This window comes from Trichomycterus rosablanca, chromosome 4 (genome assembly GCF_030014385.1).
Source record: "Trichomycterus rosablanca isolate fTriRos1 chromosome 4, fTriRos1.hap1, whole genome shotgun sequence".
NCBI lineage: Eukaryota > Metazoa > Chordata > Actinopteri > Siluriformes > Trichomycteridae > Trichomycterus > Trichomycterus rosablanca.
In genome coordinates this window covers 3,364,614-3,436,702 of record NC_085991.1, presented here as the reverse complement: position 1 = coordinate 3,436,702, position 72,089 = coordinate 3,364,614, and the positions used below count along the sequence as shown (strand labels likewise).

The window sequence follows — 72,089 nt, the reverse complement described above, 5'->3', positions numbered from 1 at the left end:
TGTTTCTTATGAGCTCGATAAGCTGGCTAGATTTTAGTCTGGTGGCCTGGAGGAGCATCAACCAGGGTTTGATGCAGGTTCTAAACACACTAGACTTTCTCAGGGTTGTCAGCATCTCAAAATGCTCCTTCTTTATCTTAATGGGTTCTTTAAATTGACACAGTTCTCATTGGGCAATACCTATCCTAGTCTACAAGCAATTTTAAAGCTTCTAGTGGGACTATAATAGGCTTCTGATAAAATTTTAAGGGTTCTTACAGAAGGACAAACTAAGAACCCAATAGAATAAAGAATGGAACGTCTGAAGACAAGGTTTCAAGTAGACTTCATATTGGAGAAGTGAAAGATCTGCCTTATAGATGGTTCCTTTGGTAGAAGTTCCATTTAGACTTTAAAACCAGCTTCTGGTTCCTTGAGCCTTTTCTACCATTTGAGGCACAAAGTGTCCTTAAAAACCTTCTTGTAAAAAAAGAAAGCTGTTTAGGGTTCTAGATTCACGCTCCATGGCTGGAGTGTCACATTTTTCTCTTGTCGGGGGCCAGATGGAGTAACAAATATGCAAACACAAGGGCACAGATTCCTTTGTAATAAAATAAATAAAATATAACCGACCCACCTGATTCCACCTCCTTTTTATCTGAGTGACTGAAGATCTATTGTCCACAGTGTCGTGTCAACTAAGATTTTGCCGATTTCACTCACAAGTTTATTAACCTAATGCGAAGATTATTACTTTACTTCTTTAAATTAAACATACCCACTTCCCTCTAAACGCGGTAAAAGCCCGCTTGAAATCCTCTGCGTTCGGCGTCTGGTTTTCGTTTCTTTTGAGCCATCGTGTTTATCCAAAAACCTCGGGAACGTTAATGTAGGTGTGACGTTAATGTTTTGAGTCGGGGGAAAGAAGACAGGGAGCGTTTTAGATTTGTTTTATGCGATAGCACCACCCAGAGGTCAAACAGTTCAAGCAGTTTTTAATTTTATATCTTAAATACCTCACGAGCCATTTAAAAATGGTAACGGGCCACAAATGGTCCGTAGTTTGGACATCCCTGCTGTTTGGGATCTACCGGGGGACAAATTGAGACCCTCTTCAGGTGCTAGAGTGTTTTTTGGAACTTTATAGAACTAAGAAGGCAGTTTCCTTAAAAAGCTTCTTAATGAAATGAGATTATTGTTCTGATTATTGTTCTGACCCTGGTGCAGGACTAATTAGACACCAGATAGCAAAGAATACACAATGCTAATTAAAGTTTAAATACATCTGATTACACAAGGTGCCATTTTGGCCTTTATTTGAGTTTAGCCAGCTGGAGTAGAAGTGTAGGATGACCTAGCTAAACAAACCGTTAGCATGTAGGAGTAAAATCTAGCCTTTGTTTTATTTTATTTTTTTGGTGCATCTTTAATTAGCAAACGAGCTAGCTGTTTTCCTGGCAGGCTGTAAAAGGTGATGAACGCTGCCACGCTATGCAAACTAAGTCTGCTAATTAGGCTAAAAAGAAAAAAAGAGTGGCTAAAGCGTGCCCGGTCGCTGCAGGGGAAAACGTTAGCGCCGATCTATTTCTGAAGCCACGGTTTTGAAGTCGGCCTGTGTTTCTGGGGGGCGGCCTGGAGAGCAGCTTCAAAGTTTTGGAAAGCGCAAACGAGAGCACGATGGCAAGCGGCGGCTCTAACGGAGCTCATTAGCGAAGCCGACCTGCATTTAGGGCAAGGGAGATAATAATCATCCTGCTCTCTGGCCGCTAGCGTGCTAACAAGAGAACGGCTATCAGAAAAGAGGCAGATTTTGACATACAGAGGTGAGAATGTTATTAAAAAACATCGGGCGCCATCCTGTAATTCCAACGTTGGTGCCCAGCCGTATGTTCAGGATTCAGACGCAGTCTCAATGTTCAAGTCCAGGTTAAAAACATATTTATTTACTCGGGCTTTTGATTAGTCTTTCCAAACCAGGGGTGTGTGGTTCCAGTCTGGTGCTCTCATGTTTGTTGGCATCTGGCTGTGCCTAAATTCTGACCCCTAGGACTGGAGCTGCATACCCCGATTATAGACAAAAGCACAAGGCTTGGGGGCACAAGGCTTTTTCTCCCAACTTTTTTTTAGTCGTATCCAATTACCCAATTGCATTACGCTTCCTTTCTACAGATTCTGATCCCCGCCCTGATTGAGAAAAGCAAGACTCCGACACGCCCCCTCTGACACGTGTTCAGTACTCGAATGCATCTTCTCACCTGCATGAGGCGAGTTCATATGCGGATCAGCTTTGTGTACGGAGAGCCACACCCTGATCCCATCATCCCTCGCCCCTAATGCAGTAAATGTTGTAATTGCGTCAGTTATGAGGAACCCCTGTCCGTCATGTACCTCATGTGCCGGATAGCAGAGCTGAGATTCGAAACGACGATTTCGAAAAGTCAGAAACTTGTGGTGATCAGGGATGTTGGGTTGCTGTTGTTCTGCCTCTCTTGTCCGATCACTCAGGTTTGATGACGGTGGGGGAGGTGGGCGCTGACGTCCTGAAAGCCTTCATGACCACCTTCATGTTACCCGCTCGCTCTCCCTTTTAGTTATGCTGTAATAATCAGGGGTGCCGGAGTCTAAAGCTACTCTCTCATCTTCTGTTGTTTTACCCCGAGGTGGTTCTGAGGGAAACCTGTTCACCCACCCGAGGTTTAAGCCTGCAAGTCGAGACTGCCGTACCAACAATGCTGCTCCTGCTAGATGTGACGGATACCTGGCGTGTTTGCACCAAAAATGTCCAGAACTCACTACGGACTTTATTACAAACTGGACTGAATAATGATTAATGAATGAACTTGAGGATGAAGGTCCTTTCTGAATCTGGTTCCTGTCAAGGTTTCCTCCTGTAATTTCCTGCCTCTGTCGCCCTCGGCTTGCTCTGAGGTTTTTGGTCTGTCGGTCCTGAATCTTATAAAGTTGCTTTGAGACCATGTCTATTGTAAAATTCGCTATACAAATACTTGACTTGACAAATGTCCTTTTGATTTGATGGGCACAAATTCTCATACACACATGCTTTTAAAGTCTAAATGTAATACATGTACATATATAACATTTTCATATATAAAATATATGCCCATATTTGTGCAAACTATGAAACCTATTAGAAATTAGAACAGTTTCATATATTGACATCTACACTGATCAACCATAACATTAAAACCACCTCCTTGTTTCTACACTCACTGTCCATTTTATCAGCTCCACTTACCATATAGAAGCACTTTGTAGTTCTACAATTACTGACTGTAGTCCATCTGTTTCTCTGCATACTTTTTTAGCTCCCTTTCACGCTGTTCTTCAATGGTCAGGACCCCCACAGGACCACCACAGAGCAGGTATTATTTAGGTGGTGGATGATTCTCAGCACTGCAGTGACACTGACATGGTGGTGGTGTGTTAGTGTGTGTTGTGCTGGTATGAGTGGATCAGACACAGCAGCGCTGCTGGAGTTTTAAAACACCTCACTGTCACTGCTGGACTGAGAATAGTCCACCAACCACAAATATCCAGCCAACAGCACCTCGTGTGCAGCGTCCTGTGACCAATGATGAAGGTCTAGAAGATGACCGACTCAAACAGCAGCAATAGATGAGCGATCGTCTCTGACTTTACATCTACAAGGTGGACCGACTAGGTAGGAGTGTCTAATAGAGTGGACAGTGAGTGGACACGGTATTTAAAAACTCCAGCAGCGCTGCTGTGTCTGATCCACTCATACCAGCACAACACACACTAACACACCACCACCATGTCAGTGTCACTGCAGTGCTGAGAATGATCCACCACCTAAATAATACCTGCTCTGTGGTGGTCCTGTGGGGGTCCTGATCATTGAAGAACAGCATGAAAGGGGGCTAACAAAGCATGCAGAGAAACAGATGGACTACAGTCAGTAATTGTAGAACTACAAAGTGCTATATTGTAAGTGGAGCTGATAAAATGGACAGTAAGTGTAGAAACAAGGAGGTGGTTTTAATGTTATGGCTGATTGGTGTATATCCAGAGGATACATGTATGTTATAATAATATATCACCTCCTTAGAAGACCGGTTGTTGTTATAGCTGAAAAGATCACACTCTATGTGTTTTAAATACCATTTCGTGTTTAAAATGAGACGTCCATCAAGTTCATGGTCAGGCGTCCAAATACTTTCGGCCACACAGCGTATTTGTCAGCGAACGATATAATTTGCATAATCTACAAGCTTAACAAGTGACCCGAACGAACTGCTGCTTTTAATTAAAAGAAAAAAACCCGCTGAGATCAGGAGGTCACCCGTAATATCACACGCGGCTGCACGACTGGCATAAATCATAACCCCCCCCCCCCCCCCCCCCCCCAAATAAAACCCACAACGACCCCCACCAGGCGCCCACCTAGCCCGTCGTTAGAAGAGAAACCGAGGAACCCTCCATCACTCCGACTCCGCGGCAACTTTCTGCTGGTGTCTCTGCACTAATTACCTCATTACAGCAGATTAGCTTTTCTTTTTTACATTTCATAACTTCATTAGCATCCGCGATGCGCCGCTACACAGACGCCACACTGAGACTCACTGCTACTGTTCATAAAGCGTGCGAGTGGATGAACTGGATGCACGACCTCGTGTGACATGCAACAGAGGGTTGCGCTTAGAATTTGCATATCGTTAGCTGGTGCGCTAAACGAGCGACCCGAGCGACCCGGGCCCTCGTCATTACTACGGTTACACTTCGTGAGTTCAGGCGTTCGTGTCCAGAAAAACGTAGTTGGCCCCCGACCTCGTCGGACAGCTTTTGAACAAATTGACCTTCACCATCAGCGCCTGACCTCACTGCTAGAGTAACGCAGCGTTTTTTCGATCGACCCACATTTTCTCTTCTATTTATTGATGCATTTTCTTCCTTTTTTCTCTCGATTTAGCGCAGTCAGTCTGTCGTCCGCTGCTGTGGATCCCTGATTGCGTTTGAGGAGGGTATATTTGCTGCTCACGTGCCCTCCGACCTGTGTGCAGTCCTTGTGGACTCCTTCATTACGCCTCTATCCGCTAACCAGGGTCCTTGCACAGCGTTTGAAGACCCCACCCAATTGACACGGTGGCCAATTGTGCCTGCTAGATGGCGCCCAGCCGACCAGTAGCAGAGCCGCGATTCGAACCGGGGTGTTCAGAATCTCAGCACTGGTGTGCTAGCGGAATATCCGACCCAGACAACGCAATGCATCTTATGCGCAGTTCACACTACACAATTTTTGCCCTGATTTTCGCTCACCGACTGGTCGGCGCTAGATTTGCCGGCTCTGGAGCAACTCGCCGTTTGCTCGGTGATCGAAACTCGGCTCTCAATCGCTGTGTGTGAACTACCTGACAACTTGATCTGAGCGCTTGGCGACCGAAGACAGATTTCTAGCTTGTCAGATATCTGAATCTGAGTTGCCTGACTGTCAATGAGTGCGGTGTCGAACAGCCAATGAGAACACGATACGGGGTGAGGGGAAAAGCAGGGGAGGAGTGTAAACAGGTGGGACAGGGGCGTAATATAGTTTATATCAGAATACATCAGCACACACACATGTTTTACAGTATTTCTGACCTGATCGTTCTCTACAAAACACCCACACTGCATTGCAAAAAATATTAATTAACCTCCAACTCACTATAGAAAAATCCATGCTGGCCGCGTTGCCAAATCCACTCAGATTCATTTATTTTTCCTCTTGATTTTACGCTGCACATCAGCGCACAAACTTTGATCGCTCACTACTTGTTGACGTGCATTTTTAGACGTGGTATCACTAAACCTCTCGTCACTTCTTGCGTTTGTTTTTGTGACAACACATAGTTTGGGAGACCAGAGAAGCTCGCCTGTGATTCCAGTTGGAGATAGATGGTGTAGTGTGTAACCCCCTATCACCGATCAGTCGTGTAGTGTGAAACCCACACCGACTTGAAAGACTCCCGATTACAAGAGATCCAGTTGTGTAGTGTGAACTGTACAGCGACCTGACGACTTGGAAAGTCGTGTAGTGTGAACTTGGCATCACTATACAAGATGTAACATGAAACCTCCACAAGGGGGTGCTCGCGTACACGTTTAATTAATTATTATTACAGGATTTTTCTCTGCGACTAATTTTTTTCGGCTTTGAAAAACCGTGACGAGCGGCGTCAGTTAAAACATTTCATTCCTATTTAATCAAATAGAGTCGCACTGCAAAAGAACAAACGTCCGGGACATAAAAGAACCCCAGCAGACGCACTTAAATCTGCTCTTTGTGTTGCAGAAATGACAGAGATTCCATTAAATGTATCGATTCGGTTCTTTGTTGTTTTTGTTTGAACCAGGAATAATGTAGCAATCGCCTGTAAACCAAATACAAAATGACACAAAGGAGACGCCTGTAAAATATATTAAGTGAAAAACATTTCAAACTCATCGGTTCGAGACTCAGCTCTGCCATCCGGCTGGACTGGGCGGCTACACAAACAACGATTGGCTTGTTGTTCATAAAGGGTGGGAGCTGGATAGAGACCTCATAACTGATGAAATTACGACCTCTGCTGACTGATTGATGGCGCTGCACGAGGAGTCGAGGAATAATGCTGATCAGGGTGTGGCTCTTCATACACAAGGCTGATCCATATATGAACTCGCCTTGTGCAGGTGAAAAGATGCAGTCAGCTACACGTGTCGGAGGGGGCGTGTGTCAGTCTCGCTCTTCTTAATCGGGGCGGGAATCAGCATCAGTAGAGAGGAAGCGTAACACAATTGGGTAAAAATTTGATGCGCTAAAAAATCTGGAGAAAATGCATAAAAAAACCTTGCAATTTGTAAGTATTAATACTGATGATTGTGCTTTTTGTTTGTCAGTTAACTCAGTATTTTTGTTTTTGTGAATAATTGTGAAAATATGTTTAATAAATGTTTTTGTGGCAAGATCTTGGGAATAATTAAATGGAGAGCGGCAACACTGCTCATCTTAGCTGATTTGGTTAATTAGGGTTTTATTTTTAACCTCTACAAACTGTTTTCACATTTCCAAAAGTTTGTGTACCTCTGAAAAACGGACCATCTCACAGCATAGCATCGTTCCTTCAATTAACTCTCTTAGCATGCTAGCTTTATAGCGCTAAGAAAAAATTTGTTTATTTAGCATCATCTCATTTTAACATCAATTAATATCAGAAGCCGCTGCCACTGGAGAGGCGCAGGACTGAGAGCGCTAATGATGTTTTTATTTGGTGTGAAGAAACTTTGATGTTGTTCTTTCTTCTGAGATGTTTCCCGTTCCCAACAGGCGCGGCGGCCACCGCGTGGGACGAGCTAATGAGCTTCTTTATTCAGGAATGGAAATAAGAGAAGCTAAAAATGTTCAAGGCGCTAAAAATGATTCCACGCTGCCGTGTTCTGATCGATCTAATTACAAACCCGATTATAAAAGAGTCGAGATGGTAGAGAAGAGATTTATTTATTTATTTATTTATTTATTTATTTATTTATTTATTTATTTATTTATTTATTTATTTATTTATTTATTTATTTATTTATTTATTTATTTATTCATTCATTCATTCATGCATTCACTCATTTATTCACGTATTTATTCATTCATTTATTTATTTATTCATTTATTTATTCATTCATTTTTTTATTCATTTATTCATTCATTTATTTATTTATATATTTATTAAATCATTTATTTATTTATTTATTTGTTCATTTATGCATTCATTCATTTATTGATTTATTTATTCATTCATTTATTTATTTATATATTTATTTAATCATTTATTTATTTATTTATTCATTTGTTCATTTATTTATTTATTTATTCATTCATTCATTCATTTAATTATTTATTCATTCATTTAATTATTTATTTATTTATTCATTCATTTATTTATTGATGTATTTATTCATTTATTTATTATTTTATTCATTTATTTATTTATTCATTCATTCATTCATTTATTTAATTATTTATTCATTCATTTAATTATTTATTAATTCATTCATGAATTATTTTTATTCATTTATTGATTTATTTGTTAATTCATTTATTTATTCTTTTATTCATTCATTTATTTATATATTTATTTATATATTTATTTATTTACTCATTGGTTCATTCATTCAATCATTTATTCATTCATTCATTTATTGATTTATTCATTCATTCATTCATGTATTGATTTATTTATTAATGTATTTATTTATTCATTTGTTCATTCATTAATTTATTTATTTGTTCATTTATTTGTTTATTTATTCATTCATTGTCTGTTTTACCACCGCTTTATCCTGATCAGAGTCACAGTGGGTACAACTCACTGGGCTCACAGAAACACCTTGGACAGGTTGTCACATCACAGGGCAAACACACACAAACACACACACACACACACACACATTGGCCTTCTAGCACCAGAACAGAATAGAGAACAAACTTCAGACAGTCGGTGTGTCTCGGTTGATGGAGTACCTCTGGGAGGAAGGGAACGTCGCATACTTATTCTGAACTGCAGAGCTAAATGTGCCCGCCGTTAGTTTAATACCCATAAAAGCGTCGTCGTGAGCACGTCTCCGTCTCTTTATGTGAATTAAAAGCCTCATTCTGTGTTTTTTTTCTCTTTTGTCCTTTTTTAAACATTAATGCACCACCGTTCACTTTATGGATCCATTTCATTTGTGCTGAAGAAAAGCTGCTGTTCTGTAGCAAATAGAAACACAATCAGAGCGGGACGACGGTCTGCTGACCATCTGCTGCCCGGTCCTGCACGATCAGAACGCCGCTGCAATTCCTAACGGACCCGGAGTGACAAATGTCGCTGACGCCGCCTGAATTTTCATGCTAAATGGAGCACACAGAGGGGCGGCGGGTTCGAACCCGTGCGCTCTGGGGGTTGGATGGTTTCGAGGCGACATCTAGCAGGTGTTCGGGTCGCAGCCCGGATACTTTGGGACCGACGAACACCTTATTTAACTCCATATTGGTCTCCATGGTTTTGGAATGGGGTGTCCAATAAGGTCCATATATATTTATATACATTGCAAGCAATTGAGGGTTGAGGGTCTTGCTCAGGGGTCCAACAGTGGCAACCTGGCAGATGTGGGACTTGACCCAGCAACCTTCCGATTACTAGCCCTTTAGCCTTAAACACTTAGGTACCTAATAGCTACCACTTCAAGAACACCTTATTCAACTCCATATCAGTCTCCATGGTTTTGGAATGGGGTGTCCAATAAGGTCCATATATATTTATATAGTTATCCAAGAACCACCGAACCATCAAAACCAGTTCACATGAGTCACTGTCCACTGTCAAGCAAGCTTCACACCGTCTCAAAGCAAGGCTGTTGTTTATGTGTACGTTTACATTTTTGGCACTTGACCGTATGACCGTATAAATTGCAAGCAGTTGGGGGTTAAGGGTCTTGCTCAAGATGTGGGACTTGATCCAGCAACCTTCCGATTACTAGACCTTTACCCTTAAACACTTAGGTACCTCATAGCTACCACTTCAGAACACCTTAAAGCTCCACTAGAGTTTGTTGCTGATGGTTTACAAGTGCAAATACACCTTCTGCATGTTTCTAGAGATGGAGGTTCACACATCTTCAACAAATCTTGTGTGGAGGGGCTGTCCAAGGATGATTTGTGGTTCCTGAAGCTTCTTAATGTTTAGCATGAGCCACGCCTTGTGTCAGATCATTCCGAACAATAGAAATAGCTGCAGAAGAGTTTTTCTTACCTTGACAGAGAGTCCACTGTTCCATGCACTTTGTAATAAGTGTAGGAACAGTGATGGTTGTGCTGCTGTTTATTGCTCATTGTTGACTGTTTAACTGTTGTTACTGCTCTATTCCGGTCCTCCTGCAAACAGAGTACATGCAGGAAATCCACACAGACCCAGATTAACCCTTAATGTGAGTGAGTAGGTGAGCGAGTGAGCAGGTGATGCTCTGTATGTTCCTGCCTGCACCCAGCACGTTCCTCTAAACGTTCCTCCAATAACATCACCTGCACTTACTCTGATCCTACAGCCCGGCGTGCAGATAATTATCTACTGATTAATGCGTCGGGGAAAAAAAGCTGCTGGCCCTGAACACCCCGAGCAAAAATGTTCGGCTCTAATCCCCGCCGTCGTTAGTAGGCGCGGGCGATCGTACACCTTCTTAATCAGGCACAGAGCAACAGAAAGAGGACGCAGATAAAATTAGATCCAGCTTAACACAACACACAGAGTCCGATGTTATTCAAACTGAACGACCAAAAGTATGTGGACAGGTCTTCTAATGATTAAGGTTGAGTATTTCTGCCACACCCACATTTATTTATTCATTTATTTATTTAATTAGGATTTTAACGTCATGTTTTACACTTTGGTTACATTCATGACAGGAACGGTAGTTACTCATTACACAAGATTCATCTGTTCACAAGTTCAACAGTCATGGTCAGTTTTGTATCTCTGATTCACCTCACCTGCACGTCTTTGGACTGTGGGAGGAAACCGGAGCTCCCGGAGGAAACCCATGCAGACACGGGGAGAACATGCAAACTCCACACAGAAAAATCAATTAGATTAAAGTGTTGTTACTATAATTAAAGTCACTATACTGATCAGCCATAACATTAAAACCACCTCCTTGTTTCTACACTGTCCATTTTATCAGCTTCACTTACCATATAGAAGCACTTTGTAGTTCTACAATTACTGACTGTAGTCCATCTGTTTCTCTACATGCTTTTTTAGCCCCCTTTCATGCCGTTCTTCAATGGTCAGGACCCCCCGCAGGACCCCCACAGAGCAGGTATTATTTAGGTGGTGGATCATTCTCAGCACTGCAGTGACACTGACATGGTGGTGGTGTGTTAGTGTGTTTTGTGCTGGTATGAGTGGATCAGACACAGCAGTGCTGCTGGAGTTTTTAAATACCGTGTCCACTCACTGTTCATTCTATTAGACACTCCAACCTAGTCGGTCCATCTTGTAGATGTAAAGTCAGAGACGATCGCTCATCTATTGCTGCTGTTTGAGTCGGTCGTCTTCTAGACCTTCATCAGTGGTCACAGGACGCTGCCCACGGGGCGCTGTTGGCTGGATATTTGTGGTTGGTGGACTATTCTCAGTCCAGCAGTGACAGTGAGGTGTTTAAAAACTCCAGCAGCGCTGCTGTGTCTGATCCACTCATACCAGCACAACACACACTAACACACCACCATCATGTCAGTGTCACTGCAGCGCTGAGGATGATCCACCACCTAAATAATGGATCATTGTGGGGGTCCTGACCATTGAAGAACAGCATGAAAGGGGGCTAACAAAGCATGCAGAGAAATAGATGGACTACAGTCAGTAATTGTAGAACTACAAAGTGCTTCTATATGGTAAGTGGAGCTGATAAAATGGACAGTGAGTGTAGAAACAAGGAGGTGGTTTTAATGTTATGGCTGATTGGTGTATAATGAAATGCAGTTCAAATCTTAGTTGTGCTATCAGCCGGTCACGCATCTGTGCAGTGCTAACAGTCTCAGTATGTGAAAAATCATGAAATTATTTGAGTGTTTTTAATTTGTTTACATTCATGGTAGTTAAATATTTTTCCTCTGTTTCAAGGGTTTATTATTAAATCGATTCTGCTTGATATCCTGTCTGATTAGAACACTCATGAATTCGTTCACGCCTGTTAAAAACCGCCGACGTGGAACGAGATAAAACGCAGATTCAATTAATTTAGATGAGAATATTCAATGATTATTCTGGAAGTCTTTTTCATGGCTGACCCACATTCCGAGGACGGCGGCGCACATCGGTGTTTGCACACGTGTTCGCTCGAGGCTCATTAAGAGAAGAAACGAACCGTGTCCGATTGTTAATGCTTGTTTTCCTGCAGCATCGGGGTGTTTATTCTCTCTACTGGGAGCGAAGCGGGCTCTGAAAAAAAAAAAAATAAATAAATAAAGACGCAGAGCCGAGCAGGCTGGCAGTGAATAACCGAGGAGACGGTCCTAATCAAGTTTTAATTGCTTTGTTCGTACAGAAGATTGCACAGCTAACCACAGACCATTTGTTTGGACCCGTTCCGGCCAGGACGCCCCATTAATCCGCCTCGAAAGCGAGGAACAGAGCAGCGGTCCTCACAGGTGCTGTGATTCTGCCTTTCGTGTGCCCATTTGATTCGACTTCGTTTGATCCCCCAGTGCACCGAGAACGGTAAAATATGCGTCGATCAAGGAGGCTCCGCGTCCGCATGCCAGTTCAGATTCATCTGGGCAGGTGCCGTGGCCCCGGGGGGCCTCTTTTATAGAGGGATCCATCACTATTGGCAGCAGCGTCTGATTAGCGCTGGCACTCTGAACATTTTCTAGACCTGCAATAAAGAAAAACGTCGCAAAGTCTTCGCTAGAACATCAGTCAGGGTGGTGCGATGCCACTTTGGCTGAATGTCGCGTACTGAAAAATGGATTCCTGCCGTCGACAGCTTGACTTGCATCAACATCAGCAACACTGTTCTTTGTTTTTCATTTCATTATACTGGTCAGGGTCATGGTGGGTCCAGTTACTTCCCTAAAAAATGCCCATCCATAGAGGGGCCTCGGTGGTCCCCTACTCCTACACACTTAGCCTTTCGTGTCTGTGTGTAGATGCCCGACCGGCTGATAGCATTGGTAGGGATTCTTTTTTTGTTTGTTTTTCATTTCATTATCCTGGTCAAGGTCACAGTGGGTCCAGTTTCTTCAGGATCACTGGATGTGAAGCAGCAACAAACCCCCTATAAAAATGCCAATCCATAGAGGGGTCTCGACCATCACCTACTCCTACACACTTAGCCTTTCGTGTCTGTGTAGACGCCCGACTGGCTGATAACATCAGTAGGGATTCGAACCCTTGACTTGCATTACTTTATTATACTGGTCAGGGTCACGGTGGGTCCAGTTTCCCCAGGATTACTGGATGTGAAGCAGCAACAAACACCGCTAGAGATTCTTTTTTTGTTTGTTTTTTATTTCATTATCCTGGTCAGGGTTACGGTGGGTCCAGTTTCTTCAGGATCACTGGAAACAATGCAGCAACAAACCCCCTAAAAATGCCCATCCATAGAGGGGTCTCGACCATCCCCGGCTCCTACACACTTAGCCTTTCGTGTCTGTGTGTAGACGCCCGACTGGCTGATAACACCGGTAGGGATTTGAACCCTTGACTTGCATTAACGTCAGCAACACTTCATAATACTGGTCAGGGTCTTGGTGGGTCCAGTGGATGTGAAGCAGCAACAAACCCCCTAAAAATGCCCATCCATAGAGGGGTCTCGACCATCCCCGGCTCCTACACACTTAGCCTTTTGTGTCTGTGTAGATGCCTGACTGGCTGATAGCACCGCTAGGGATTCAAACCCTGGATCCCAGAAATAGTGGGACAGCATAATTTACCGCAGGTGCCTGACTGGCCGATAACACCACTGAGATTCGAACCCTGGATCCCCAGGGTTTTTAATTACTACATATACCGTAACTATCAGCACCGTGCAGATGCCTGACCGGCTGATAGCACAACCGATATTCGAACTGCGCCATCCGAGCACCTAATTTGTTTTCATATAGTGACTTTAATTGCAGTAATAACACTTTAACCTGATAAAAGATCTGGTCCATTTTGAGCTGAAGTATCAACCGGCGCCTCCGTTCACCTTCAATCTATCAGCACTGTCAGAAATTTGAAATGCAGATTCATCAAAAACACACTGCATCGATCAAAACGAGCCGCGGTGTAAAGCATGAACAGGCTTCATGGCCCAGGGAGAAGATTGCACGTTTATTGCAGGCGCGGGACGATTTCCGGGGTGCTAATTAAATGCGGCTGTATACTTAATGTCCTGATTTAATTGCGCTTCAGTTGCTTACCCAAATGCCTTCAGGGTACATTGAGTCTGAGCCAATATACAGCGAGAACATCCCAAAAAAGTTTCTAGTCCCAGTAATGAAACCTCATCAAATTCAGAACTGTGCAGTTCCACGTGTGACCGTAAGGAGGCGGAGTTGAGTCTTGTTACTGCGCCTGAATATGTATTAGCGCTTGTGTTCGTGCTGCGCAATTTCAGGCTTTTTTTTGTCGAGTTTGGCATGTTCTTCATGAGTACTTGAGGTTTCTACACACTTATAACATTATAACATGCCAGTAAGTGGACTGGATGCGCTACAAGTGTAAATAAGTGAATAAGTGCAGAGACTCTTTTCAACCTGCATGCCATTCCCCAAGCCATCATTAACATATACATGATATAGCCGAAAGTATGTGGACACCCCTTTTAAATATTGACTCTCATTGCTTCAAAATGTATTAAACCTTCTGACTTCATGGCAACAGTTTGGGGAAGAACCTTTTATGTTCTGTGATGCCAGCACCACAGTAAACAAACACTACCTAGTCTAATGTATTTATGGACACAGTCCTGGAAGCATTTTGAAACTGTATGTCATGCTCATGGTGTGATTTTTGCAGGAATGTTCACTCCGTTGACCATGAGCTTGTTGGATATTTCATTCTAAAGCCCTCCACTCTGCTTTTAGCAGACGCTTTTATCCAAAGCGACTTGCAGTACTGTTGCTCAAGGGTCCAACAGTGGCAACCTGGCACTAATGGGGCTTAAACCAGTGACCTTTTAATTACTAGTCCAGTACTCTACCTGCTAGGCTACAACTACATTTTGAAGTTTTGATGCATATGGGCAGTGGTAGCTTAGTGGTTAAGATGCTGGACTAGTAATCATAAGGTTGCCGGTTCAAGCCTCACTGCCACCACTGTTGGGGTCTTGAGAGAGGTCTTTAACCCTCAGTTGCTCAAACTGTATTCAGTCATAATTGTAAGTCGCTTTGGATAAAAGCGTCTGCTAAATGCTGAAAATGTGAATGAAAAATGTAAATATGCAAGGGTGAGGCTTTGCTCACAGTCCATCTTCTAATTCATCCCAAAGTTGTTTAATAGAGTTGAGGTCGAGGCTGTGTGCAGAAAACTCTACAGTTCCTCTACAGGAAACTCATCATTTCTTTATAAATCATTTTTATTCATCTGCTAGCATCCGTGCTTAATAATTAGGACACACTTTTGGTAATACAATTTTTTTGGTCCTTGAGAGGCAGTTGTCGAGGAAGTGACATCACCTGGCATCGTTAAATGCAGCAGGTGTTTTTTTTTGGCTCTTTGCATGGGAAATGAAACCACTTTACAGGAAGCAGCTTCTTTCTTGTAAGCGCTAGAGAAGTGCGGAGATCCCAGCAGTACCATCTGCATGCCATCAATCAACAGAACACAAACAAATCTTCTAATGTGCAGGAAATGAGCTGAATAAACGAACTAGCCATCAGATCAGTGCACGAGCATGATGCTGATCGAGAAGGAAAATGGTCGAGGAGAGGGGGAAGGGAGGCTGGGGGTGTTTGGTGGTGCTAATTTTACCTGTACCTTCTCCAGAACTAATTATATAATGAAGGTAAAGCCTCGTTTACGATAAAGTGCAGCTGCATTCCAGATTTGGTGAACGTCAAGATGAAGGAGTCATGGTCCAAATGATCCAGTACTTTTTTGCCTATTTGAGGTGTCAGTTCTCTCACAGAGTATCCTTTCTCTCAACACCGAGTTATTTATTCCACACACAGTCCTATCACGTATGAGTGAATCTCTAATTTCTCCAAAATTACATGTTCGGGCGAGTACTCTGAGATCCATCACATAGCGATCAACATTTTCACAAGCGTCCTGATTTCTCATGAAGAACTGATATTCATGCTGGGATTGCAATGTTTATCAGGCTTTTCAATAAGCACACATACTGCTCTTGAGTAGCCAAATTGCTGGCTAAGGTATCCATCAACTCCTTATTGGATGGATGAATGGATTGAATTGGATTGGATTGGATTGGATTGGATTGGATTGGATTGGATTGGAGTAGAGTAGAGTGGAGTAGAGTGGATGGATGGATGGATGGATGGATGGAATTAGATTGGGAGGGTGGGAAAGAGGAAAAGAGGTTGGATATTGGGGCAAGCTGTAGCCTAGTGGTTAAGGTACTGGACTAGTAATCAGAGGGTCACTGGTTCAAGCCTCACCACTGCCAGGTTGCTGCTATTGGGCCCTTAACCCTGAATTGCTCAGACTGTATACTGTAACTGTAATGTAAGTCGCTTTGGATAAAGGTGTCTGCTAAATGCTGAAAATGTAAATGGATAGATGGATGGACGGATTGGAAGGGAGAGAGGGAGAATTGGATTGGATTTGGGAGGGATGATGGATTAGATTGGGAGAGAGGGAGGGAGAAAGAGATGGATGAATGGATGGATGGATGGATTGGATAGGGAGGGATGGATGAATGGATTAGATTGGGAGAGATGGATGAATGGATGGATAGATGGATGGATGGGATTGGATTGGGAGGGAAGGTGGGATGGATGGATGGATGGATGGATTGGATAGGGAGGGATGGATGAATGGATTAGATTGGGAGAGAGGGAGGGAGAAGGAGATGGATGGATGGATGGATGGATGGATGGATGGATTGGATGGATGGATGGATGGGATTGGATTGGGAGGGAAGGTGGGATGGATGGATGCTTTATTTATTCTGAGGGAAATTATTGGCCCCCAGTAGTTGAACAAGCAAATGAAGAAAAACGAATGCAAATACAAATAAAGTGAGTAAGGTGAATAAACAAAACATAAGGGTCACAGTGGTCATAATGTTCTCACTTGTTTGTGTACGTTTGTATGAGAAGGACGTTTGTTAGACTGTAGATACATTTAAAGAATCATTTAAGGGAAAGTAAAGGGACCTTCTTAAGAATATAAAAGAGCACAGTGAGTGGTAACAGCGTCCCACCATCCCAAGACTCAACAAAACCTCTATTCCTGATCCACAAACAAGATCTGACCAAAAGTAAACCTGACACCCTTCAGACAACACGAACAATAACACAGGGGAACATAAATCACCCTTTGAGAGGCGCTTGAGCATCTGAGACAGGTCTGAAGGTTTTCTCTAACAAGCTCGCGAGACAGGAAGTAGGGCTTTGCGTCAGCACATTTCGGTTTCATTTTCTCTCCGACACACTTCCCCTTTTTAAATCCGGGGTGCATTTATAGGAATGCGACTGACAGCTCTGAAAAATTTACCTCGGCTGTTTGAGGCTTTGATGTGGAGGAATAATGAAGCAGGTCACCGGAGGAAGCTCTCAAACTCAGCTTAGATTATAATCATGTAGTAAAACCATCATAAATCATGTAGCTGCTACATCAAAAGCTAAAAGCCAATTAATTTTGGTCTCTAATTACCATAATGCCAACCAGGTACATACCAAGTACATACTGATATGAGTACTTTTAGGCTGCATGGTGGCACAGATGGTACAGTGTGTATTGTGCAGCAACACAGGTTTCCTTCAGGTAACCTCCCAAAAACATGCAGAGAGTGTGCAAGTGTGTTTCCCTGCAATAGACTGGCACCATGTCCTGTCCTGTCCTGATGTTTCCTGTTGGCACCAGACCAACTGCAAGTCCAACCAACATAGAGATAGACAGATGGATGGATGGATGGATGGATGGATGGATGGATGGATGGATGGATAGATAGATAGATAGATAGATAGATAGATAGATAGATAGATAGATAGATAGATAGATAGATTAAAATAATGAACTGGACTATGCAAGTGACCTTGGAGGTACAGTAACAAGGTCAACAGATCCTCCACTAATATTGAACAAAATGGTCAAATCTAGCCAGGCAAATGTGCTAATCAGAAGTGGCGTCCACACAACTTTGACTAGACAGTGAACCAATGTGGCTGCTTTAAAAATTTCAAAGTTTTTTGAATATCAAATTCTGGTACAGCCGGGTTACCGTAACTCAGGGCTACTCCGCTCTGACAGGAAGTCATCACCACAGGTGCGGGAAATGACTCAGTGGGTACCGGTTTTAGGGTTCGAGGACTCGCGGTTAAACGAGTCCCCCCGACTGAACGAGAGAGGGAGAACGTGAGCGAGAGAGCCGAGGGGGGTAACAGCATGGAAATCTTCGTCTTTCTGTTTCCTCAGTTCGACTCAACCGCCCCCAAGGAGGAAGTGCATTTCAAAATGCTCGGCGAGACGGTGTGGCGTGCCACCAAAATGAAACACGGCAGCTCAAGGTACGCTAAATTTTATTATTTAAAATAAAGGGAATGGGATCTACTGGCGATGATGACGTTGTTTGCCTACAGAACTTGGGTAGGAACTTTGTATCTGTGTCTGTGTCGTTGAGGTCTTGGTTTCATCACGGTAGTTGTCAGTCATGAGACGTCCATCCAGTCCAAGTGTTCCGCTGCTCAGTCAGAGCTGATTACTTAATGCAAGACCACAACAGTCTCTAGACGACTACAGGGACGTTAGAAGATGGAAAGTTGTACAGAAATGTTATGAAACACATTTTAAAATCAGTAAACGATGGTGTCCATTGGCTGCCTCGTGTTGATAGTACGAGGGTTCTTCAAAAAGTTTTCAAACTTTTCTACATAATCACCTTAAGATACAGTGTATCACAAAAGTGAGTACACCCCTCACATTTCTGCAAATATTTCATTATATCTTTTCATGGGACAACACTATAGACATGAAACTTGGATATAACTTAGAGTAGTCAGTGTACAACTTGTATAGCAGTGTAGATTTACTGTCTTCTGAAAATAACTCAACACACAGCCATTAATGTCTAAATAGCTGGCAACATAAGTGAGTACACCCCACAGTGAACATGTCCAAATTGTGCCCAAATGTGTCGTTGTCCCTCCCTGGTGTCATGTGTCAAGGTCCCAGGTGTAAATGGGGAGCAGGGCTGTTAAATTTGGTGTTTTGGGTACAATTCTCTCATACTGGCCACTGGATATTCAACATGGCACCTCATGGCAAAGAACTCTCTGAGGATGTGAGAAATAGAATTGTTGCTCTCCACAAAGATGGCCTGGGCTATAAGAAGATTGCTAACACCCTGAAACTGAGCTACAGCATGGTGGCCAAGGTCATACAGCGGTTTTCCAGGACAGGTTCCACTCGGAACAGGCTTCGCCAGGGTCGACCAAAGAAGTTGAGTCCACGTGTTCGGCGTCATATCCAGAGGTTGGCTTTAAAAAATAGACACATGAGTGCTGCCAGCATTGCTGCAGAGGTTGAAGACGTGGGAGGTCAGCCTGTCAGTGCTCAGACCATACGCCGCACACTGCATCAACTCGGTCTGCATGGTCGTCATCCCAGAAGGAAGCTGACGCACAAGAAAGCCCGCAAACAGTTTGCTGAAGACAAGCAGTCCAAGAACATGGATTACTGGAATGCCCTGTGGTCTGACGAGACCAAGATAAACTTGTTTGGCTCAGATGGTGTCCAGCATGTGTGGCGGCGCCCTGGTGAGAAGTACCAAGACAACTGTATCTTGCCTACAGTCAAGCATGGTGGTGGTAGCATCATGGTCTTGGGCTGCATGAGTGTTGCTGGCACTGGGGAGCTGCAGTTCATTGAGGGAAACATGAATTCCAACATGTACTGTGACATTCTGAAACAGAGCATGATCCCCTCCCTTCGAAAACTGGGCCTCATGGCAGTTTTCCAACAGGATAACGACCCCAAACACAACCTCCAAGATGACAACTGCCTTGCTGAGGAAGCTGAAGGTAAAGGTGATGGACTAAACCCAATTGAGCACCTGTGGCGCATCCTCAAGTGGAAGGTGGAGGAGTCCAAGGTGTCTAACATCCACCAGCTCCGTGATGTCATCATGGAGGAGTGGAAGAGGATTCCAGTAGCAACCTGTGCAGCTCTGGTGAATTCCATGCCCAGGAGGGTTAAGGCAGTGCTGGATAATAATGGTGGTCACACAAAATATTGACACTTTGGGCACAATTTGGACATGTTCACTGTGGGGTGTACTCACTTATGTTGCCAGCCATTTAGACATTAATGGCTGTGTGTTGAGTTATTTTCAGAAGACAGTAAATCTACACTGCTATACAAGTTGTACACTGACTACTCTAAGTTATATCCAAGTTTCATTTCTATAGTGTTGTCCCATGAAAAGATATAATAAAATATTTGCAGAAATGTGAGGGGTGTACTCACTTTTGTGATACACTGTACATTTTTCCAGCACTGTACCAACGTTTTAATGTTTTTGGTTGAGCTCGTAGCCACTGATGCAGCGCTGCTCTCAAATCATCATCACATGAAAATCTTCTTCTCCAAAAAGATGGAGCTAAATCTGGACTATAAGCGTCTCTCAGTCTCTCAGACAAGACCGATTACTCCTCCTACTGCACCCTCACCGCTTATAACCAAAATATAAGTGTAAGTGCGGAAGCATTTTGAAGATGAGAACTTAATCCATAATCGGCACCATTGGGAGCACAAAAGGACCAACGGCATTAGGCATAACAATATGACCACCTTCCTAATATTGTGTTGGTCCCCCTTTTGCTGCCAAAACAGTCCTGACGTGTCGAGGGATGGAGTCTGACACCTTTCTATCAAAACCAGTGTTAACTTCTTCAGCAATTTGAGCTACAGTAGCTCGTCTGTTGGATCGGACCACACAGGCATCAATGAGTCTTGGCTGCCCATGACCCTGTCGCCGGTTTACCACTGTTCCTTCCTTGGACCACTTTTAATAGATACTGACCAATGCAGACCGGGAACACTCCACAAGAGCTGCAGTTTTGGAGATGCTCTGACCCAGTCGTCTAGCCATCACAATTTGGCCCTCAAATCCTCACGCTTGATCATTTTTCCTGCTTCTAACATCAACTTTGAGGATAAAATGTTCACTTGCTGCCTAATATATCCCACCCACTAACAGGTGCCGTGATGAAGAGATGGTCATTGTTATTCCTGGTCAGGTTAGTCCTGGTCAGGCCACCCTACTAAACTGAGTCTGTAAACTAGAAGGGGAATTGGTTAGAATGGTCAGAAGCTAACACTGAAGGTTAAGTTTGTCTACAGAATAACAAAATGTTAATATATCAAATTCTAAGCAGCATGTTTGAATCTAACAAGGAACATCAGCAAGGTAGCATCATCCCTCCTGTTAGATATGCTATTGGGATCATGGTGACAGGAACTGGCAATCTGATCAGGATTACTGGGACAATTAACGGCACAGAAGAGAAAAATAACAAATAAAAAAATCGTCCACATTCAACCCTGTTGAATATCTGTGTCCAGAACATTGCTGAACTCCACAGGTTCCCAACCAACCTACACTATGTTGCCAAAAGTATTTGGACACCTGACCATGAGCTTGCTCAACGTTCCATTTAAAAAACGAATGCTATTAGAACAGAGCGACGTCTGTGTGATCTTTTCAGCTAGAACAGAAACTCTTCTGACGAGGCTTCTGATGAGATTTTTGAAGTATGTTAGTGGGAATTTGTGCCCGTTCAGTGTGGCACAAGTGAGGCCAGAGCTTGGTTCAGACCACTGGAGTTTCTCTAAACCAAGACTTTTGAAAGCAGTGTATTTTATGTATTTTATATTACATGTATTTTATATGTTCTTAAGAGGAAGTGTTTGTGTGTGTGTGTGTGTGTGTGTGTGTGTGTTTTGGAGACGGGTGAGTGTTTATAGAAGTTCCTCATTTGCATGATGGGTTCATGGTACCTTTGCACAAAAGCAAGTCTCATATATTTGATCTTTCTAAAGTTCTTTATTAGTTATTTTAAGGTCAAAGACTGTAAGGACTAATACATTACCAATGGCAATTCGGGCGTTTAGAAGTAATTTTAAGAGGTACAAAGTGCTACAATAGTTCAACAACAACGTGAAGCAACACTTCCCTTTATTTCAGGTTAGAATGTGGCTCCAAGTAGCATGAGACCTTATGTTGCATCAACAGAATCTCATGCAAATAAATAAATAATTGAAAGTGTTCAGTCTAATACAATCGTTGGGCTTGTGTTGGCACCTCAGGATCACAACCAAAACGTTGTTCATTAATGAGTCGGCATCCCTTCGCTGCTATAAAAATTATATTGTTGCTATAAACTTGGAAAGCCTTCTGAGAAGACAGCGGAGGAACCCCACTAGTTCATTTTAAAGGTGTTGAACAGAGTCAAGTCAAATTTATTTGTATAGCGCTTTTTACAATGGACATTGTCTCAAAGCAACTTTACAGAATCCTGGACCAACAGACCAAAAACCCTGTTGAGCAAGCCGAGGGCGACAGTGGCAAGGAAAAACTCCCTTAAAATACAGGAAGAAACCTTGAGAGGAACCAGACTCAGCAGGGATCCCCATCCTCCGTTGGGTGGCCTGAAGAATAATTTGAATAAATAGGATTTACACAAATCATACACACACACAATGAAAATAATAATGTAAATAATTGGAGTGCTTCATTACTCAGTCCAGTCTGTAATAAAGTCCGTAGTGAGTTCTTGACATTTTCGGTGCAACACGCCAGGTTTCCATCACATGTAGCAGGAGCAGCGTTATCGGCATGGCAGTCTCGACTTGCAGGATTCAACCTCGGGTGGGTGAACAGGTTGTGGTCAGAGATCTGTTCAAGCCAATCAAATTCTTCTTCACATTCCAAACTTTCTGTATTTCCTGACTGTATCTGCTTTGCTGAAACATTTTGTAAAATAAGCTTCCCAACCTTCATGCTGAAACAGGAAGGTGTATTTTCTACACAGTCCCTCAGCGCACAAAATAGGGTCTATAAAGCTGTAGTTGGTAAAATTTGAAATGGAGGAACTCTAGTGGCTAGTGCAGAGCCCTGACCTCACCCCGATGAACACCTTTGGGAAGAATTGGAACATTGATAGCTAGTCAGACCTTTCGTCTTGTGGACAGCCTTGCAAGAAGATTAAAGGCTCCAGCCCGATGCAACACGTCACCAACTCATTTCATCGGCTGATAAAAAAAATATCAAGTTACTGATCAAATAATAGAGACGCACGCATCCGAAAAACACACAAAGTGTATCTCAGAAAAACTACAAAACTACAGCAGCAGTGTCCAGGTCAGGTCACCCCACATTGCTTTGCTGAAACCATTTGCTAAATAAGAATTCCCCAAACTCTGTCCACCTTTCATGCAAGTTTAAAACACAGTCTAGGTCATTAATTTTACTCCACTCACTTTACCAACATGGTGGACGCTGTTCTCCTGGTGTCTTATAAAGATTTAATGCTCTGACCATCTAACATCACAAAATGATTGAAAACTTTAAGTGACTCGTGTTCTGAAATCGTATCTATACCACTGTTGTGCTAATTTGACATTGAATTGTTTGGGACACACTTAAAATGATGGATGTTGGTTTATTTGAACAGGGTCGGCCTGTGTGCTTGTAGTTTGTATAATATTCACACATCCTGGTGTTTTTAGTGGTATTACGTGGTCCTACTTTCACATTGATTCCTGGATTTATTAGTATTCGTTAGCATTGATGCTTTATTAATTTTAAGTATTTATTCATTTCCAAGCAGTAACAAAGACAAAGAAAAGGACAAAGACAAAAAGAGTCGACTCAGCGTGCTGATGACCAAATCCGGCTCGCATGAAAACGTCAGTCAGGACAAAAACTCACCCGCTAATAGTAACCAGTAAGTGCTTTTAACCTAAACGTATATATGGTCACATTTCATTTATCGGGTAACGGGGCGGCACGGTGGCTTGGAGGGTAGCACCGTCACCACACAGCAAGGGAGGAAGGTCCTGGGTTTGCTTCCCAGGTAGAGCTGTCCGGGTCCTTTCTGTGTGGAGTTTGCATGTTCTCCCCGTGTCTGTGTGGGTTTCCTCCAGGTGCTCCGGTGTCCTCCCACAGTCCAAAGTGAGGTGAATTGAGGCAAATTGAGTGAACCCGGTTACCTCTCCTGTCATGAATGTAACCAAAGTGTGTAAAACATGACGTTAAAATCCTAATAAATAAATAAATATGTTGGGTAATGTGTGGCACAGAAGGGCACTGTGTGTTTTGCACAGCTTTTGGTTCCTGAGAACCTGGGATTGAACCTCGCCTCTGAGTGCAATTTGGCCGCTGAATATAAACAGTTGGTATGTTCTTCTACCAGCAACATGGGGCATCCTCACCCCCTCCAAAAAAAAAAAGTTTTTTCTGGGAGTTGCATTGGGTGGCACAGTGGGTAACACTTTCAACTCACAGCAAGGGAGGAAGGTCCTGGGTTTGATTCCCAGGTGGAGCGGTTTGGGTCCTTTCTGTGTGGAGTTTGCATGTTCTCCCCATGTCTGTGTGGGTTTCTTCTGGATGCTCCGGTTTCCTCTTACAGTCTAAAGACGTTTAGTCAGGTTTATTGGAGATAAAAACAAATTGCCATTAGGTGTGTGTGTGAGAGAGAGCTAGGATAGGCCCCAGCACCGCTCCCCACCCCCCAACCTTCATTAGGATAAGCGATTTAGAAAGCGAGTGATGTGTGGGTGGGTGTTGCGTTTAGATTAGTGGTTTCATTTCTGCTTGGTTCTATTTGATTTGCACTTTGTATTTAAAAACCAGAATCATTAACTGGTGTGTGTTGGGTTTGCAGCGTTCCACCTGACGTCGCTCTGATATGGAGCGATTCGTTTGAAGAGCTGCTGGCACATCCAGGTAAGTTAAAACAACAGTATTGATAATTAAGGGCCTTGATCAAGGGTCCAACATGGGCATTTTGGCTGTGGTGGGGCATAAAGCGACAGTCCAGCGCCGTAACCATTGAGCCACCGGTGCATCAAACAGCTCATCAGTATGTCAGAACTTTCCACATGAAGCATTTGTCTGTGGTTTGTCCTTTTGGGCCCCAGCGCTGCTTGATACATGTAGTGAGGATGCACTCTCCATCTCTTTCTGTACACAAAACCAGTGATTGCTTCTGCATTGTGCCTTAAAAAGTGCTGGTAATTGTATTTGTGGATCTGTAGGTCATCTCTTTGTGAGGTCTATCGGTATCCTATCAGTTTACCATGTCCACAGAAGTCATCAAAATCAATACCAGGTTATATAGTCTCCACTGAACCATTACTTATTCTATCAGTCGTGACCAGAATGGCACTACCTGCTGCTTAAGAGTATCCTGCTAACGTGATGCTACCGCCACCATATTTTGCAGTGGTAAAGTACAGAAAAAGATGAAATTGGGTCAGAATTGCTCACCCTTTCAGAACATCAGTGTACAAAAGTTAATCAAACTTGTTCGAAATGACGTCTATATAATTTTGCTCATATAGCAGACAAGTATGACATGACCTATATGGTAACGTTGGTGTAAACCACATTATTTTGCATCTCTAGAGCAGGTTTGTTTGAGTACGTGACCCAAAAAGGTCAGAATGTTCTTACATTAGAACCGGGCACCATCACCTGAATGAATTCGACTGAATAACGTGTTCTGTACTGGTTCAGATGGAGTGGAGACCTTCACGCAGTTCCTTCGCTCCCAGTTCAGCGAGGAGAACATCGAGTTCTGGTTAGCATGTGAGGAGTACAAGACCACGTCCGCTTCCAATCTGCAGTCCAAGGCCAAGCAAATGTACGCCGTGTTCATCGACGCCGACGCGCCTAAAGAGGTACGTCTCCTGCTTATAGAATACAATAAAATGTTATTTGTCATATATACATATACACATGGGATTCAAACTCTCAACCTTTCAACTGATAGCCCAAAGGTCTACCAACTAGGCTACCACTGTCCCAGTTACAGTATAATACCAATTCTCAGCTTGAACTCTATTCAGTCCATAAAGACTCTGGTGTGGAGTTTTGATAGCCATCCAGCCCCCTTAGACTGGGTCTGACTGTAAACGAGACACGGTTAGCTCTTTATTATTAGCTCTGGGTGGTAAAACTTTTGCATCTGCACACCGGCTCGAGCAAAGCGTCTGAAAATACAGCTGTGTCATGTGACCACATGACCAAGACGGAGCTGTGACCGTGTGGTTTTCCTGCTAGCGTTTCACAGCTGGGCTTGTTAACCCCCTCACTCAGCCACCCACGCTCCCTCAGCTCGAGAACATGTGCACCGAAAACCGTGAGCTGCATTAAAACCTGCGCCCAGGACGCTTCAACAGGTACAGACCCACGCTCCCTCAGCTCGAGAACATGTGCACCGAAAACCGTGAGCTGCATTAAAACCTGCGCCCAGGACGCTTCAACAGGTACAGACCCACGCTCCCTCAGCTCGAGAACATGTGCACCGAAAACCGTGAGCTGCATTAAAACCTGCGCTCAGGACGCTTCAACAGGTACAGACCCACGCTCCCTCAGCTCGAGAACATGTGCACCGAAAACCGTGAGCTGCATTAAAACCTGCGCCCAGGACGCTTCAACAAGTACGGACCGGTGACGCAGATTTAACAAGTTTAAATGTTCTCACGGTGCTAAATATAGCTGAGAGCTGGAAATACATCTAACAAAATCACATCCATTATCCATCAATCACCAGAGATTTAATAAACACTGAGTATTGTTTAATCATTTTAAACCACCGACGTCGTGTGAATTCTTAAAATTCTTGAGTAATTAAAGAGTTAAATTAATAAAATAAAGCAAAATTTGTGCCAATTGTTTTCAGATTTGTTTGTTTTTAGATTTGTTCAGAGTGTTTTCAGATTTGTTTTGTCATTTTTTACTTTTGCTGGTGTGTCAGATTGTTTGGTGCATATTTAAATTCCTTTGGTGCATTTTCAGATTTGTTTGGAGTGTTTTTTTCTTTTGCTGGTGGATTTTTTGATTTGTTTGGTGTGTTTTTTTTCTTTTGCTGGTACGTTTCAGATTTGTTTGGTGCATTTTTAAATTCTTTTGGTGTGTTTTCAGATTTGTTTGGTGTGTTTTTAGATTCGTTTGGTGTGTTTTTAAATCTGTTGGGTTGCTTTTTTGCTTTTGCTGGGGTGTTTTTAGATTTCTTGGACCATTTTCACTTTTGCTGGTGTGTTTTCAGATTTGTTTGGAGCGTTTTTTTCTTTTGCTGGTGTGTGTTTAGATTTGTTGGGTTGCTGTTTTACTTTTGCTGGTGTGTTTTAGATTTGTTTGGTGCATTTTCAGATTTGTTTGTTTTCAGATTTGTTTGGTGCGTTTTCAGATTTGTTTGGTGTGTTTTTAGATTTGTTTGGTGTGTTTTTAGATCTGTTGGGTTGCTTTTTTACTTTTGCTGGTGTGTTTTAGATTTGTTTGGTGTGTTTTTAGATCTGTTGGGTTGCTGTTTTACTTTTGCTGGTGTGTTTTAGATTTGTTTGGTGCATTTTCAGATTTGTTTTGTGTGTTTTCAGATTTGTTTGGTGCGTTTTCAGATTTGTTTGGTGTGTTTTTAGATTTGTTTGGTGTGTTTTTAGATTAGTTTGGTGTGTTTTTAGATCTGTTGGGTTGCTTTTTTACTTTTGCTGGTGCGTTTTCAGATTTGTTTTGTGTGTTTTCAGATTTGTTTGGTGTGTTTTTAGATCTGTTGGGTTGCTTTTTTACTTTTGCTGGTGCGTTTTCAGATTTATTTTGTGTGTTTTCAGATTAGTTTGGTGTGTTTTTAGATCTGTTGGGTTGCTTTTTTACTTTTGCTGGTGCATTTTCAGATTTGTTTTGTGTGTTTTCAGATTTGTTTTGTGTGTTTTTAGATCTGTTGGGTTGCTTTTTTACTTTTGCTGGTGCATTTTCAGATTTGTTTTGTGTGTTTTCAGATTTGTTTGGTGTGTTTTTAGATCTGTTGGGTTGCTTTTTTACTTTTGCTGGTGCGTTTTCAGATTTGTTTGGTGCATTTTCAGACTTGCTGGTGTGTTTTCATATTGTTCAGTGTTTTTAGATCTGTTTGGTTGCTTTTTTCACTTTTGCTGGTTTGTTTTCAGATTTGTTTGGTGCGTTTTTTAGATTTGTTTGGTTCGTTTTCAGATTTGTTTGGTTTGTTTTCAGATCTGTTTGGTGTGTTTTTAGATTTGTTGGGCCGTTTTCACTTTTGCTGGTATGTTTTTACTTTCATCTTTTTCATTTTTAGATTTGTTTGGTGCGTTTTTTTCTTTCGCTGGTGTGTTTTCAGATTTGTTTGGAACATTTTAGATTACTTTGGAGCATTTTTAGATTTGTTTGATGCTTTTTTTTCTTTTGCTGGTGTGTTTCCAGATTTGTTTGGTGTGTTTTTTAGATTTATTTGTGTTTTCAGATCTGTTGGGTTGCTTTTTTACTTTTGCTGGTGTGTTTTATATTTGTTTGATGCATGTTTAGATTTGTTTAGTTTGTTTTCAGATTAGTTTGATGTGTGTTTAAATTTGTTTAGTGCGTTTTCAGATTTGTTGGGTCGTTTTTACTTTTGCTATATTTTTTTATTTTGCTGATAGATTTTGCACAAACGAGGCTCCGTTTATTAATGTCGTTACTTTCATGTTGTAACTCTCGGACGGCAGCTGAAATCTTGATGTATTTTACATCATTTTAACATTTTTTCCCAGATAAACATCGACCACTCGACCCGACAGGCCATTCAGACGAACATCGCAAAGCCGACCGTGTCGTGTTTCGATGCTGCGCAGAGTAAAATTTACGCTCTGATGAAGAAGGACTGCTACCCGCGCTTCCTCGGCTCTGACCTCTACCTCAGCCTGACCAAGAGAAAAGCGCCACCGGCCATGACCAGGAGAAGGTCCAGATCCTTCGTCTTCAGCGACCGTGAGGATGCCGCCGCCTGGATGTGAAGCCGCGGTTTGGGCTGCAGTGATTTACAGTCTTTGCTTTGCTAAACTCCTGATAGAAACGCATTAGGAATGGAATCAGGGGAAATTATTTACACTATCTGGCCAAAAGTTTGTAGATACCCCTTCAAATCATTACATCAAAGCCACACCCTTTGCTAGCGGGTTATAAAATATTTTTTTTTTTTTTATATATATATATATATATTTCATGCTTTCAAGATTGTAGCAGAAGTTTGGGGAAGGGCCTGTCCTGTTCCAGTATGATTATTTATGCCCCTCTATACTGCAGGGGCATAAATAATGGGTAGTTTGCAAATTCAGGCTCATGAGGGACAGTTTAACCGTTTTTCGGTACATGGAGGGAGACGTTAGCTGGCATGTTAGCGGGTTGTGCCGCCTCAGCTCGTCGGTTTGAACGGCCCGAGGCTAACTGTGTTAGCTTAGTAAGCTAAATCGCCATAATACCTGCCTAAGTAGTGTGTCTAAATAATGTGCCTCATGAGTCCGATGTCTTATTAGAACCCTCTCTACTGAGGCAGCTGATCAGGTGGGCAGTAGGCAGCAAGGCAGCTCACTAGGTTTTTGGACAGACCCCGTGTTTTGCAAAACTGAGATCACACTTTGTGATGTCATAATGTACACGGTCCGCATAAAATCAGCTATAAAACGACTTCAGCTGTGTTTTTCCGGTTCGCATTTGCCACAGTTGCACTGCGTAAATTATTTATAAGCATTATTGTTTAGCCTAAGAATTACTACTAAGCTCTGACTACAAGATTCAAATCCTTTCATGTTGTAAATTGTACATAAAGCTAAAATTGTGTCATAAATCGGTGTATAATAAAAATGTGCCTTGATAATAAAAACAGCAATAAACTCGATGATTGACTGTCCGTGTCTGGTTTTCTTTTTATTATTTATTCAGTACTGTCTTCATTACAGTTTCAGTTCACACAGCGAGGCTGTATGGCTAACACGTGCTTCCTCCAAAACAGAAGAATCCCAGTCAACTGACAGCCTGCAGTGTCAACGCCCACTTCCGAATGCAAGGGCTCACGGGTGACTGAAAGTGACGCAGGTTGCTGTAATTATTTATGGTGGAGGATCTGATGTTTCAGGCTGCTTCGACTCCAAACGGACTCCATGAAGTACCAGGAGATTTTAAAATAATATCTGCCTGTCTCCAGGCGCTCGGGTCGCGAATCAGGGTAATTATGCTCGCCCACGACCTATGAGATCAGGGTTTGAATCTCAGCTGTGTACACAGATACTGTACGATTGGCAACGTCTGATAGAAGATACGAGGAAAATCGAGCCCAGGTTACCAGAACTCGCCACCTGTGCCCCGGTGCCACCTACAAATCAATAACAGTTGGCACGAGGTTCATAAATAGCCCATCAGTCCCAGCGTGAGCCCCCCCAGAGTCCAATGGTTGCCGTTCCATTGAAAAGGATTAACAGTTATGAGCAATCAGGGAATTTTATGACGGTATTAATGATTTATTCAAATGTGACCATTTTTCGACCCCGATCCGGATCATCCAGAGCCCCACGTCCTAATGCGCCGCTGTTCGGTTCGCCCACACTGGCACGACACTAAGCGAATCTAAGCGAATTCCGCATGCACATAAAGTCCGCCCCGATCCCTGAGATTTGTCATCGCCTCAGCGTGCAATAACAGAATTGAAGTTAGGCGGCGCATCTATCAAATTTAGATATTAATGTGTCTCAAAAAGGGCATTAAAGCGCAGAAGATATCTATATTTTATGAGGGTACCAGTCGCGGGTAAAATATTAATGTTGCCGACAAATGATAAGTGTAAATCCACTTTGTAGAATCCGTCGGCAACAAAAACTCCATTATTCTTTAAATATCGGCGAGGAAAGTCGTTATGCGCTGTACGTGTGGTTGTTTACGGTTCTAAATGAGTGTTAATCCCCACCAGGATGAGATTTTTAAAGCCTGTAATTAAGATTCACGTTCTGCATATTTAATTAACGTTAAAGTAAACAGGGAAGTTTTGCCGGGCCGTAAATTAAAGACAATCTCATTCGCAGTGGGGGTCTGCAGACTTCACAACATTTAACTCATTACCCTTTAACTCTGATTTTTGGGTCGCAACACACCACGACCGTGACCAGAGGCCAATACTGGGTCTTGGGTCACAAATGGACAACAGGCTTACCAGCACAATGTGGCCATACATATTTGGACACCCTATTTTATAAACACACAGCTAGAACAACAGTCGTTCTGAAGTATGTCTGTGGGGATTTGTGCCCAATCAGTCAAAAGAAGGTTTGCATGGCTGGGCACTGATGTGGGTCATAAAAAAGTCTCAGTTGATGTTCCGGTTCATTCCAGAGCTGTAGAGTGGGGCACAAGAAGGGCCTTCCCTAAATTGTTGACCCAAAGTTGAAAGCATTTGTATTAGTATTACTGGGAACCTGGGTGGTGTAGTGTGACGTGAGTGGGTAATGCCCTGCAAAGTAGTGCCACCTTGTCCAGGGTGTATTTTGGGATCGTGATTCTGGTGACCTTCTTAGTGACCCTCCTTATCCTTGTAGCTGCACCCGTGACCCGTAACCACGCCCTAATTTATGATGCAACAATGAGGCTTTGGTTTGTACTGCATCACACGACAGACTAAATCCCCCAACCCCCACCACAACATTAGCATTTCGTAAGTGCCCAGAAGAAGGGCGGGGCCTAGACGAAGGGCGGGGCCTAGACAAAGGGCGTGGCCTAGGAGAAATCAAAATCAAAAGCTCTTGAGACATAAACACGTCCCAACAGGGTTCTGCTCAGAAGGAAATACAGGACTCATCATGTGGGGTGAGGTTGGCAGCGGAGCCACATCTCCACCTAGTGTCCGACTGAGGAACCTCCACTGGTGTGACGTCATAGCTGTGGAGAAACATCTAACCAATAGGGAGCATTAGTAGATCTTTTTTTGTTCCAGGAAGCACATATTAAACTGAATGATGATGATAAAATGTTCAAAAACGAGCCTCACACACACACACACACACACAGGTGCTGTAAACAAATTCATAGCCAAATCACCTCCAACAGGGTTACAGAGGTGGTCCAGAGTTTACCCAGATCAAAACACCTAATGCCGAGCTGCTCTGTGGTTCAACTGATTTTAGATTTGAGGTCAGATTTCAGAAAGCAGCTCCCCTCCTTAACATACACCACACACTAGATGGCCAAAAGTATGTGAACACCAGTCCTAATGATTCGATTCAGGTGTTTCATCCACACCCATCATTAACAGGTGTATAAAATCAATCGCATACATTACATTAGAGCTCTTTTATATAGTTATTAGGATTTTAACATCATGTTTTACACACTTTGGTTACATTCATGACAGGACAGGTTCAATTTAGTGTCTCCAAGTCGCCTCACTTGCACGTCTTTGAACTGTGGTAGGAAACCGGAGCTCCCGGAGGAAACCCACGCAGACTCCACACAGAGAGGATCCGGATGGCTCCACCTGGGAATTGAACCCAGGACCTTCCTCTATTGCTGTGAGGTGACAGTGCTACCCACCGAGCCACCGTGCCGCCCAGATAAGATAAGACTTTATTGACCCCCTTAGTGGTAAGTAAGTCGTATAATAAGTTAAATGTCGGCTTTACAGTGAGCTCAGTTTTATGTACCAAAAGTGATTTAGTTTAAGTTTGTGCCCCTGAAGAACCACCTGGATCTGACCACGGCTCCACCCAAGGCCTTCAAGATTAAAAAAGAATAAAGAACGCCTTTATTTTGGAAGCTGGGGTCAGAGCGCAGGGTCAGCAATTGTACGGCGCTCCTAGAGTAGACAGGGTTAAGGGCCTCGCTCAAGGGTCCGACTGTGGCTTCACAGCAGAGCCTGGATTTGAACCGACAATTTTCCGATTGATAGCCCAAAGCTCTACCTACTAAGCTACCACTGCCCCAATACCATGCTTTCTTCCAACTGCCAGATGCCTCATTACATCTGGCTGGAGGTTGGCATGTCTGTATGTATGAACACCCCCCCCCCCCCCCCCCCCCCCCCCCCCCCCACTTTATTAAAAGTGTACTAATAACAAATTTTCAAAAATCATTAATATGAAGTACATTACGGCTCTTTCAGAAGGTTGTGGGTTTGAATCCCAGTCACTAGTTCTATTCTTCTAAATGTGAGTAAAAGGTTGGCTGTAGATCTTTCTTATCAAATGTAATAATAATGTATTTAAGAAAAACTACTGAACCAAAGTACAAATTCTTAATTACTTTCCACTTCGGTGTCGGACATGCACACAGACCTGCCAACCTTGGAGTGGCAAATTCCAGACAGTTGTAAAGGAAGTTTGTGCCCCAGAAGAACAGCCTGGACCATCGCCAATCACTGTTTCTTCTGACCACCAAACGCTCAGTCAGATGATTCTGATTCAGACTCATGCTGATATAAAGCTTGCTCGACTGTGTCGGAGAACCAGATTCTTTTAACCTTTATTAACAATTTTTTTGGTCTTCATCAATCAGTGTTTCATCAATTAGTGTTTCATCAACAAATTCTTAATTACTTTCCACTTCGGTGTCAGACATGCATGCAGACCTGCCAACCTTGAAGTGGCAAACCCCCAGACAGTTGTAAAGGAAGTGTTCAGCATTAAAGGTCGGAGTGGGAACGAGGGACTGAGGTGGAGAGATGGAGAGAGGACGACCTGCATGGCACTGAGTAGGTCTCCACCACCTCTTTTGGAAATCAAATTCTCGGAGCCGTGTGCCGTGGGTCATTATGCATGCAAATCCCGCTCGTCCTTGTATTTTCCATTGCCTGAGGACATTTACATGCCTCGGAAGCCTGCTGAGATACGTTAATCGGAACTTTTGGTTTCTCACATAATAGCAAGGTTAATTTTTAGCCCCTTTCCTTCAAATTCCTGCTTTTGTCATCTGCCTGCACCCATCTAGGTACCTGTATGGAGAAGGGGGGTGAGTCCCTGGGAAAATTAAACAAAACAGGGTTACATAAACAGCAAAGAAATGTAAGGCACAGGAGTTGCACAAACCACAACTACCAGTATTCATCAAGGGTGGCAGAATTTATTGGTATTTTCACCCTCAATAGCTATTTTTTTATCTTTGCCAATCTCCCAAGCTTGTAACAAGACATTTTTGATATACGACCCCAAATCAGAAAACAGATTCTTACATTTACTTTGACTTTTATTTGATGATGACAGGATGAACCCGAGATATTTCATGTTTTATCTGCTCAACTTCATTTCATTTATTAATAAACATCCACTCCTGCATTTCAGGCCTGCAACACATTCCAAAAAAGGTTGGGACGGGGGCAATTTAGGACTAGTAATGAGGTGAAAAACTAAATAATGATGTGATTTTAAACAGGTGACTGTGATCATGGTTTGGTACAAAAGCAGCATCCAGGAAAGGCTGAGAGTCTCTGATGAGTAAAGATGATCAGAGAATCTCCAGTTTGTCCACAAATGTGTGAGAAAATGATTGAAATGTTTAAAAACAATAAACCTCAAAGAAAGATTGGAAGGGATTTGCATGTTCTCCCTCTACAGTGCAGAATATCATTAAACCATTCAAGGAATCACGAGGCATTTCAGTGCGTGAAGGCCAAATACACAAGCTTATGCTGAACGCCGTGATCTTCCATCCCTCAGACGTCGCCGCATCAAGAACCTCCACTCAACACTAGCTGATATAACCACATGGGTGAGGGATTAGTTTATTAAACATTTATCAAGCTCTACAATACAGAGTTACTGCACAAATGCCACTTAAAACTTTACTGTGCAAAAAAGAAGCCTTATGTTAACCATGTCCAAAAGTAGCGTCGACTTCTCTGGGTTCGGAGGCATCTAGGATGGACCATCACACAGTGGAAATGTGTATTGTGGTCAGATGAATCAGCATTCCAGGTCTTTTTTTTTTTTTTTTTTTAATGGAGGCCGTGTGCCTCGAGGAATCACGGGCCAAAGTCGAAAAGGACCAACCAGACTGTTATCAGCAACAAGTCCAAAAGCCAGGGTCTGTCATGGTATGGGGCGTGTCAGTGCCCTTGGTAAAGGTCATTTACACTCTGTGATGCAGCATTAATGCAGAAAAGTACTTTGAGATCTTAGAGCAACATGTGCTGCCTTCAAGACGTCGTCTTTTCTAGGGACGTCCAGCATTTTTCAACAAGATGATGCAAAACCACCTGCTGCACACATTACAAAGGCGTGGCTGTGGAAGAAGAGGGTACGGATACTGGACTGGCCTGCCTGCAGTCCTGACCTGTCCCCAGTAGAGAATGTGTGGACGACCCCCCATACTGCTGCACATCTTAAGACGTGTTTGCAGGAAGAACGAGACAAAATAAAAGCTGAAACACTAAATCACTTGGTCTCCTCGGTGCCAGAACGTCTTTTAAGTGGTGAAAAGAAACAGCAACATTACAAAGTGGTAAATGCTTTACCGTCCCAACTTTTTTGGAATGTGTTGCAGGACTGAAATGCAAGAATGGATGTTTATTAATAAATGAAACGAAGTTGAGCAAATAAAACATGAAATATCTCAGGTTCATCCTGTCTGACATCAAATAAAAGTCAAAGTCAATGTAAGAAACTCTGTGTTTTTATTTTACTTACATTTTCCATGCTGTCCCAACTTTTTCTGATTTGGGGTTGTATAAAAAACAGCCTGAATCCAACATTGAGATTATTTTTATCGTCTTTTAACCTTTATTAGCTGTTTTTTGGTCATCAATCAGTGTTTCATCTGACCATTGAATGTTCCGTCAGATGGCTGCTAGTTTGCAAAGGTGCTCGTTTGCAACGCAAGAAAGACGCCCCTGCTCTATAACTGGCACCTTAACGGTTGACTGATTTTCTTTGCTGATCACGTTGACCAAAAGACCTTCGTTGGAGAGGCTGGTAACTATCAAAAGTAGCTTTGTTTTACACTAACAGATTTACTTTTCCAAAAAAAAAAAAAAAAAAAAAAAAGATGTGTTTTAATAACAGGACTGGTGCGGAAATCATTAAAATCTCAGCACTGTAAAAGTGTCTGTAAACGCTTGACCTCGCTCACTGAGCTCTTCCCCGCCGGTTTATGTGACGTGATCTATATTAAAGAGCAGTGGAAAAAATATAAACAGCTGCTGGTTTCCATTTGGGCCGAGGCTGCAGTTGTACAATAGGCAAATCTGAGAGGGCAAGTCGGATTAGCCACACTTCATTTGCCTACGGCCAGATTTCCATTCAACAATTTTAATATCACGCGTTTGATTCAATTGTTTGATTGGCGGCTTTTCGGGAACACTGACCAAACAGATGAAACCACCACAATCGTTTGGCATCATCGCTATCAGAAGTACAGCGAGAGACCACCACGACCAGCAGTGTACTGGGAAAAGTGTCAAACTAACAGTCAGAATCAACTCAGAAACTCATAAATGGTTCAGCTAAACACTCCAAAACTCCAGGCATGTACAACATCAGAGGAGTTTAGTTTGCTTCTAGCTTTGTAGCAACAACCATATCTAGGAGCATAAAGACCTTATTTTACCTGGTTTCATGTTGAGAAGCTCCAGTCGTCCACACAGAGCTCCGTCCTCAACCACATTGAACACTTTTGGGATGAATTGGGACTTGGATTTTGGCCTTTACATCCAACATCAGTGTCTGATCTTACAACACTTTGCTTCTGGCTTTGTAGCAATGACTTGGAACGTCATATCAAGGAGCATAATCATACTGTATCTAGACCCGGTTTAATAAGTTGATGTTGAGAAGCTCCAGTCGTCCACACAGAGCTCCGTCCTCAACCACAGATTTTGGTCTTTACATCCAACGTCAGTGCTTGATTATGCCAAATCTGACAAGCACCCCCAAAATCTTGGGGAAATCCTCTTGCAAAAGATTGAATGCATGTGGTTTTAGAATGGGATGTCCATCCAGCTGAAGGTTAAGAGTCCACATATTTTTGGCTATTGGGTGCACTTAGATACGATTCAGCGATTCAGTGCACAAACAGCAACTTGGATTAATACAATAATGTAGAAAAGGTTAGTAATTGAACTTTGTAGCATGATTTTCTTACTGATTACTCATATGACTGAGTAAATATGATTGACTACAGCTGGTGACTTCTCTGTGCCCATATATTTATTCATTAGGTCATGTGACAGCACTCATTGCAAAAAAAAAAAAAAAAGAGACTCGAGCCTAAACTGCGACCTTGTGTTGAGAGGAAACTGATTTTATACCTTGAGGTAGAAGCAGCTGGTGCACAGATGACACTGTCCACAGTCAAGCAAGCTTCACATAGTAGAGAACTTCAATAGCTTCAACAGTTTATTAGAAGGTGTTGTCAAACTAGCCCTAATTGTATGTACAGTATATGAGATAACATTCCTATTCCTTTATTGATCCACATGAGGGAAGTTTGCTTGTTACAGCAGCTCCAGCACAGAGTAAATACAGTAAGTGCAGTACATAGAGTAAATAAAACAGATAAATAAAGTAGAGTAGAATAAAATAAAAATATTGACCATGTAATGCAATTACTATTATACAGCACATATATATTAGATAATATGTATATATATATTTGTGTGTGTACATGTGTGTGTATATATCAGAATCAGAATCAGAATCAGAATACTTTATTGATCCCAGAGGGAAATTGCAGTTTTTTACAGTAGCACCCATTTATGTCAAAATAATAAACACTCTACTCTCTTAAAACAAAGAAAAAAGAAGAAAATTTTTTAGTTAAAAAGTTATATACACACAATTAAATAATTAAAATGCTTACGTTATTATAATTGCCCATGTGAAAAATGAATATTGCACATATGAAAAAACTGAACATTGCACATATTAATACTGAATATTGCACGTATGAAAACTGAATATTGCACATATGAAAACTGAATATTGCACATATTAATACTGAATATTGCACGTATGAAAACTGAATATTGCACATATGAAAAAACTGAACATTGCACATATTAATACTGAATATTGCACGTATGAAAACTGAATATTGCACATATGAAAACTGAATATTGCACATATCAAAACTGAATATTGCACATATCAATACTGAATATTACACAGATAAACCATAATGTCACACATTAAGGGAGGAATTATAGAGTTTGATGGCCACAGGTAGAAAAGACTTCCTGTGGCGCTCTGTGGTGCATTTTGGTAGGATGAGTCTTGCACTGAATGTGCTCCTTTGTCTCATCACCGTGTCATAAAGTGGGTGGGAGCCATTGTTCATAATAACCTGCAGCTTAGACAGCATCCTCCTCTCCGACACTGCAGTGAGGGAGTCCAGCTCCACACCAACAACATCACCGGCCTTGCGGATCAATTTGTTGAGTCTGTTGGCATCTGCCACCCTCAGCCTGCTTCCCCAGCATGCAACAGCATAGAGGATAGCACTCGCTACCACAGACTCATAGAAGATCTTGAGCATAGTCCGGCAGATGTTGAAGGACCTCAGGCGCCTCAAAAAATAGAGCCAACTTTGGCCCTTCCTGTAGAGGGCATCAGTGTTCTTAGTCCAGTCCAGTTTATTGTCAATGTGTACTCCCAAATATTTATAGTCCTCCACAATGTCCACACTGACCCCCCTGATGGACACAGGGGTCACCGGTGCCTTGACCCCTGTATATAACCAACATAACCAGCTGTACTTGACACCAAAAACATTATTGCCAATAAAAATAATAATTATAGTAATTATTAAGTGGTTTTAAATATGATTGAATACCGCTGGTGACTTCTTTGTGCCCATATATTTATAAGATTCAAGATTCAAGAGTTTTATTGTCATGTGCACAGAAGAACTAGCAGTTACACTGTACAATGAAATTCTTACTTTGTTCGTCCTCCAAACATCAATAAGTATTAAACATAAAACAAAATTAAACTAACAGAATATTACTAGAAAAAACTTTTTAAAAATATATAAATTTAAACTATAAAAAAACGTTTTATATACAGAGGAAAAAAATAGAAATAAAATAAGGCAGTACAAAAGGCACATAGCAGCAGTTACATAAGGTGCAGAAATTATGCAGTGTTATACAGCATAAATACAGAAAAATACAGCAGCAGTTATTTTAAAGTGTGAATTGTGCAACATTATGTGCAAGTAGCAGCAGTCATTTAATAAATAAGGTCATGTGACAGCACTCATCGCAAAATAGAACAGGGGTCTGAAAGTAAAGCCGAGGTCGGACCTAAACTGTGACCTTGTGCAGAGAGGAAATTCATCCTGATGTTATACCATGAAGTACGAGCAGCTGGTGCACAGACGACATTGTCCACAGTCAAGCAAGCTTCACATAGCAGAGAACTTCAATAGCTTCAATAGTTTATTAATAGGTGTTGTCAAACTATAATAATAATAATGATGTTTTATTTATATAGTGCCTTTCACAGTCTCAAGGTCGCTTTACAGGAGAGAGGGAACAAAAATACTGTTTGAAGAGATGAGTCTTAAGTAGAGAGAAGAAATAGAAGAGCAATCTCACAGGGATTGAGGCAGAGAGTTCCAGAACTAACAGCACTAAAAGATCTGCCACCCATTGAGGACAGTTTAATCAGAGGCATAGAGCGAAACCTACCACCGGAGGACCTTAAGGAGCGTAAGGCTGTAGGAGCTCTCAAAGATGAGCTGGGGCCAAAGCATGTAGAGCTCATCTATTGCTGCTGTTTGAGTTGGTCATCTTCTAGACCTTCATCAGTGGTCACAGGACGCTGCCCATGGGGCGCTGCTGGCTGGATATATTTGGTTGGTGAACTATTCTCAGTCAAGCAGTGACAGTGAGGTGTTTAAAGACTCCAGCAGCACTGCTGTGTCTTATCCATTCATACCAGCACAACACACACTAACACATCACCACCATGTCAGTGTCACTGCAGTGCTGAGAATCATCCACCACCTAAGTAATACCTGCTCTGTGGTGGTCCTGTGGGGGTCCTGACCATTGAAGAACAGAGTGAAAGCAGGTTAAAAAAAGTATGTAGAGAAACAGATGGACTACAGTCAGTAATTGTAGAACTACAAAGTGCTTCTATATGGTAAGTGGAGCTGATAAAATGGACAGTGAGTGTAGAAACAAGGAGGTGGTTTTAATGTTATGGCTGATCGGTATGTATATATATATATATATATATATATGTGTGTGTGTGTGTGTGTGTGTGTGTGTGTGTGTGTGTGTATTACCAACATAACCAGTTGTACTTGACACCAAAAACATTATTACCAATAATAAAAATAATAAGAAGATAAAGTATTAATAATATAGTAATAATAATAACACAAATGCTAATAATAATAATAATAATCTATTGATTTATTTGATTGACCACTTTATTCTGGTCAGGGTAACAAGGGGGCCCAGTTCCACCAGGGTCCAGGGTGTTACGTCCATAACAGGGCCTCGACCAGGACGAGAGTTTTTTTAGCCTGTTGTTTATTATATCTCATTTTCCTCTCTGTTCTTCAGTAATGGTCCATCCTGCTTTATTAAAACTTCTCTCCCAGCCTCGTGTACCTGATCAGTGCAGCAATCTGATGGATACACAAGTTCTTGGAGTTGGAGTTGGAGGATGGCGTCACCTGTGCTGCAACTCATTTCGGAAGAGGCTTCCCCACAGGCCCTGTGGTGAGGTGACCCTCCCAAACGAAACTTTGCATGTTCATTTCCATGTGTTCTATTCATGGAGGTAGACCTGTTTCGACCCTCGGCAGTCTCTCACACTGGCAGACTGAGCGGCAGGCGAAACTGGAGGACAAAGTGGCAGAGATGGCCATAAAGTGAGTTCGTTTAGGATTAATTTTAAATGGGTTGGGAGTGAATGGAAGGGATTTTTACTGCAGGGTTAAGAATTTCAGTAGTGATATTTGAATTTTTTTTTACAATTTTAGTACCAAACTGTCGATGTTAAATGTTGTTGTGTGTATTTTTAAGGCTAGAATTGAATCTTAATTGAATTTTTAAATCATTCTAATGCTCAGCATGTAGGGTTACTCTGGTTTTGCAGTCTATGTGACTAGTGAAAGATCTCAATGTCATTTTCAAGGGTAGATTTTGTTGCTTTTCCAAGGACCCAGTGGAAGATGTCACAGTTTGGAGTGAATCGATCGAGAAACTCCTGGAGTCTAAAGGTACGAAGCCATTTATCTATGTACTGTTTTTACTTCTTAGTGAGATAAAAACATTCAGTCTGAGTCTCATGCAGAAGTTTGGATGCTCTTGGTCAAAGTCCAGGTCTGGTTTAATTTTAAAGTGCATCATCACTTTTCCTTATTTACATATTCTACAGGGAAACAACTTAAAGAGGGTATTTTAGAGCATATTTTTTTCTTATTTGCTAAATGTTAGACATTTTTAAAGAGTAAAATAAAAAATATTAAAAGTCTACTAAAAATGTAAGGGTAAACAATAAGTTTATTGAATTTGCTATTTTAGTAAAATTATTTTTGTTTGGTAAATGATTTAAATCAAGATTTTTTAATAACATTCAAGAAAAGTAAGTAAAAGCTCTTTCTAGTTCTTTATATATATGAAGTTATTTGCTTGTCTTTTTTGAAAAATAAATTAATAAATACATAAACAGTCAGAGTAAAGAAAATATAATAAAAAAAACAAACACTAAAACATGGATCAGGATTTTAGTATCATGGTGTTTCTCTTTCTAAGTAGCACACTTACGTAAATCTTAATTTAGGAGCAACAATAAATGAATTTGTGACCCTCAGACTTTTAGTCTGTGCTAAACAAACGCTGAACTCCTGCTCAAGCTGTTTTAATTATATGTTGCTTCTTTGCTATATACATTATTATTGCTTCTGTTTACATCTGACAAAATGATTTAAATGTTGGTTTTACTTTCAAACTTCTTGTTTTAATCTTTTGGTCCTGTATAAATTCTCATAGAAAGACATTTAATCTATAACTTTACAACCTATCTGCTGCCTAAAAGAAAGATAAAAAATATATATACAAAAGAAGATTATGTAAATTCACCAGCATAAATGTTAATATCTTATAATAATATGAGTCAAACAAACAAGATTTGTGAAGTTTACAGGCAGTTTAAGACAGATGATAAATGTAAACACCTCCCATGTTCACTCTGTGGTAATGTGTTTATAAATACACAGGGGATTAGTATAAGCTGCTTCTAACAATATTCCTAAAACCTGCTTATACTTGGTAAACATATATGTTAACTGTGATTTTAATTTATATTCATGGATCCTTCAGGAGCCCGTGGGGAGTGTAGTCTAATTAGGACTACAATAAGTCCATCAGCACTTCCTGTTGCTGATGGAAGCGGTGGAAGCAGATCCGAGCATTACCACTAATAAACGTGTAACAGCTGCTGCTAATATTCAATAAATTCTACTGTCGATATTCGTTATTTTATAAAATATCCAATAAAGATAAATGTGAGAACAAACTAAAAGAAGTCTGAGAACCTCAAGCTTCTGAGTGTCAAATCTGCACATGGCTGATGTTAAAAGTCTTACTGTCCACAATCTGTGTTAGTTTGTGTAATCCTTTTAAAATCATAAAAGAAACTGTTGGTTTTTAACTTGAGAATATTAAGTTTTCTGCACCTGTTTGACGTGGATGATTATGAGGTTAAATTTCATATCAATTAACTTTATCAATCAATCAAAAAACAATTAAAACAAACAAAATCTGCCAGTAATTTACCCCCCTTTTTCTACTAATTTTAATTTGCTTATGTTTTGTTTTATTGAATTTATTTTATTAGATGGATTGTTGCTGGTTATTTATTATTTATTTATGTATTGTTAATGTTAATTCATTTTCATGCTGTTTTAGGCCAATGTTTGTACAGTGTCCTTGGGCTTCCTGAAAGGCGCTTATAAATAAAATGTTATTATTATTATTATATTAGTTTTAGTAACACTTTAGGTTTATTGGTAACACTTGGTAAAGATTAAATACACAATTACATAAAAGTATTTAAACTTAATACATAATTAACTGTAAGATCTAGGCTCAATTAGTACTTCATTATTTGTAAAGTCAATGGGCAACAGTGAATTTGGACACTTCCTCTATAGACCACAGACTTATTATATTTAAACAATAGCTCTGATTACTTAATTTTTCTTAAATTTCTACTTATATATTTTTATTTTTAGCATAAACTCTAACAATATTTAAGTGCTTTTACAAGCAACAATGTACGTAAATAGCCACAAATAATATTATTAATAATAATAAAACTACAGCAGTACAATGTACAACAATGACTCGTCTAAAAACATCCCAGTGCTGTAGGTAAAATAGAGATTTGTACACGACACATGGTAATTACATGTAAATACTTTAAAAATCATTCAAAGCACTGGCACAGACTGAACAAATCCTGGTCCCTGAAGTACACTTAAATCGTCTATATTTAATAATTTAGCTTTGGTTTTGATTGTATATTTTCTGTATAAACTCTAACTGCAGTATACATCTGAACATTAAATAACACGTTTAGTAATTTTACTTGGAATTATTCAGTTCAGCAGCCACAAAAAATACAAAACAAGCTGAGATTTCTGGAAATATCTTAAACTGCTATAAAATTAACCAAGAAATGTCTAGGTAATGTTGGACAAATAACAAATATGTATTTCTATGATAATTCAATGTTAAAAACACACATAATACATGTTTAGACTAAATAATAGATACTAAATAAAGATTTACTTTATGAGTTAAATCATTTCAAAGTATAGAAAAATATAAACAAGCAAAATTTAAACAGTAGAACTGTGGTTACAGCCTATATTCTAAGAAAATACAACAATACAAAAATAAAATCATTGAAACGACTTATATGAATAATCAACTAAATGATCTTAGAACACAAATCTGTGAGTTGTGTTGGACCACAGGTTGATTTTCACTCTCCAATGTCACAATAATGTTGATTTATCGATTTAAGATACCTGATAACATTAAATACACCATTAAATTGAAGTAAATTTCATTTTAGTTTTATTTTCTCTCTTCAAATTCCTGTATAAATTGATCCCTATAATCTAAACAGACACCTAAAACCTAGAAACACTGAACAAAAACCTCTGTACAAGAAGCAAAAATCACTCAGAATACTGAATAATACTGAATAATACTGCAAGACCTCAAAAAAACCCAAAACATTTCTGGGTAGTGTCAGGAAAATGTCAAACTGTAAGTTCTATACTAATTATTGGCAACCATATGGATAAAGGACTGGATAAACCTTGATTTCTGATTTTCAGTGTGAAATAGAAGTTACACTGTATGACCAAAAGTATGTAGACACCCGACCATTGTTGGCCGTGTGTAATAAGAGCTTTTACTTTTCTGGGAAGACTGTCTACAAGATTTTGAAGTGTGTGTACAGGAAAGAGCTTTAGTGAGGTCAGTCACTAATGTTGGACATGAAGGTCCAGCTCTAAAATGACTTCCATAATTATCCCGAAGGTTTTTCACGAGATTGTGGTTCGGGGCCTTACAGTCATGCTTAAACTAACTTATTAGCATATAGGTAAGAGTGATGTCCACATACTTTAAGTCACTTAGTGTATGTATTTACATATGGTTACATGAATTTCAACAGTCAACAAGAACATAAAAAATAAATAAATAATTATACCAGTATGCCTCCATCAGTAAATCCAGTTTTCAGACTCATTATTTGCAAGGTAACATACATACACTTTATAACCAAAAGTATGAGGACGCTTAGTCTAGAAGTTCAGGTGTTTCAGTCAGATCCATTGCCAGCAAGCGTATGAAAACATTGAATAAAATTAACCATAAAATTAATAATATGCATAAAACTTCACAGCAAGGTCCAGAACATCAGTGCATGACCTCACAAATGCTATTTTGACTGAATGGACACAATACAGTCAATACAGACACACTTACTCCATATTTATGGTCATAGTTTTGGAAGGAAATGTCCAACGAGCTCATGGTAATGTACTGTAGTGTAAGGTCATTATTTAAAATAATTTAAAACACAAAATCTGGTATAAACCAAACATTGGTGCTTATATCTCAATGTACTCGAAGTTACCTGTTTTAATTCGGTAAATAGATTCATTTCAGCACAATTTAAATCTTCATAACATTTAATTTAGAATAAAATACAAACTCAGACTGAATTATTTAGATGTAATGCCCAGGAAGAGCTAAAATCCAGCAACCCTAAAGCCGAAGTACTTGATTGCGTCATTCTGCGAGGCGCTTTGCTTAATTCAAATCTCAGCCTCGCCATTCAAATGAAAGCTTTGCGTCCTCTGAAAGTCCAGGCCCCACCCAACAGGCAGCCTTATTAACCATAAAGCTTTAAAATGTGCAAATGTTTGTGATTTTCCTGTAATTTTTTAATCTCGGTGTAAAATCTGTAATCTATTTTTTGCTGTTGTAGCTGGAATGGAGGCATTCAAGGCCTTTCTGAAGAGCGAGTACAGTGATGAGAACATCCTCTTCTGGGAGGCCTGTGAGGAGTATAAGAAAATCAGCTGCAGGACGGAGATGACGTGCGAGGCGAACCGAATATATTCTGAGTATGTTCAAACTGAGGCTCCCAGACAGGTACGTCACAGCATGAACCGAACTCTGAGTCAGTATTCTGAGTCAGTATTCTGAGTCAGTATTTGGAGTCAGTATTTTGAGTCAGTATTCTGAGTCAGTATTTTGATTCAGTGCCCTCGGGGTTTAATTTTACCAGTGTGTTTTGTGAATTTCAGTCTGTCACAGAACCAGAACCGGGATTCAGATACTGATGACTTTATTTAAAGTAGCTCTGCGCTGGCTGAGCATGATGCCCAAACATAACAAATTGCGTAAGCTGATTTGCCTGGGAGGGGCGCCGGGCACATGATGCACTTGTTTGCTTCATCTGTGGAGCTTATAAACTAGAGATTGCAGTTGGACACTGTATATATGAAAGGAATTCATTCCTAAAATTTAGTTTGATGCTCTTCAGTATTACCTGATTACAGGATTCTAACAGGAACAGAGCTAAATGTGTTATATTATTTATGTTACACTATAATAAAAAGCTGTTTTGTTACTGGTACGATTGCTATTTTAGAGATTTTTGCCATTCTATTTGTTATAGGTACGCTAGCCCAGTGGTCCCCAACCCACGGGTCATTTATTACCGGGCCGCACAGAAAGAATGAATAATTAGAGATCGCTAGAAAGTTTTCACCGCTTCTATTTCGGGTGTTATTGTCTTACTGTCACCCCTAGGTGGAAGCAGCGTCTCTTTGCAGTGGAAAAAGCTCGTTTTACACCTTTGTGAGCAATATTATTAAATCCTCCCTTCCCTACCGGTCCGTGAAATTATATCTTATATGAAACCGGTCCGTAATGCAAAAAAGGTTGGGAAACGCTGCACTAGCCTACTAATTCTGAGAGCTGAGGACACAGGGTTCAAAACTCAGTGGTGCTATTGACCATTTAGGTTTCTGTATGTCTAACAAGGGGAGGGGGGCTCTCTCAGTGCCAAACCCAGATAAAATAGAGGGTCACATCAGGTAGGGTATCGGTGTAAAAACTATGCCAAGTCTATTATGGAATCAGATCTGCCGTGGAGACACCTACATACAGGAGCAGCCAAAAAAATTTAATTATTATTCATATTTAATCTAATATGCATCTAAATATGCATATTTTGGGCAAATATACTTATTCCTGGGTGTAAAGTATTGTGAAGTGGAGTGTCTGAGCTCTAGGGGTTCGAATTCCAGGCTGGGCTCACAAATACAGAGGGCGCATGGTGTTTCGTGAACCTATCCGTTAGGGGGACACAGTGCACCCTTAGTACAGGTCTCAAGCCTGGATAAATAGCAGAGATTGTGTCAGGAAGGGCATCCGACATCAAAACTGTGCCAAATCATGTCAGTTGAATGACCTGCTGTAGTGCCCCCTAATGGGAGCAGCCGAAAGGAATCATCATTAAATATAAAAATCCTCTAAAATAGAACTGTAACACCCGGTAAAAGTAGTTGTTTCTACCAGAATCAGATATCAAAAACTTCAATTCTTTTCTTTTTGCACTGTGATGCTAAAAGCCTGGCCGGGTGCTCAACAGACACAGCTGTCTGTATCTGGTGGAGAAAAGATGGGACAGGGTTTCCCCTCATTGCCTCTGCAAATGCGACTCCTGCTGTCTGTCAAAGGGTGTGGTGGTTTGGTTCTCTGTGAGAATTCACTGCTGGCGGGGGTAAAGAAGCAGCCAGCAACTTCACACCATTCAGAGAGTTTTTTAGGCTGCTTTTAGTTATAGCAGACCTATTTTGGTTGTTCCCGGATTACATTTGTCTGTCCGGACGAATTTCCTCTCAGCATAAGGTGCCAGTTTGGGTTTTCTTCCTGAGCTTGGCAAGAGATCATCATTATTTTAGGATGAAATAGCCACATTTATATGGTCACAGAGAAGCCACCAGTCACTGAAATTGGAATTTTAACCACTTTAACAACCCCAAAATAATAATCTCATTTGCTTTGCATTCATTTTGAGCTGATATGTATTTACAGAACCCAGAACAAACTGTTAAAGATCTTAATATTTGTTCATCCATTAGTGGCAGAAATATATGGACTGTTTTATACAGAACTCAATACTAATAATCATTTAGTCTTTATTTAAATAATAATTTAGACATGCCCAATTCCCTTGCCTTCCCTCTGTCCCCCTTGCATTGTCATCTTATGCATGACATCAATGCTGACTAGCAAACATCCTCCAACAATTTACTTCTGTCAGCGCCTCACTAGACAGTAGGAGTCGGGTAGGCAGACACAATCAACCAAGCACTTTATTTTTATCACTTTACCGTCCGTCTGTGCTGTTTTTACTGTTTGGACCACTGAAATAAGGTTGATTTTACCAGGCTAAACAGTAATTGGCCAATAATCACAGCACGGCTTTATTTTTTTATTAGGAAAAGGTCTAATTCTTCTAGTTGTGGTAGTATTGATTATTTAGATCAGTTTTAGACTGCAATTAAAACATTATTAAAAATCACAACAGATTAAAAGGTGACTAAAAAAAGACAACAATGACCAAGCAAATCTACATCAGCCAGTTTTTATATTCAAATATTCATATAAAATATTCATATAAACAAATGTACTGAGCAAAACATTTGAAATATGTTAAGAATTTACAGTGTGCAGTGTCTTAAAATAAAGCATACGTTTATAAATTGAGAATTAATCAAAGTGCATTAACATGAATTGCATAGTTATATACTCATAGGTTTGCTTTAAATATTTGATTACATTAGTCCTTTACATTTATGCATTCAACTGACTCTCTTCTTCAAAGCTCCTTACAACTGAGACAAGATACAAGCCAAGCAATGAGGAGTTGAGGGCCTTGTTCAGGGGCCCATCAGTGGAAGCCTGGCAGTGATGGGGCTTGAACCCTCAACCTTTTAAGTAACTTTAAGCTAACTTAGCTATTAAAAGTAAAAAACACAGTTGTGTATGTATTTCTGTTGGGCATTATTGCAGGAAAATTAAACCCAGTTACGTTCCTTTGTAGAGCGCCAACTGATAGCCATTTATGTTACAGTCAAGCCTGGCAGTTGTGGGGCTTGAACCCTCAACCTTTTAAGAACCTTTTAGCACGGAGCCACCGCTGTCCACTTTACTAAAGCAAATAATATATTTCTGTCAGCTTTAACATTTACAACCTGCTACTCCGATCAGAGACCCAAGCAAAGACCCGGACAAACAGACTTTTTCCCCCAGAGCTGTAGCCTCCATTACACCTCCAACCACCACCCCCCACCCAGACACACACCCATAGCTACTGAGACGGCAAACCAAACTGTCTTGAACCCTGCCCTCCCCAAGCTGCTATTAAAGCACGTATCACTTTAAATTCTGTACATAAATATACCATTGTGCAATAATAATAATGATAATAATTACTACCTGTCACAATGTAAACACTCATTTCTCATATTTCCTGTAATTTTTAGCTTATTTTGTGCTGTACCGAGTTTTTTATTTTATATTTTTTGTACTTTTTTATCCTAAGTTTATTTTATTATTGCTGCTGATCTTACTGAGAGCTACCAAACAAAGTCTCGATGTATAACTACAATGACAATAAAGTCTATCTTATCTCTCTTATCTATCTTGAGGAATTATGAACATTTTAATACTTAACACAACATGCTGGGTCAAATCTAACAAACAAGTTGTTCAAGATTAGTTTTAAGACTTGTTATTTTACAGTCTGGTTAGCATCCCAAAAATAACTGCCAGAATTCATGACAGTTTTATTATAGAAATACAGAAATGTAGGTGAAATTATGTCTGGTATTTACTTGACTTGAATTAAATCAGCCATGTTTCATGCTGCTCATTATCGCTGCTTTCCAGATCAACATCGACTGTAAAACCAGGGCAAACATAACGGATAAAATCTCCGAGCCCAACCTGGAATCCTTCGACATGGCTCAGACGCACGTCTACAGGCTCATGGCGAGGGACAGCTACCCGCGTTTTTTAAAATCCGAGTTCTACCAGTCGGTCCTGAGGAAATACACCCAGAGCTGACTTCTCTCACATCTCAGATTCACTTTCTTTTAGAGTGTGTTCGGTTCACCAGGTAAACAAGTGCGTCTACTTACACGTTTTCTTTTGTTTTCGGGCCGAACCATTGAGTTCCAATGGAGTTCTATCCAAAAAGCCAATTATTAAAAGGCCATTTTTGAACTGAGGAACGAAATGGTCTTCCAATTCTTCTGTAAATTGAACTAATAGAGTAGTGTCAAGCCCCTTCACGGCACTCTATACGCTATGTGACGATATGTGTACAGTACAGTATACTTGTACATAAAGGGTTAAAGATGCAGCCAAATTCAAGCAAAACTAAACAAATTAGAGACCTAGATAGACTCCAGGGTTCTGCCTGGGAATCAGGTGCCGTCTGTAGATTTGCATTGATTCATATGATGCATTTTTAACACTTTGAATATGCATTAAATGCTAAATAGCATACATTTTAGCCAACAATGCTAAAAGAAAAAAAACTCGCTATTTAAACTTTATGCTTAATATGTACATAATGTACAGTACATTGACAAAATCCAAATTCTAATCCACAGCCAGGATTAAACTTGTCCAGTCAAATGAGTAGCCAAATCTAGGAAAATAACTAAGCTAACTTAGCAAATGGTTTTGAAGCTATCTATTTAAAATGACGTCCAGAAATGTCACCAATCACCAAATCAGAAAAGCATGTTATTTGTCTAGCTAACGTAGTTATTAAATATAAAAGAAACACAGTCATGTTTGTATTTCTGTTGGGGATTATTGCAGGAAAATAAAACCCAGTTAGGTTTCTTTGTAGAGTGCTAGCTGATAGCCGTTTATGTTACAGCCTGGAACTAAAAGACCAGCACTCTAAAAAATCGATCGCTTCACTGTGTATTTATGCCATTTTTATATAATCGTCAGAACTGAAATGCTAGCGCGTCGATCAGATTTCAAACATACAACATATGCGCTACAACATACAAAGTCAGCGATTTGAGCTAGCTAACCTGGTTCACAATTCATTGCATTATGCTAAGCTAACATTAAACTCTGCAACTGTGGGCTGGTCTAACTGGCGTCCACCAGAAGTTTTTATTTACACACATATTTACATGGAATATCTTTACAAACTGCTCAGACCATCATTGTTTAGCACGTGGAAACAAAAGATCACTAATCTGAACAAAACTGCGCAGGTCAGACTCACTTATTTCCTTACATTAAAATCTCTCAACCAAATTTAGCACACTTTTTTGTTTGTTTATTACTTACAAAAGCTCTAAAAAAATCAATAAACAAACTCAAATGAAAAGCCATGAACAGCTAAATCTAGCAAGGATATAGCTCTCCTGCTTTTAAGACCATGAGCATCAAGCATTTTATGTGCATTATTTGTAGACAGGCATTTATAAGATAATGTTCTTAGCTATCTTGGTCTCTAATACGTTCATATAAATCGACTTATTTAAAAAAAGAATAAAAAAAAACCAACTGAACCCCACTTGTACCTGGTATCTAGCGCACTTAAAAGAAAAGAAATTGTGAGTGTATTGCAACGTAAGGAATGATCAGCATCATTCTGTGGACCATCCTGACTGACGTACTGCAAATCGCTGCAGACTGTATGTATTCGCTGGCATTATATTTATATATATATATATATATATCTATATATATATATATATATATATATATATATATATATATATATATATTACGGTTGTAGATGTAAAGTGTGGTGATCTGATCATTATAAATCGTGTAAGGGTTTTTTATGTGCTTTGTTAGCGCAAATGTTTTTTTTTTTTTCTAATGAAATATGATATATAAATATACCAAATTCTTTACTCGCCAGTAAAATTGGTCTTCTATAGCACATGCAGCATATTAAATTGTATAAACCTTGTTTCTTTGTAAGATAGGTGTAACCGTGATGTGATGTATAAACTGATTGTGGACATTTCGCATGATATCAGTTACCGACCTGCCTGGCCGACTGCACAGACGATCCAGTGCTTTCATTGCATTATTGTGATGTTTGTTCTGTAATACCTTTCATCTGGTCTCTTTGTTCACAAGCTTACAAAAAATGGACAGCTTACTCTCTTGGAAATAGATGTGCAAATAAAAGTACCATATAACCAAACTCCAGCTTTTTTTTTCTGAGTGGAATGTATGTAAATGATGATCAGGTGATCCTGGGTTTGCATTCAGTGTTTTGCAAATTCTGTCGGACAAAAGGTGGCACCAGTGCACCGTAAATAAACCAGTGAGTCTAAATTTGAGACGGGATGTGTGTAAGCAGCTTTACATGCATAACCACACATAAACCACACAATTTAAGTCCAGCTGTAAACATTGTTCATGTTACTGCACAGCACGGTGCTTATAAAGTGTGTTTTTAATGGGAATCAAGACTAATGGGTGAGTAATGGGGCAATTGGCAGAAACAGCCCAACCATTAGGAGGCGCACATGTCATCAGTGTTGCCACTGCCCATTTTGTTTGCTTGTTTATTTATTAGGATTTTAACGTCATGTTTTACACTTTGCTTACATTTATGACAGACACGGTAGTTGCTCACCACACACGGCTCATCACTTCTCAAGGTTATATCGAACACAGTCATGGACAATGTAGCGTCTCCAATTCACCTCACTTGCATGAGGAGGAGAACATGAAAACTCCACACAGAAAGGACCTGGACCGCCCCCACCTGGGGATCGAACCCAGGACCTTCTTGCTGTGAGGCCACAGTGCTACCCACTTAGCCACCATGCCCCCACTCCCCATTTTAAAATTGTACAAAAAATCCCAAGTAACTGAAAACGACACAGTTGTGAAGATTTATATAACTTATTTACAATCATTCACGAGATCCATCTTCACGGTGATCACTGTGATCTCAATCATCAGTCAATGCCATGAGAAAATCAGATTTTAAACTGTTTACACTGCAACGAGGGCAGCACGGTGGCTCGGTGGGTAGCACTGTCGCCTCACAGCAAGAAGATCCTGGGTTCGATCCCCAGGTCAGACGGTCCAGATCCTTTCTGTGTGCAGTTTGCATGTTCTCCCCGTGTCTGAGTGGGTTTCCTCCAGGAGCTCCGGTTCCCTCCCACAGTCCAAAGACGTGCAAGTCAGGTGAATTGGAGATACCAAATTGTCCATGACTGTGTTTGATATAACCTTATATCCTGTCATGAATGTAACCAAAGTGTGTAAAACATGATGTTAAAATCCTAATAAACAAACAAACGCTGCAACGATTGGCACAGATTTATTCCTGCTATCACAAGAGTTACCAAAAAACGGAAGTAAAATGCACAGATGACAGCAGACGTCATGTTCTTGCGTCCAAGAAATTGTAAGTAAGTAAAGAAGTAAATGTACAGTAACCATAGAAATGGCCAGCGACATCCAAAGGTTATTATTTATTAGTATTACGCTTCATCATTCCTTATTTATGACTGTAGACCATACAATTGCTGCAGATTTTAATTGCTTGAGTGCAAATTAAAAGTCCCAAGATTACTTACAAGATTAGTCCCAAAATCCTTAAATCACAAGTCGATCCCCCAAATCCCAAGGAGTGGCAACACTGCTCGTCATTACTCTTAGTACAGGTCCCAGGTCCCAAGCCCATATAGAAATCAAAGGGTTACATCAGGGTATCCAGCATAAAAACTGCGTCAAGTCAGATCCGTTCTGGTGACCCCTAAATAAATACAGGAGCAGCGGAACAGAACAGCAATTATGAAATGCACTTCCCAGCCATCTGAATAAAAATGAATGAGACAGACCTGCACGTTCATAATTATCTAATCAGACTCAAAGGAAATCAAAAGACAAAGGAAATCTGACATTTAGTACAAAGCAAGTGGCATGGACAATTTCACAAGTGAAATCAAGCCAAAGATGAAGTGAATAACACTGATGACCTCTTTATCACAGCACCTGTTAGTGGGGGGGGGGGGGGATCGGATCCGTGTGATCCGATCCAACAGACGAGCTCCTGTAGCTCAGATTGCTAAAGAAGTTCATGCTGGTTCTGATAGAAAGGTGTCAGAATACACAATGCATCACAGTTTGTTGTGTATGGGCAGCATAGCCGCAGACCAGTCAGGATGACCCCTGTCCACCGCCGAAAGCGGCAACAAATTAATTGAAAAGGTATTCCCTGATGGCTGCGACCTCTTACATCAGGACCAACACAACATTAGGAAGGTGGTCATAACGTTATGCCTGATTGGTGTGTATATATATAGTATATAAAATAGTGTAGCAGTAATGCACATAAACAAATAACAATATTATTGCACGATCTGTGAAGGTGTCCACATACTTTTGGCAAATATGTCAAATAAAGAAAATAATAGTGCTTGAATAATTCTGTTCTCTCATAAGCTGCTTTATTTCGATGCTCAAACTCGTGGCTTGACAGACAGTCTGATGTGTGTGAGTGTGTGTGTGAGTGTGTGTGTGTGTGTGTAGGTGTGTGTCTGGAGGGTCTTTTGTTCCTCCCCGTTTGCCGTCTGCACATTTTGTTTTTGTCTGAACGTTCATGTTGAAGTAGCATTGCGTCGGCTTCCTCTTTCTCTCGAAGTGCTTTCAGTTTAGCACGTTTATAGCCCCAGCGCATTAGTCACATGTCTGCTTGGTCGCTGTGTTTGATACTGACGAGTCTGCAAGTGTGTTTATGATTCGGGTTTGATTTTTACAGGAAATGTTGTCAGCAAACCCGATAGACACCAATTTAAAAAAAAAACCTTTTCAAATATCCCCTACTGACAAGACTTAGGACCTGCTTACCGCCAAAGATGTTTTTACATCTTCTTTCAGAAAGTACCTACAATACCATTCAAAAAGTGTTTAAAGTGAACATAGGATTTTTTTATTTATCCTGTACAGATTGCCAGTCTATGCTGCAAAAATAACACAATGCTACCACCACAATATTTTACAGTTACAAGCTAACAAGCTCAACTTCCCATCAAAACACACAAAAAAAAATAGATTTACGTGTAGGTTCATGCACAGACACTAATTGTTTTACAGTGTGCAAAGAAAAGATCATCAACCTGAACAGAACTGTGCAAGTCAGACGCACTTATTTCCTTATATTAAAATCTCTCAGCCAAATTTAGCAAACTTAGCATATGCATTATCTATCAAAGCTCTAAATAAATAAAATAAATCACATAGCATTAAAATTTTTCACAAACCATGAATAGCTAAGTCTAGCAAATAGCTTTCTTGCTTTATAGCTTTCTAATTCTTATGCCTAGTTCACACTACACGATTTCTGCCCTGATTTTCGCTCGCCGACTGGTCACCACTAAATGTGGCAGCTCGGAGGCAACTCGGCGTCCGCTCGGGGATGGAAAATCGGCCCTCGATCGCTATGTGTGAAGCGTTCAATGACTCGATCGGAGCGGCTCACCGATCGTTCGCAGACTTGAGAAAAATATCTAGCATGTTAAATATCTGGGCCAGTCAGCAAGTCAAAATCCTGTAATGCAAAAGGCATTGCTATCAGGTCGCGAGTGGCAGCGAGTGCTATGTCGAACTACAGCCAATGAGAACGCAGGATACGGGGTGAGGGGAAACCCGGGGGAGGAGATGTCAAAACGTGGGACAGCGGCATAATACAGTTTCTATCAGAATACATCAGCGCACACACACAAGCTTTACAGTATTTGTGAGCTTATCGTCCACGCCAAACCATAATACCCACGCTGAATTGCAAAAAATATTTATTAACCTCCAACTCACTACAGAACAGATGATCCCTGCTGGTTACGTATTCCAATCCACTCAGATTCATTTATTTGGACATTTTTGGACATGGTGTCATTAAAAACCCCTTCTCACTTCTCGCGTGTGTTTTATGACAAAACATAGTTTGGGAGACCGGACAGACTCGTCTGAGATTCCTCCCAGTGATAGATGGTGTAGTGTGAAACCCCCTATCGTACCGGTCAGTCGTGTAGTGTGAAATACACAACGACTTAAGACTCCTGATTGCAAGAGATCCAGTCGTGTAGTGTGAACTGTACAGCGATCTGACATCTCAGAAAGTCGTGTAGTGTGAACTTGGCATTAGTTAGACACACAGCTACGCAACAAATCAAGCATTTTACGTGCATTATTTGTAGACAAGCGTTTATTTACATTCACAATTTCGGCATTTAGCAGACGCCTTTATCCAAAGAGACTTACATTACAGTTACAGTATACAGTCTGAGCAACTGAGGGTTAAGGGCCTTGCTCAAGGACCCAATAGCAGCAACCTGGCAATATTGCGGCTTGAACCAGCAATCTTCTGATTACTAGTCCAGTACCTTAAGCACTAGACTACTGCTTAGGCTACTGCTTATTACGTATTGGAAGATGCCTAAGCTGAGATAAACTCCCACAAGAGCACAAAATGTTCTGGTCCTTCTGATGTAACACATGATGTAAAGAGCTTTTGTTTACGATTGGCTGCCGTTGACAGCAGCAGTGTTTTGTATCAGTCTCGATTCATTTTGCATGACATGATTGAGCAGTTCCTCTTCATGAAGTTTTGCCAGCTCTGCCGAACAAATGTTCGATGTATTTCACATCAGAACTCCAAATACTAAAAGCATTGTTGTTTTATATCCATTTAAACCATTACAGTGTTGAATTGACGTTGTTTTTTGGTTAGCGGTCTTGTTTACGACCAAACTTCCTTCTCACTTTAGACTTTCCACCTCTCAGAGACAAGCTGATTTTCTTCCAAAATCTCTCTGTCTGCACCATAAATTATCTGTTTAATTCTGACCAAATTGCCACTTTGAAAAGATCATGCTTCCACCACCATATTTTACAGCTATATAGGGTCACTTAGCAGATTGGCCGTCTCACACATATAGCCTACAATTTAAGCTTTTTTTTTTTTTTTTTTTTTTTCTATTGGATCTCAAGATGTTCTGCCACGTCTTCCAAGTTGTCACAGGTTGGTGAGTACTTCGCAACATGGGTACCTGGTATCAGATGGGACAGAATCCAACTGTGAAATAAGCAAGGCAGAACAATACTGTGGTGATGAAAGCCATGAAATAACAGAAGGGAAATAACATCCTAATTTCTGAACATCCTGGTTCAGTCGACTGGGCGCCATCTAGCGGGCACAATTGGCAGTCTCTGTAGCAGACAAAAATCGGCCACTAGTCTACTGGGTGGGAAAAGACCAGACTAAAAAGTGGACGGGGTCTTCAAATGCTGTGCAAGGACCCTGGTTAGCAGGCAAGCCGCCTTAGCAGAAGTGGACGAGCCTTGTGTGAGAATCCAACTAAGCAAGGGCAAAAAAAATGCAGTTGAGAAACTGTGTACGTGTCGGAGGGTGTGTGGAGCAGACGAATATACCCTCCTCGAATGCAATCGGGATCCCCAGCAAAGGAAGACTATTTGGCTACACTAAAAATGGGAGAAAAAGGGAGAAAATGCATAAATAAATAGAAACATTTTTTTTATTAAAACTCAAGATGAACACAGAACACAACCAAACCATCAATTGCAGACAAACATTTTACAGAATAGCACAGCCAGCTACTCAATCCACCAGTGATTAACAACCCATGCTCTTGAAAAAGAACCAAAAAGGCCGCTCAGGTGGCACAGCGGTAAAGTACACTAGCACACCAGAGTTGGGGTTTCGAATACATCGTATCGAATCTCAGCTCTGCCTTTCCGACTGGGTTGGGCGGCTGCATGAACAACGATTGGCTGTTGTTCAGGGTTAGAGGGTAAGAAAGTCGGATCATGGGTCCTCATAACTGGTGCGACTGCGGCCCCTGCTGGCTGACTGATGGTGCCTGCACAGGGCTGAGGAATGATGCTGATGGGGGTGTGGCCCTCCGTACACAGTGCCCGTCGGTGTATGAACTCGACTCGTGCAGGTGAAAAATGCAGGCTGTACTGACTGTACGTGCCGGAGGGGGCGTATGTCAGTTAAGAGGCGTCCTCAGTCAGCGGTGAAGGGTCGAATCAGTATAGAGGAGCAATCAGGGTAATTGGACACGACTAGACTGGGGGAGAAAAATTGGGGGAAAAAAGTGGGAAAAATAGAAAAAAAAAAAAAAAAAGACCAATCACGTCCACACAGGAAACACTGCCAGGCCACCACTGAGTGTAAGGTCATGTGTTGCGTGAGAAGATTAAATATATAAGATAAAGTAACTCTGACACATTTGTCCACGTTATTGGTCTAATGATTGATGAAGCCGTTTATCATATTATCATAACAAACACTGTTTGTATGTCACACTTAAAACCAGTCGTCCACAAGCACCACATTTATGCAGTCATGAGCAAGTTTTAGACGTCACTGGCAAACCTAACTAGTGGATTTCCTGTCTGAGGATTTCTTGTCTGACACACATCTTTTCTTTCACACGTTCTTTCATCATTTATAAAGATGCACTTCCTAACCACAACGTTCACCACGGACCCACCGGCAGACTCTCACGGTGCCTCATGCTGATAAGTCGTTGTCCAGCAATTAAAGCTTAAGACTAAGTTTGGCTTTGCTAGGCTACTACTTTTGGGTACTTGAGCTTGGACATAACCCCTGAATGTTCATTTCCTTAGCAAGTTCCTTATTTAAAAGCTTCTGACAGAAGAAGAATTTGAACTGAATGATGTTAAGAGATTAGGAATTCTGGAAAAGATATAAATAAAGAAATAAATTCATTGTTTAAAACTCTAATTTCCTTCTTTCTGATTCAACAGAATTTGTAAACCAGCAAACAAGTCAATAGTAGGAAATGTAATTCCTTATTTCATATGAACTAGTTGCACAATCACCAATGACAAACACTGTCTGAAATGTGATGTAAGTCTAGCAGCTTCAAACCAGACACATGGCTAGGTTTGCAGACGTCTGGGTTGAAGTCTGGGTTTAAGATTTGAACAGGTCACTCCAAAACTTTGCTTCTGTGTTTCATTTCTCTTTTAATTAATTTATTCAGATTTGGACTTGCCATTTTTGCACAATGCTACTGTTGGCATTGCCAATCCATGTACCAACTCAATAACCCATCCATCCACCCATATACAAACTCAATTATACATTCATCCATCCATATACCAACTCAATCATCCACCTATATATCCATATACCAACTCAATCATCCACCTATCTATCCATATACCAACTCAATCATCCACCCATCCACCCATATACAAACTCAATTATACATTCATCCATCCATATACCAACTCAATCATCCACCTATATATCCATATACCAACTCAATCATCCACCTATCTATCCATATACCAACTCAATCATCCACCTATATATCCATATACCAACTTAATCATCTATCCATCCACACATATTAAATAGATCTATCCATATATCAACTTGATAATCCATCCATTCACCCATATACCAACTCAATCATCCATTCATTCATCCACCCTTAAACCAGCTCAATAATCCATCCATCCACCCGTCCATATAACAACTCAATCATCCATTTATCCATCCATCCATCCATATACCAGCTCAATCATCCATCCATCCATCCATTTACCAGCTCAATCATCCATCCATTCACTCATATACCAACTCAATAATCCATCCATCATCCACTCATATACCAACTCAATTATCCACTCATCCATCCATCCACCGATATACAATCCATCCATATAGCTGTATAAACCAAAGACACCTCAGTGTCGGCTTAGGGACAAATTATATTATGTCAACTGCTTCTTCACCTGCTTGAGGTGGGTTCACACAAGGATCAGTAAGGCGTACGGAGGAATCCCTTTAGCCCTCCCAACCGGCAGATGCCAATCATGTCTGTGTAAGCGCCTGGCGGGCATATAGCAGACCTGAGATTTGAACTTTGACAAGCACTTTGAGACCTTTGTTGACCTAAAAGTCCCAACATTGATGTGTCTGTCCATTAACACTGTTATTTAAGTTTAGGGGATCAGTCACTTTTTTTTTAGACAATTACTGATGTTTTTTTTTTTTTGCTACTCTCTTACCAATTAAGTGCTAAAGCGTTTTTAACCCTTTACAGATTCACTGATTGTACACAATTAGACATCTAGTAATATATAGTACAGGGTTGTTTTTCTTATTCTGGTTTGGTTGATGCCCACCACTGTATTAAACTTGAACTGAACACCAGTGGGATCAAACCAAACCAGAATTTTACCAACAACCATGAAATCAGCAGCAGTGAAAGTCTGACCTTTTCAAGCCACCAAACTTGTGATACCGCTACTGATATCATGTGCTTTGTGCCAGCGCTTTGTGCCACTAATACATTTTGCTTCCCTAAATGGCACAGTGAGCAGGTACAGACACGGTTTGAGAATTCTTTGTTCTGCTTTGCTGATTAGCATAGACGTTTGCATGAATACATGACGCTTGGGTTTTCATTTGCTGGTTTGTACCAGATACTGTAGAAAACACGTTCTGGTTAGTAAACAAAGGGCAGGTTTGACCACATAGGGTTTGTATTATTAGAACCTGAAACTATTTTTAAATTAGACATTAGACATAATGTTTTAGACATTAACATTTCTTAGCAAGTCAGAAATATAAACAAAACTGTATCTATTAAAAAAAAATAAAAAATATCAGCAATTCTAAAGTATTGCTACTCCTTATGTAACACTTGGTTAGGCCACCTTCTGTTACAGCCTTTAAAATGTTTAATTAGGAAAATAATGTAGAGAAATGATGGTGATGGTGAATGTTTGCTCATTCCTTCCATAAAAACATGAACTGAGCATGTTGCATGGTGAAGCATGGTGAGCATGGTGAAGAACAGTGGTTTGATTGGGTTAAGACCAGGACAGTGTAGCTTCGGGTGAATATCTTACTGGAAAGGCATTCATTTCTTTAGTAATTTTAACCAGATTGCCAATACCTGCTGCTACAAAATCTTTATAACATGATGCTACCACCAGAATATTATATCTTCTAGACCTTCATCAGTGGTCACAAGACGCTGCCCATGGGGCGCTGTTGGCTGGATATTTTTGATTGGTAGACTATTCTTAGTCCAGCAGTGACAGTGAGGCGGTAACACACTTATCTTCCAGTCCCGTCCGCTTTATTTTTTTCCCTTTATACAGTGGAACCCCCATTTAACAGATTTTGGATTTAATGGACAAAATCTGGAAAACCGAATGTCCGATCCCTTTGCTTAAACTTCCCGTGAGAAGCGTCCCGAGACCTGTAGTTCAGTGAATGTCCACTAGCCAGCACACGTTTCTCTGTTTACATGAGCGATAGGCTTTTTGTCGGGAGGTTTGCTTTGTTCTCGATTTTTTCTCTGTTTTATGCTTCATTTTTGCAAGTTTTAGTGCTCAGTTCTGCACCAGCGCTGCTCCAGTAGCCACCAGCAGAGCTTCAGACTCAGAATAATAGATACTCTGAGTCTCAACTATACAATCACAACAAAACAAAAAAAAATCATCTCATCCACCACACAAGGTAAATGAAATTTCTCCCCAGTAGTACAGTACACCAATTTTACTATTTATTTACAGCTTTTACATAACATATTTACAGATATATTTACAGTGTTTATTTTGCTGTTGATCATATGTGATAGGGCAGTGATAGCTCAGTGGTTAAGGTACTGGACTAGTAAACAGAAGGTTGACGGTTCAAGCCCTGCCACCACCAAGTTGCCACTGTTGGGTCCCTGAGCAAGGCCCTTAACTCTCCATCGCTCATCGTGTTCAGCTCATCATGTAAGTCGCTTTGGATAAAAAATGTAAATGTGCATTTTTAGCACTTTTGTGGCTGAATCTCCCAGAGATGTGAGCAGAGAGGTTCAGACAGAATTCACTGCATCTGCAGCTAAAGTTTAAGGTGTTCCTCAGGGATCAGTTCTTGGTCCCTTTCTTTTATTATTTTCATGTTACATATCGTTATAATCAAGTCCAGACATCAAGGTATTTACCGAAAATGAAGGAAACTGTTCCTAACAAGAGGAAGGGACAAAATAATGCATGAACTGATTATCTGAAGGGGACCTTAGTGCTGTGTTTTCTTATATTTTCGCACCCCCTAAAAAACCTCACTGTTTTGGACAATCGCATTTTACAAACCAGTGCTCCCCGCTTTTAGTCCGTTAAATCGAGGTTCCTCTGTATTTTTGTTTGTTTGTTTGTTTATCAGGATTTTAACGTCATGTTTTACACTTTGGTTACATTCATGACAGGAACGGTAGTTACTCATTACACAAGATTCATCAGTTCACAAGTTTAATATCAAACACAGTCATGGACAATTTAGTATCTCCAATTCACCTCACTTGCACATCTTTGGACCGTGGGAGTAAACCGGAGCTCCCGGAGGAAACCCACGCAGACCCGGGGAGAACATTCAAACTCCACACAGAAAGGACCCGGACCGCCCCACCTGGGGATCGAACCCAGAACCTTCCTGTATTTTTGTAGGTCTTTGTATTTATTTGACTGTGTATATTGTGTTTGCACTTGTGTTCTGTGTTGCACCCTGATCCTTAATATACCGTATACGTGTACTTGTATGTAGCTGTAATGACAGTAGAACTGAAAAACAGAACTTAAAAATCAGCTGATCCACTTATTTTATGGACAGGACTATTAAAATGAGTGAAAAATGGGGGAAATTTTTCATCCGAGAAAATAAAATATTCATGGTGTGAATACTTTTTCTAATCATTGTTTGAGTGGTTTTATATAAGCAACAGTACAGAAGGAGAAGTGAAACTCTTCACATGAACGGGGCTTTCGAATGCTGTCTGCTGACCTCCCTCAGGACTCGCTGACACTTCTGCTTCCCCCATACAGAGAAAGTCCTCAATTTTCTCGGCCGTCCCTAAACTTGTGGCTCGCGCAAGCGAAACCCCCCGAGATTCCACTGAACTCGAACTCGTACTGAACGCAGGTATGCGTGAAACATGCTAACCCCAGCGATTCTTCAGATGCTTTCTGTGCTAGTGTTAGCGTTTCCTCCAAACCACATGATCCACCTACTCAGCGAGCTTTTCGGAGTACGTTAAGCAGGAAAGACACTGATGTCAACTTCCAGTCCTCGTGCTGCAACCTGATCTTGACAGAAATTCACAGAAAATAAATTATTGAACCAACATTGAGAGTTTCGGCTGAGTATTACACCACTATGAGCAACCGTAACAGCACAAGTGGGCTGGAAAAGCATTTCTGTATTTTGTTGACGTAGGTGGTGGTGTCCTTTACAGAAGAAATGCCATTTTTACATGCAGTGCCATCTGAGGGATCAAAGTTTTTGGGCATTCGGCCTTGCATTATACTCACAACGATGTTTTGACATTTGGTTAATAGAACAGAATGCCATTATTTGTCATATATACAGTATACACTGATCAGCCATAACATTAAAACCACCTCCTTGTTTCTACACTCACTGTCCATTTTATCAGTTCTACTTACCATATAGAAGCACTTTGTAGTTCTACAATTACTGACTGTAGTCCATCTGTTTCTGTGCATGCTTTGTTAGCCCCCTTTCATTCCGTTCTTCAATGGTCAGGACCCCCACAGGACCACCACAGAGCAGGTATTATTTAGGTGGTGGATGATTCTCAGCACTGCAGTGACACTGACATGGTGGTGGTGTGTTAGTGTGTGTTGTGCTGGTATGAGTGGATCAGACACAGCGGCGCTGCTGGAGTTTTTAAACACCGTGTCCATTAATTGTCCACTCTATTAGACACTCCTGTCGGCTGGATATTTTTGGTTGGTGGACTATTCTCAGTCCAGCAGTGACAGTGAGGTGTTTAAAAAGTCATAATGTTATGCCTGATCGGTGTACACTCGTACAGTACAATGGAATTATTTCTTCTCATATCCCACCTTGTTTGGAAGCTGGGGTCAGAGCTCGGGGTCAGACATTGTACGGCACCCCTGGAGCTGAGAAGGTTAAGGGCCTTGCTCAAGGGCCCAACAGTGGCTGCAAGGCAGAGCTAGGATTTGAACTCTGAATATTTCAATTGATAGTTCAAAGCTCTACTCACTAGGTTACCACTGTCCCTAAGGTACTGGACTAGTAACCAAAAGGTCCCTGGTTTAAGCCCCACCATGGCCAGGTTGTCCTTGTTGGGCCCTTGATTAAGGGCCCAATTCTCAATTGCTTAGACAAGATACTGCCACAGTACTGTAAGTCACTTGGGATAAAAGTGTCTGCTATATGCTGTAAATGAAAAATCATTTGATAATATTATGCACTGTAGTCACTGCTGGTGGATTACAAGTGGTGAGCCATTTTGGCTCATAATGTATTTACGCCTTGCCTCCTGTCTCAGCTGTTTTGGAACGTGTCGCCAACATTGATATCAGAATATTTTTTGTGGACCACACATGTAATTATTAAGTTAGTTACGTCTGTTAGCAAACCCATCGTTAACAGGTGTAGAAAATCAGTTATATGAGATAAATGTTACGCTTCTAGCTTTGTGGTATCAGGTTTTGGAAGGACATTTTCTGGTCAAGCATGACTGCGCTCCTGTGCACACAGCAATGTCCATACAGACATCATTTAAGGAGTCTGGTGTGGAGGAATCAGACCTCAAACCCACCGAGCATCTGATTGCAAGCTTGATCTTTTCACCCTGCTTTATTTATACATGTCATAAAGTCTGGTGCTTAATTGTATGCATTATATCTGCATTAATTACGTTTCTCTAATGCTATTATTAATTCATATTTGTAGTTTTAATGCCTTATTGGTGGGAAAGACGACAATAAAAAAAGACCTGGTTATAATTACACACTGCAGATGGAGATGAAAATTTTCCCCTGTAAACACATCCATAACTAGAACATCTTGCTATTTATAATTTTAGTCAAATAGCTGCTCGAATAACACGATGTATAAGCGATCAGATGTGCGTCCACTGGCCGGCAGAACGGTCACAGAGACAAAGACGGTTTTGAAAAGCTGCTGAGGTAAAAGTCAGCATTTGCTTATCAGATGCTAAATTTTCCGCTGGCAGATTTGCATCGCTGACATGTACGCTGGAAGCGAGTGAACCTGTCCGAGCCGGCTAACCGGCGTAAACTTCCTCTTAGCCTCCTGCACGCGTCAGACGTGTCACGCTGACACGTAACTGTATAAAAAGTGCCGCTTTCAGAATCTCACTTTCAGATCCTGTGGTAACCAACTGTAGCAACATAGAGAGAAACAATGCCCAGCTTATCACCAGACTCAAAAGAACTGGACAACATGAGCAAGAAGGAGAGCCCACCGCAGGCCCAGTGAGTTGGATTCGTTTAGGATTGGAAGATTAAAAACTAAATGTGGTTTATATATTTGTTACATCTTTGTGTGTTCTGTGTTTCCTCTCACAGAAAAAAAGATTGCAAATGGAGCCTTCAGTTCAAACTGCTGAGAACCTCGCCAACGGACAGGTGAGCGTAGCTTTCTTTAATGTATAAGTATATATATATATTAAATAAATCAGCGTGGAACTAACGTTCTTCTCCTCAAATAAACAGACTCAAACCCGAGGAGACTCTGCTTTGGTCCCAGTCACTGGAAAACCTGCTTAAATCCAAAAGTAAGTAACATAAATGCTTTATAAAAGCTTCAGAAATGATGTTCATGCATTGCTCTGAATATGTTAAGCAATACAGATTGCTTCATACTCTTCCTCACACATTCCTTAAAAATTTTCAATTCTAAATAGCACTTTAGACCATCTGTATAAGCATTATTAGTATAACTGTATGTAATATCAACTTGCTTGACGTTTTTTGATGCCTTCCACCTTATAACCACCTATAAAAGTTGGTTGAAGACTTAAAATGTTGCAGTAAGGTTATGGAAACGTTCCTCACTGTAGGATGAATTTCCGCCTAGAAGGAACAAACAGATTCTCAGGGTAGTTTGTGATATTGCAGCAGCGATGTTCCCGTGGCGTGATGTAATATCCGTCACATTCACCACGTCCTTACAATGTTGCTTAAGTGATATGATGTAAATCACTTGGTCAGAAAATTGGTCAAATGTTTGTGCTTTATTTGATGACAAGACTGATAAGTATGATGTTTTTGCTACCACACTGAGGGTTTGGGCTTCCTAGATGGAGCTCGTGATTCTATGGTGGATGATATATGTGGACATACTTTTACATTACATTACTGCGGTAGCCACACCCATTGTAAAATAAATGTACAATTAAACGTATAACAAACATTCAGAAATAAATATCTGCTTATATCGAACTTTAGGAACTGGCAACCTGCTTCGTAATTCAATCAGACCCACCGCAACACTGATCTGGCTAACGCAGTAATAGGGTTACCAGCGTCCTCAGACTAGCACCTGATAATGCAATCAACCTTGTGACACAAATATTATGTTCTGCAATGTTTTGAAAGGACAATAAATGTACTAGTTATTGTAGACCAAGGTAGAAGTGATGTAATAAATGAGTTATTATTATAACCTGTTATAGGAAGGTCTGGTTGTAATAATACAAAATTAACATTGCTGCAGTTTTTAATCCCTGCTTTATATTGGTGTTCAGTGGAGTGATGTTTTTTTTAACTAACCTTCGTAGCACAGTGACTGTAGAGATGCAATTACATCACAGACGTCCTTGAAGCAAATTAATAAATAATCCCTTCAATAATATTCCAAATTTTAGCACTATGACTGATTTCTATCCTCTTTTGCCTTCTTCAGGTGGCAGGGCAACATTCACGGCCTTCCTCAAGTCCGAGCACAGCGACGAAAACATCGAATTCTGGCAGACCTGCGAAGACTTCAAGAAACTCCGGTGCAACCACAGGCTGGTGTCCAGGGCCAAGAAGATTTTTGAATCCTACATCAAGGCTGAATCTCCCAGAGAGGTGAGCAGACAGAATTCATTGCATCTGCAGCTAAAGTTTGAGGTGTTCCTCAGGGATCAGTTCTCAGTCCCTTTTTTTTATTATTTACGTGTTACGTATTTTTATAATTTAGTCTTGACATCAAGGTATTTACTGAAAATGAAGGAAAGAGTGTCTAACCAGAGGAAGGGACAAAAATAAACACAATTTTAGTTGCACAACCGTTGCATTTAAATAATGAACCAAAACCAGAAAGAGGGACCAAAAACAATCCTAATTTACAGAATGAGTATCAGATGTGTGATGTAATGCTGGAAATAACATGTCTCACTTTTCTAAATGTCCCACAGATTAACATCGACCACAAAACAAGGGAGGTCATCCGGCACAACGTTCAGTCCCCCACCAGGTGGTGCTTCGATGACGCCCAGAAGATTGTCTTCGGCTTGATGGAAAAAGACTCCTACCCCAGATTCCTCCGTTCTGATCATTACAGAATCTTCCTGGATTCAGTCTCGGATAGAATTATGGGATAACGGACGTAACACGGAAAAAAAGACACTTGGTTCATCTTTTGGCTCCTTTAAGGACCTACACCGGGACGGTGGCGAGTACCGTGTGTTTGACGAGGACAGATCTAATCTTAGACCTGGATTGTTTCAATACTGTGGACTTGCAGACCTTTAAAACTGGTCACTTCTTGTCTTGTCTTGTCTCGACTGGCTTCCACTGTCTACGTCTGCTGCCAACACTACGGTTAAAGAACAGCTGTATTTGGAGTTCAGTCAGTGAAACTACAGTACGGCGGAAACAGCACCGGCTGTAGGGAAGCCCCCCATGGTTATCTCCGAACTGTAACACTGATGAAAGCAAAATGAGCAGATAAAGATCATAAATGTAAACGTTTTATCCTTTATTTGATGCTTTGGCTACTACAGTGAAGGTTTGGGCACCTTAGATGGAGCTCTTGATGCCACTTTACCTGAGAAATGATAAAATATATTGGAAAAAGTATGTGGACAGCCTTTTATATTGTTGAGTTCAGGTGTTTTAGCCACGCCACTGCAAACACATGTATAGAATCAGCTATAGAAAATAAACTATATGCTTCCAGCTTTGTGCACAAAGCATTTACATTTTCGGCAACTTACAGTACTGTGCCAGAATACTGTCTAAGCATTTGAGGGTTAAGGGCCTTGCTCAAGAGCCCTGGCAGTGGTGGGGCTTGAACCAGTGATCACTAGTCCATCACTAGCTGTTATGTCAAACTTTAGGTGGACCTGCACAGAGTCCTAACTTCAACCCAACTCAACACCTTTGGGATGAAGTGGAATGGTCATTCAGAGGCCGGGCCTTAATCTTGACCCCACAAACGCTTTTCTGGCTGAATAGGCTCAAATACATACAGGCACATTTACATTTTAGGCATTTAGCAGACGCTTTTATCCAAAGCGAGTATACTGTCTAAGGCCCTGCTTAAGGGCCTAACAGTGGCAACCTGGCAGTGGAGGGGCTTGAACCAGCTACCTTTTGATTACTAGTCCAGTACCTTAACCACTAGGCTACAACTGCCTTTCCGGAATAGTGGGAGCTGTTTGAGCCACGGTTGTCTGCAGATAAATCTTTATTTTATTATATATTAATGGTGTAGTTTTGGAGTCGGATGTCCAGACAGGTCACGGTCAGGTGTCCACATGCTTTACAGGTATAGAGGTCTTTGAGTAATGCATTGTTTTACCTAAATTTCATCATTAGAAATGCTACAGAAATCATTTGTTTGTAAATATTGTGTATTGTATATAAATGTAATATACTGTTGTTATTTTCTTTTTTCTTTAAATTATGACTTCTTATAGCACCTTATAGTGATAAACACCTTATACTGGGTATTTCACTGGTTGAAATGGACCCATACTTCAATGCTGCCCTGTATTAAATAAATTAATGTTAAAACTTTAAAAAGTACTAATTATTTGTAAGTCTACCTTCTTGTAAGTTCCAAACAGTCAGATCAGTCCGTGTCGGGGAGTTTTGATGGATGGTTTGATTTAGTGCTGATAAGCCATCAATCAAAATGCACGATGAGGCGACTTTGGACATCCCCTAAATTTACTGAATCGAAACTCTGACAACCACAACCGAGCCCGGTCGTCTGTCATCACTTCCCTGTCAGTGTTGAGTCAGGAGATGCCAACCTGGCAAAACAATCACAAACAAAAAGCTTTCTAGATTAGGTTTGGTGGGTCAACTGATGATCGGGGTCATGGGGATCTTTGTTTAGTTCTTTCTTCAAGGTTCTAAGGCACTTTGATGACATTAGACTTTACAAAAACATACCAGTAGAAGGATTAGAGCAATGGTCAATGTGATCAAAGTGCAGCAAATATTAATGTAAAATGTTCATTATTTATGCTTTTTAAATCCAGAATTGTTGATAAGAGCACTAATCAACATTGGAAAATGCAACACAATTAAATATAAGTGTATGTATTAGTTCCAGACTCATGAATCGGGTCTAAATGAGGTTGACACTAAGACTGGCGCAACACGTTTAATATGAGTGAGCAAGTAGGCGGCTAAATGTGTCACAAGGCAGATAAGACGATAAAACTTTAATTTCTTGAGTCACAGACCCTGAGTTCCGACACCCGACCAAGATGCCAATCGAGGTCACATTTATGTGGTTTCAAAAACAAAAACCCCGAGATCAAGGCAACAGTTCAACTCAGACTGGTACAACTGCTTTAAATAATCGCCCGGTCACATGAGTAATGAGGAAAATGTACACAAATAATCCTAGAAATAATAATTACTAGAAAATTTTAAAAGTAGAGTTAATTAAAATATAAAAATAAAATACAAAAATGCAAAGTGTACAATATGAGGGGTAAAAAGTATAAGCATGTGGCGAGTGCAACATAATGCTGTGTTGAAGGTTTGCTGGCACCAAGATGTCAGCAGCAGATCCTGTAACTCCTGTAAGTTGTGACGTGGGGCCTCCATGGATCGGACTTGTTTGTCCAGCACGTCCCACAGATGCTAGATTGGATTGAGATCTGGGGAATTTGGAGACCAAGTCAACACCTCAAACCCGTTGTTGTGCTCCTCAAACCGTTCCTGAAGCATTTTTGCTTTGTGGCAGGGCGCATCATCCTGCTGAAAGAGGCCACAGCTATCAGGGAATAGCGTTTCCATGAAAGGGTGAACATGGTCTGCAACAATGCTTAGGTAGGTGGTACGTGTCCCAGTAACATCCACATGGATGACAGGACCCAAGGTTTCCCAGCAGAACGTTGCCCAAAGCATCACACTGCCTCCGCCGGCTTGCCTTCCTCCCACAGTGCATTTTGGTGCCATTTGTTCCCCAGGTAAGTGACGCACACGCACCCGGCCATCCACGTGATGTAAAAGAAAATGTGATTCATCAGACCAGGCCACCTTCTTCCACTGCTCCGTGGTCCAGCTCCGATGCTCACATGCCCATTGTTGGCGCTTTCGGCGTTGGACAGGGGTCAGCATGGGCACTCTGACTGGTTTGCAGCTGTGCAGCTCCATATGCAACAAACTATGATACACTGTGTATTCTGACACCTTTCTATCAGAAAGCATGAACTTCTTCAGCAGTTTGAGCTACAGTAGCTCGTCGGTTGGATCGTACCACACTGGTCAGCCTTCGCTCCCCACGTGCATCAATGAGCCTTGGCCGCCCATGACTCTGTCGCCGGTTTACCACTGTTCTTTTTTTGGACCACTTTTGATAGATACTGACCACTGCAGACCGGGATCACCCCACAAGAGCTGCAGTTTTGGAGATGCTCTGACCCAGTCGTCTAGCCATCATGATTTGGTCCTTGTCAAACTCACTCAGATCCTCACGCTCGACCATTTTTCCTGCTTCAAACATCAACGCTGAGGATAAAATGTTCACTTGCTGCCTAATATATCCCACCCACTAACAGGTGCCGTGATGAAGAGATAATCAGTGTTATTCACATCACATGTCAGTGGTCATGATGTTATGCCTGGTCGGTGTATATACACATATACTCACATATAGGGGTGTCCAGTTGGTGTAGCGTGATATTCCGCTATCACACCAGCACTGGGATTCTGGGCTCCTTTGTCCAAATCTCAGCTCTGCTACCGGTCAGCTGGGCGCCCATAACAGGCAAGTGCATACAGCAGACAAAATTGGCCTCTAATCTGATGGGTAGTTAAAGACCACAGTTGTCTAGGGCACAAAACTGTGAGTGTGTGTCAGGCGAATATACACCCTCACATACAGTATAAAAACATATAAATATCCATAAGTCTACATGTATAAAAGTATTGAATGCATACAGAATATTCAGCTCAGACTCTTTTCTGAGTTTTAATTTCGCAGGATCGTGTCGTGATGAAGACGTGTGAAAGGAGGTCATGAGAACGTACAGCAGATCTGAAACCATCTAAGAAAGTTTCACTCTGTGATAAGGGGACTTTCATGATGAGTGCTGGTTGTTCCTGCGTCTTTGTTCACACTCATTCACAAGACTTGTTATCAGAATCTGCCGGAGGAGTCAGTAATTACGTCATTAATTAATTACGATAAGATAAGAAATCTTTGTTACTGGACAAGTACAATGAGATGATGTTGGAAGCCTGTAGATGCTTACATAGGTAGATTGTATAAAAGGTAAAACAAATGACACTTAAGGTACAAAATCTAGCAAAATATGAATTAATAATACAATCAAAGTGTCCATTAGAGTAATAAAGTGTCTGGTGCCGGGATTAATGTAAAAATATTGCACAGAACAGTTATTTAACAGTGATATATACAGTGTATCACAAAAGTGAGTACACCCCTCACATTTCTGCAAATATTTCATTATATCTTTTCATGGGACAACACTATAGACATGAAACTTGGATATAACTTAGAGTAGTCAGTGTACAGCTTGTATAGCAGTGTAGTCTTCTGAAAATAACTCAACACACAGCCATTAATGTCTAAATAGCTGGCAACATAAGTGAGTACACCCCACAGTGAACATGTCCAAATTGTGCCCAAATGTGTCGTTGTCCCTCCCTGGTGTCATGTGTCAAGGTCCCAGGTGTAAATGGGGAGCAGGGCTGTTAAATTTGGTGTTTTGGGTACAATTCTCTCATACTGGCCACTGGATATTCAACATGGCACCTCATGGCAAAGAACTCTCTGAGGATGTGAGAAATAGAATTGTTGCTCTCCACAAAGATGGCCTGGGCTATAAGAAGATTGCTAACACCCTGAAACTGAGCTACAGCATGGTGGCCAAGGTCATACAGCGGTTTTCCAGGACAGGTTCCACTCGGAACAGGCTTCGCCAGGGTCGACCAAAGAAGTTGAGTCCACGTGTTCGGCATCATATCCAGAGGTTGGCTTTAAAAAATAGACACATGAGTGCTGCCAGCATTGCTGCAGAGGTTGAAGACGTGGGAGGTCAGCCTGTCAGTGCTCAGACCATACGCCACACACTGCATCAACTCGGTCTGCATGGTCGTCATCCCAGAAGGAAGCTGACGCACAAGAAAGCCAGCAAACAGTTTGCTGAAAACAAGCAGTCCAAGAACATGGATTACTGGAATGCCCTGTGGTCTGACGAGACCAAGATAAACTTGTTTGGCTCAGATGGTGTCCAGCATGTGTGGCGGCGCCCTGGTGAGAAGTACCAAGACAACTGTATCTTGCCTACAGTCAAGCATGGTGGTGGTAGCATCATGGTCTTGGGCTGCATGAGTGTTGCTGGCACTGGGGAGCTGCAGTTCATTGAGGGAAACATGAATTCCAACATTTACTGTGACATTCTGAAACAGAGCATGATCCCCTCCCTTCGAAAACTGGGCCTCATGGCAGTTTTCCAACAGGATAACGACCCCAAACACAACCTCCAAG

At 41.0% G+C, this 72,089-nt stretch overlaps 3 protein-coding genes across 4 annotated transcripts; all 3 read left to right on the top strand.

Moving 5' to 3' along the window:
- The first annotated feature begins 18,065 nt into the window (after window positions 1–18,065).
- On the top strand, window positions 18,066–29,549 carry rgs18 (regulator of G protein signaling 18). 2 transcript variants are annotated; one of them, XM_062992923.1, is made up of 5 exons: window positions 18,066–18,187; window positions 23,510–23,626; window positions 24,566–24,627; window positions 25,420–25,583; window positions 28,443–29,549. In XM_062992923.1, the coding sequence occupies exons 1-5, from the start codon at window positions 18,066–18,068 to the stop codon at window positions 28,683–28,685; spliced, it is 708 nt and encodes a 235-aa protein (XP_062848993.1). In that variant the 3' UTR covers window positions 28,686–29,549. The 2 variants fall into 2 exon arrangements, with proteins under 2 accessions (XP_062848993.1, XP_062848992.1); XM_062992922.1 differs by having other exon boundaries at window positions 23,507–23,626.
- Window positions 29,550–40,319: 10,770 nt separating this feature from the next.
- Window positions 40,320–49,327, top strand: rgs1 (regulator of G protein signaling 1). Its single transcript, XM_062992830.1, has 5 exons — window positions 40,320–40,375; window positions 40,462–40,527; window positions 40,799–40,878; window positions 45,171–45,337; window positions 49,151–49,327. Exons 1-5 carry the CDS (start codon window positions 40,320–40,322, stop codon window positions 49,325–49,327), a joined length of 546 nt encoding a protein of 181 aa, XP_062848900.1.
- Window positions 49,328–64,504: 15,177 nt separating this feature from the next.
- Window positions 64,505–68,131, top strand: rgs13 (regulator of G protein signaling 13). Its single transcript, XM_062992921.1, has 5 exons — window positions 64,505–64,597; window positions 64,691–64,750; window positions 64,838–64,899; window positions 66,030–66,196; window positions 66,526–68,131. Exons 1-5 carry the CDS (start codon window positions 64,527–64,529, stop codon window positions 66,709–66,711), a joined length of 546 nt encoding a protein of 181 aa, XP_062848991.1. The 5' UTR covers window positions 64,505–64,526; the 3' UTR covers window positions 66,712–68,131.
- The last annotated feature ends 3,958 nt before the right edge of the window (window positions 68,132–72,089 follow it).

Coding starts and splice junctions, on each gene's coding strand:
- rgs18 (XM_062992922.1), top strand. CDS start 18,066: ATGGAAATCTTCGTCTTTCTGTTTCCTCAGTTCGACTCAACCGCCCCC. Junction 24,628..25,419: donor AGAGCTGCTGGCACATCCAG/GTAAGTTAAAAC, acceptor GTACTGGTTCAG/ATGGAGTGGAGACCTTCACG. Junction 25,584..28,442: donor ACGCCGACGCGCCTAAAGAG/GTACGTCTCCTG, acceptor ATTTTTTCCCAG/ATAAACATCGACCACTCGAC.
- rgs1 (XM_062992830.1), top strand. CDS start 40,320: ATGGCGTCACCTGTGCTGCAACTCATTTCGGAAGAGGCTTCCCCACAG. Junction 40,376..40,461: donor GCTTCCCCACAGGCCCTGTG/GTGAGGTGACCC, acceptor GACCCTCGGCAG/TCTCTCACACTGGCAGACTG. Junction 45,338..49,150: donor AAACTGAGGCTCCCAGACAG/GTACGTCACAGC, acceptor GCTGCTTTCCAG/ATCAACATCGACTGTAAAAC.
- rgs13 (XM_062992921.1), top strand. CDS start 64,527: ATGCCCAGCTTATCACCAGACTCAAAAGAACTGGACAACATGAGCAAG. Junction 64,900..66,029: donor AAACCTGCTTAAATCCAAAA/GTAAGTAACATA, acceptor TGCCTTCTTCAG/GTGGCAGGGCAACATTCACG. Junction 66,197..66,525: donor AGGCTGAATCTCCCAGAGAG/GTGAGCAGACAG, acceptor AATGTCCCACAG/ATTAACATCGACCACAAAAC.